This window comes from Pinus tabuliformis, chromosome 2_1 (assembly GCF_031772625.1).
Source record: "Pinus tabuliformis cultivar Carrire ecotype Pingquan chromosome 2_1, CPIR1, whole genome shotgun sequence".
Classification (NCBI taxonomy): Eukaryota; Viridiplantae; Streptophyta; class Pinopsida; order Pinales; family Pinaceae; genus Pinus; species Pinus tabuliformis.
The window spans coordinates 38,693,574-38,765,662 of record NC_142299.1 but is presented as its reverse complement, the minus strand read 5'-3'; the positions used below and the strand labels follow the sequence as shown (position 1 = coordinate 38,765,662).

The 72,089-nt window shown below is 39.1% G+C and overlaps 1 protein-coding gene and 1 long non-coding RNA gene across 2 annotated transcripts; both read left to right on the top strand.

Moving 5' to 3' along the window:
* The first annotated feature begins 51,040 nt into the window (after positions 1-51,040).
* LOC149198662 (PHD finger protein ALFIN-LIKE 3-like) lies at positions 51,041-58,337 on the top strand. Its single transcript, XM_089402106.1, has 5 exons — positions 51,041-51,521; positions 54,554-54,586; positions 55,656-55,884; positions 57,340-57,475; positions 57,640-58,337. Exons 1-5 carry the CDS (start codon positions 51,428-51,430, stop codon positions 57,913-57,915), a joined length of 768 nt encoding a protein of 255 aa, XP_089258232.1. The 5' UTR covers positions 51,041-51,427; the 3' UTR covers positions 57,916-58,337.
* Positions 58,338-62,310: 3,973 nt separating this feature from the next.
* Positions 62,311-63,084, top strand: LOC149198661 (uncharacterized). The gene is made up of 2 exons (XR_016253215.1): positions 62,311-62,846; positions 63,051-63,084. It is a non-coding gene; the product is annotated as an uncharacterized LOC149198661 (long non-coding RNA).
* Positions 63,085-72,089: the final 9,005 nt, after the last annotated feature.

Here is a 72,089-nt window from a genome sequence, read left to right as displayed (position 1 = left end):
AATTACAAACAGGAACAAACCACTCCTTCTTAGGGTTCGAATTTAAACTAAGTTGGACTCATCCGAAGGATGAGCTTATAATCAAGCAAATGTTATCCTCCTCAAGCTTGTCAAAAATAAAGAGGTACTTGCCAGAAATGGTGGGGGAAAAGAGAGAAAAAATGAGTCTTTTTGTCATACTTTGTAACCACTCTTGAACACGACACTTTCATTCACCTGGGTTGGGAAATCCTTTGCCTAACAGTTGATCAAACCACATTGAAAGTCTTCAGTCGGTTTTGGGTATTAACTTTGGGTCAATTGTCACCAAGCCATCTGTCGTGTCGTTATGTGTTCAAGAGGTCACTGCCAATAAGCCATTCATCTGCAAAATATCTGTCATCCATCTTGACCATCCCTGAGTCAGTCCTTGCAACTAAATTTCTTCAAATTGATCTATGATTTCGTGTTGTGGGCTTACCTACGACGGATCGCTTTCTATCGACATCAGCTCATTATCTAGAAAGATGATCTACGAATCGTTAGTACCTTGAGATCTGCATGCCTCAATGGCAGGTTTCTCGCCTTTAACGACAGTTTACATCATTGACTTTCGATCAAAGGATTCCGTGACATGTTCGACATCAACACATTTATTCACATCTCATGGATTGTACTGGGTACTTTGAGAGCCATTGACATCACTGGTGGTTCCTCTCACACTTGTTAACAGTTTACATCATTGACTGGTAATCAAGTGGTTTCTACCATGTTCGACATCAACACATTTATTCGCATGGATAGAATCGTACTATTTCGGGAAGTAGAAATGAAGACCCTGGATCTAGTTTCCACCATCCAGGCTGCGAGGAATTTTGTATTCATTATGTTGTGGACTATTCATAAACAGATGGCTGCGTCCATACTGTGTTCACACGAGTCTATACTTGTGATGTTTTGCAAGATCATTCCTATATCAGAGCAGTAGATAGCTTTCTAGTTAGTTTTGATCTGAGTATGGGAATGCCTACCTCAGCGATGATATGATCTCATATATATATCTTGCATTGAATGTTTTTACAAGTTCCGACCAGGCTCTCCACAAGATGATCCTCGAAATGATAAAGTATTTCACTCTTCCTATATGATAAATGAAATCCTCATCTACTACAGACTTCGCACTTTAGGGGGCAATCTGTTACACAAAAATATTGTCACCATGATTATTTGCAGTCAGTATGGGTCCATCATCACTTGTACTGTCCTCCTAAGCAAGTCTAAGACCTCAGCTCTTCAAATCAAGCTTTGGAAATGGGAGAAAGACATTAAAAATGAATGTAACTCTGGTTCCGCACTTTCTCTCATGGTCACCTGCGGTCCCGCACCTTCTGTGTACAAAAGCTGCGTACCAACCCGCTCTGTCCCTAACGGTGTAGGTGCGGACCCCTGTGAAAGTCAAAAGGCGCAAGTTTTATCTTAAAATAGTGATCAGCTTGTTCATTTCAGCTATGAGAATGAGGAGGAAAGTGCAGAAAATTTTGAAATCAGTGAAGGAACTTTACCATTTTGTTTTGATTCGTTTCATTTTATCAGAGATAATTTTCATGCAATTAAAAATCAAATGTCAACAAGTTTTGATATTAACCATCTAGAGGGCAATAAAATCCTTGTGCAAGACTTCTCATATTTAGATTTGCAGCCCCAAAATGCTATTGAATGTCAGGTTGAAGAAGAAGACGTAGAAGCTGGAACATATGATCAAATGATCCAAGATAATTCCCTACCATTCTCTTCTGAGTCAGTTCAGTTTTTGAAAGGAAAATTGCATAGTCTATCTGTAAAAAAGGATGAACAACTTGTAGAAATCTATGAAGTTCCATTTGAACCTATATGTGATAAGTTACAACAATCCTTTCAAGTTCTTTATGATCCAATAGCTGATAGGTTGGATAATGACTGCAATCAGAATTTTTCTCCATTAACAGACTATGAGAATCAAAATCAAGATGATAAAAGTTTCAACAGACAAACATTACAATCAGTAGAAGTATCATCACAAAGCTCATCTGAAAGTCTGCAAGGTGATAAAGATGAAGGTATTATTTCAGTTTCATGGCATATAAGCCATACACAACAGATGTACAGTTGTTTGAATCAGTTCAAGAATAGTGTATATATTTTACAAGATCCTTTTCTACAGTGTCTAGAGTCAACAAAGGAAATCAGGAATTTCCTTATCTTCTCAAAGGTTAACAAAGCTATATTTGATTTCAAGATCTCAATTTTAACCACCAACAAGCACAAGCAACAAAAGTCACCAATGTATATGATGCTTGAGTGGTTGCATTGGCTATTTCATTTTACCTAACCAGCAGTCAGAAAGCTGATTAGAGTAAGTAGGTAAGATTTCGGTTTGAATAAATTCAGTTTCCATCAGCAAGTTTATGTTAGATCAGATTTCAGTTTGCAGAAAAGGGTGTAGTGTCAGTTCAATATTTTCAGTCACAAAGATTATACAACAGAGCATACACATGTGTGGGATTGGCCCAATGGATCAGGCTACTAGTCGACGGTGTTCTTGACATTTCACAAGGAAATGTCATCCCCAAGTGAAGCCGTTGTTAGGTTCCTATACCAATAGGTGTCATAATTTATGATTGACTTAGTTTATCTCTGTAATATGTACATACCTTTGCTTTCTGCAAATGTTTTCCATATTATAAAAATTAAAAAATGTAAAGAGGGTATGTCCTAAAAGAAAAATCAAAGGGCAAAAAGAATAAAGAAAAGGTCAAAAAAGATGAAAAATGAACCCCAAGAAAAATAAAATACCATGAAAGTGTGCAAGCCCAAATGCCACTACCATTTACTTTTATGCATAATAATGATTGTGTGCAACTTGTTATTTATGCCACAATCCATGGTAATCAAACAGTTTAATCTTGATTATTCCATGTTTTGAACTTCATGTTGATAGATAGAGAATAAATATCTGACCAAACAGTGTAATCTTGGCAGATAAGTAGAGAGGTAGAGTGAATAAAAGGAGCTCAACTGTTTAATCTGAGCCCTTGAATGTAATAAGGATAGATTTAGATGGATTTCTATTGTAATAGAAAAGAAAAAGGTTTTGATAAGAGTTTGCCAGCTTAAGTGCACCCTAATAAAGAGAAGTAAAAATGGTAGGATGAGTAGGTGGGTAAGTAGAAGAATGGTTGCAGAATAGTGATGATTGTTAGATAAAATCATGTTGATCACCTTCATCATCAAGTTTCTAAAGTATGGATGACAATGAAAACATTTACATCATAGACAAAAGTCAAACTAATTAACCTCCTCACTCATTTTTCCCCAAGTTTTACTAATTTCCCATAAGTACTAAAGGCACCAACAACCTGAAAGTTAAAGGGGCTCAGAGCATTTCTCAGACTTCTGGAGGGATCGAACCCTCGACCCAATAACTTGTGAGGCCTAAGTGCTAAAGCCCCTTCATCAAAATTCACCCCCTTTCATAATTCATTCATCCCATTCAAATCCTTTTCTAAAGGTAAAATCACTCTTTTACTTAGGAAAAATAAATGGTTGTTTATAAAACCCCCCAAGCACATTTTAGCCTAGGTCATAATGTTGGATGATGAATGTATTTTCGGAAACATCTACTTAGCGCATTTCTTTTTCCATGATCATATTAAATTTTAACTCTTATTATTTATGTAACTCCCGAAACAAATTACCCTTTCCCGCATTATTATTTTTTTAACAGAAACGGTTAGAGAGATGTATTACTTTCTGGCCAAAATGCCATAATTCTGATTACAATGTGCAGAGCAATATTCAGAGAGCTCTTTGTTCAGGTCCAAGATCTCTTTTTCTATGCTACGCCTGAAATTTTTACAAGTTGATTTCCAGGCAACCGCCTCTATTTTTCCAAAAATAAAGATGCAAACAAACTGCTTCAGCAAGAGACAGTAAAACATAATCACCAGGAGTTTAAGGAATGGGGTCCCAGCTTTTTTCTCCTTCTCTAAGGATGACTCCGAGGGGAAGAAGGGCTGCTTTATTAGCTTCAACGTCAGCATATTTGTTATTTTCTCTCTTTACATGATAGAACTTCAAACTCTGAAAGGAGTTTGATAGGATTCTTGTTCTGGTGATCAATTTGGACAGTCTTAGATCTGATGGGGTAGAGCTGTCTATGAAAATTTTTATGATAGTCTGCGAGTCTCCCATCACTATTGCATCATTGATTCCAAGGGATATAAGTTGTTTCAGTCCTTGGTAAAGGGCTAGAGCTTCAGCTTGCATGCTAGTGTTTAAGCCCACCCCACAAGCATCTGAGAGTAATTTTTCCATCCGCTCTCTTAACAACTCCACCTGCACCGAATCTGCCCGGGTTGCCTTTGGCAGCCCCATCAAAGAAGAGGGAAATGTGAACCTGCTTTGAACAAAAAGCCAAGAAATCTGAGGCATTGAGACAAATTTGCCAGTCTTTAGGGAGAACGGGGGGGCTGACAATTTCATTGAAGCGGAGTTCCAGGGAGTCACTCCAAACTGTATCGAGGTCGCTCAGTCCTGCCCCATCCAACTGATCCCCAACGCATTCCTTTAACTGAGATTTTATTTTAATCCAGACAGTTTTATAATCTCTCTTCCTATCCTTGAAGATCCTCTGATTTCTTTCCAACCAGGTGAACCAACAGATTAATTTGGGGAGGATACACCAGGCGGTTTTGAGGTGACCATTTTGGAGAGAGCCTCCAGGGTACGACGTCCTCCAGTTTGAAAATAGCTCAGGAATATTGTTGGGAAGAATGATGTCCGCCTGCCAAGAGCCTAAAGTCGCGTTCCAGAGATTGCCCACGAAATTGCAGTGCAACATCAAATGCGCAGCGGATTCTGACTATTTGCCACACAAGGAGCAGCGAGAAGGGCCATGATAACCTCTTTTGTGGAGTCTATCATCCGTCAATATGCGCTGGTGACAGAGAAGCCAACAAAAATAGTCAATTTTTGGTAGCGAACTTTGATGCCAGACTCCTTTCCAAGGTTTCAGGTCTGAGGGAACATGAGGATGCGCTAACAGTTGCCTGTATCCCTGAGCCACAGAGTAGCGCCCAGTCGACGAGCCCCAACCACGAATGTCTTGCTTTCTGCTTCTCGTAGGGGCCTTACCATTGAGGAAGTCTAAGAAAATAGCCAGATCTTTGGTTAGGGACTGGGGAGTCACTAAATTTATCCAGCTAAGCCAGTATCCATTCTCCCATTTAGATATGTCCCACCGAGTATTGAATCCCGAGTTATGCATCCAATCCTTCAGCGCTGTCAGGAATCTATCATCAGACAGAGGGTCACAACCCATAATACGATCCTCCCAAATTCTGATTTGTTTACCATTTCCAGGGATCCAATGTGCGTGATCATTGATAAGGGAGAAGGATTTTGCACAGAGCTTTTGAATAGGCGAGCCAGTGTTTGCTCTGGGATGGTCAAGACACCTTTTCCTCTGCCCACGGAAGAACTTTTTCCACAAGGCGATCTGAGCCCACCCTGGATTTGGGGCTATAATCCTCCAGATCAATTTTGCACCCAATGCCAAGTTTTGCATGTTGATGCTCTTGAAGTTCAGTCCGCCTTCCAATCTGGGCATGGAGATTTTATTCCAGCTTAATAGAGGGATTTTCTTTTTGTTGGCTTTCCCGCCTTTCCAAAAGAATTTTCTGATATGATCCTCCATTTTCTTCATAATACCTGCAAGGGCCAGCATCACTGCAAATTGATAAATGGGGAGGTTGCTAAGGACAGCTTTTATTAGAACTGACGTACCTGCCAGATTAAGCCAATTAAAGCCCCAGGAATGTATCTTAGACTCAAACTTTTCTAGCAGGGGCAACCAATCTCTGTTGACAGCGTGATGTAAAAAGATAGGGAGACCTAGATACTTGAAGGAGGACCAAGACGAGGAAGCCGCGAAACCAAAGCAACTGGAAATGGCCTGCAATGTGGAGGCAGGGGTATCCCAGCAGTAGATATGGCATTTGCCTTTGTTAACCTTACTTCCTGATTCTTCACAATAATCTTCAACCACTTCTTTGAAGCTTTTAGCTGAGGACATAGAAGCAGTGCCCAGCAAGAGGGAGTCATTCGCGAATAACGCGTGATTTATGTTGTTAACACCTCTCGCAATGTTCAGACCCAATAGATCTTGTTCCTGTTTCTTTTTTATCAGAAGAAAGATGAGGACGGAAGCTTGAAGGACAAAGAGCAACGTGGATAATGGACACCCTTGCCTCAAACCACGAGAGGCTTTGAAGAAATCTGAGGCCCTCCCATTCACCAGAGGGGCTATCCAGGGCTCACTGATACAGGCCTTAACCCAATTGACAAATTTGGAACCAAACCCGAATTTGTGCAGGACCTCAAATAGAAAACTGTGTCTCACTCTGTCAAAGGCACTTTCTAGATCTAGCTTGACAGCCATACCTTTCTCTTTGCGAGCCATACTGGAGTGGATTGCCTCTTGGACCAGGACAAAGTTGTCCACAATCTGTCTTCCCTTGATAAATCCTCCCTGGTTCGCAGGTATGATATTCGGAAGGATGGTTTTTAATCTGTTGGCAATAACTTTCGTGATCAGCTTATAACCTATATTGCATAGAGATATAGGGCGAAATCGGCTGAAGGAGTTGGCTCCTTTCTCCTTGGGGATGAGGGCCAGGAAGGCCGAATTGGTGCTTCCCCCAATTTTCTGGCACTCTTTGGATTTCCTTATCATTCTGCATAGATCTTTCTCCACTATCTGCCAACAGGTTTGAATGAATCCGGCAGTGAAACCGTCAGGGCCCGGGGCCTTGTCCGGTTCCATAGCGAAGAGAGAGGCCTTTATTTCATTATTAGTGATCTCAGCATCCAGGAAATGATTATTTCTTTCAGTTATCAGGGAGGGCACCTCATTCACGATGGAAGGAGGGTAATCGACGGCTTCTTCTTCACTGTAGAGATTTTTGAAATGGGTGTAGGCAGCGTTTTTTATGCTTCTGATGTCTCTATGAATGGTGGTCTCAACTTTGATTTCTGAGATGGAGTTGAAGCATTTTCGGGCCTGTGCTTGCTTGTGGAAGAAAGATGAGTTTCTATCTCCCGCCTTGAGCCAGAGGCTGCGGGATTTTTGTCTCCAAAATTCTTCCTCTGCCAAGCTGGCCTTAAGGAACATGCGCTGAAGGTTAGCCTCCCTGTCAAGTAGTTCTTTAGTGATCTCAGCATTTTCCGATGCTAAGTGATGCGATTCAAGGCGCTCCTGGATCATTTTCCTTTCCACAGCAGGGTTTGGTAAAGATTTTACCCAGGACTTTAGAGCAGATTTAACTCTCCTGAGTTTCTCTTCCCAGACAAAGAATGCAGAGCCTTTGACAGGGAGCTTCCAGATTTCTTTTATCAGAGGCAAGAAGGATGGCTCCTTGACCCAGTGAGTGTTGAATTTGAAAGGAATGGGACCTTGATCCAGATGAGCCAACAGCTCGAGTTTGATGGGGCAGTGATCGGAAACACTGCAAGGGAGGATATGCATTCTAGATTCTAGACCAAGAAGGAGAAAAGAGCTTTGGACGAGAAAATGATCTAACCTTGCAGCGATGTGGCCAAGCCCGATTCTTTTGTTAGTCCATGTGTACTTCCCATCCAAAGGATTGATGTCAATCATATCCCAATCGAGCAGCAAGTCCTCAACCCATTCCCGCACCGGGTCCCTGACGATGTTTCCTCTGCGTTTTTCAGCCACTGATAATGTTAAATTGAGATCTCCTGCGATGATGATGTTGGCTAAGTCTTCAGTAACTGCCAGATTCCTAATGGAATCCCAACAGTGCTTTTTCTCTGCTGAGCTGATGGGAGCATACACATTGAAGAGGGAGTATGTCATATCTGAATCTATATGATGGATTTTTGTGAACAACCAATGAGTATTTTTAACTTCTCTGAGCTTTGTGATCTTATTTGCATTCCAGATAGAGCCCAGTCCACCGGAAGCACCTCGAGCTGATACTGCTAGACCTTCGCTTTGTTTCCACAGCTTCTTGCCGATCTGGAGGAAGGCATAGTCCTCCATTTTAGTCTCCTGGATGAGGAGTAGGTCGGGAAGTTCTGTTCTTATCAGACTTCTTATAGCTTCTTCTTTTTTCTACCCCCCATACCCCTGCAGTTCTAGGAGACGATCTTCATCACTTGCATTTTGAAGGATGAGCTCCCCTAGAGCTCGGAGGCTGATTTCTGTTCTTCTTCGGAGTATTTGCCAAGAGCTTCTCAAGAGTTGGTTGACTGCCCTGGAGCTTGTCTTTGTAGGTCTCTTGTTCTCTTTTTTCCCGCGCAGATTTTCAACCTCTCAATGATCTTCTGGCCGAGGTTTGCGAAGTTTCTATTTCGCCTTCTTCTTCTGATTCCTCCGAACTTTGCACCTCCTCTGTCTCTACAATGGGAGTCTCTTTTGGTCTGTCTTCGTTACTTTCCACCTGTATTGATTCCATGGGGGGCTCTTTGGGGATCGATCCTTCTTTCTGCAGCTCTGGTTCTAGGGAACCTTCCGTAGCTGGGCTTAACAGAATATATTTGTTTCCTTGTTCTTCCATGGCAGGGGTTTGGTTGCTAGGGGAAGCCTGTGAACCATTGCCTTTCATATTGCCTGGTCGATTGGCTTTGTGGGTATTTTTGGATCTTTTAACCTGGGTCCAGCCTTCATCCTTGCCTTTCTCCATTTCAGTATTCTTTGGGCAGTTCCGAGTGAAGTGGCCATAGACCTGACATTTCCTGCACTTGAACGGGAGCTGCTCATAGTCCAGCTTCTGGACATGGGACCAGCTTCCAACCCTGATCTTTACTGCCTCGGGCAAGCCAACTTCCAGGTCAACTTCAACGCAGATTCTTGCGCAGTCGAATTGATCTTTGTTATTTGCACGATCGATGAATTTGCCCAAGGTGTTACCAATGTGCTTTAGGGATTCCCAGTTCCAGCAATGCACAGGCAGATTGGGCAGCCTAACCCACACAGGAACGGCTGTGGGAACGTCAACTGAAGGGTCAAAATCAGGCGTCCACTTGTTAAGATACAACCCTTGAGGACCCATGAAGTAAGGCCCGTTGCGAAATATCAGATCCTTATCCTCTTTATCAGTAAATTCAAACATGAAGAATCCCTTCCCCAGAAAATACGAGGTGACTCCATTCTTAATCAAAGGAGCCCAGTTTCTAGCAATCCAGTTCTCCGTAGATTTGGGGGAGGGCCAGAGGCCCGTAAACTGGCCTACCAGAGCTCTCTCAGCCAGCGAAAGGGCGACCTTGATCGGACCCTCAGGGGGGAGCGAGATCTCTGGAATGTCATCCAAACGTTTAACGAATTTCGCAGCCTCTGAGGCTTTCTTCTTTGGCAGGGATTCCAGGAGCTTAAGAAAGGCTTCTGCATCAGGAGAGGGAGGCGGAGGGGGCGGATCCATTGAGGCAGCAACCACAGAAACCTTGATCAAACCCCGCAAGCCATCTCAGAAGCAAGCTGGGGAGCTCCAACAGAGTCTCAACGCGCCGGACACCGCGATGGGGAGCGCCTCTCAGAGGGAAGGGCCCGCAGGAGACCAACGGCAGCAGCCCGAGGGCCGAGCCAGACAGAGGCGCAGAAGAGCGGCGGCTAGGTCTCAGAGAAGCAATCTCTCACCCTAAGAACTTCTACCCTCTTGAAGACAAAGTGTTCTTCACCAAACTTCAATTGTTCTGACTATATGTTTCTTAAATTATTTTCCCCCCTTTCCCGTATTATTACTAAAAATCCCAAAATAAATAAATATCCCTTCCCAATGGTTTGGAAAATAAACCATAAATAAAGTTAATTAAGTTGGATTAATTAATCAAATCGCGATTAATTAAGAACCAAAACCCCCCGACGTGTTAAAAAGGGATTAATTAATCACCTGGATTAATCAATAGCCTCTCCTTCAATACAATCATCCCCGATATAATTAAATTCATTTTAATTATATTGATTATTCCATCGGGCCCCTCCATTAATTCCCTAACACTTTCCGTTGTTGACTATCGTTCGATCGGCCTTCCCTCATCCAACGGCTCTCGCCCATATCGCACTGGCCTTTTGGTCGAACGTTAACCATGTGATATAAGCTGTTTTGACTTTTCGCCGATGCTACGTGTCATCCAATTTGTGGCATCGCACGACCCTCTACCAAAACCACCAACCTCCCAAAAGTTGTGCGATGGATCCCACTTACCGCCTGCCCGCTATGCGACAAACCATCTACTGTTCAGTTCGTGCCATATTTTGAAATTTTGCCCATTAAAGTTCAAAACCCCAAGAATCCATGTTTTCTCGCCCTTCGCCCATTCTACTATATAAACTTATGAAACCCTTCTGCTCCACCTGAAGCCTCTACTAACCAATTCAAGCATGGTTTACTTCCCAAATTCATTTTGGACCCACTTCATAGATCTATAAAGCCCTATAAATCCATTAATGACCCTCCCTATCAACCCAACGTTTTCCTAACAGTTTGTTTTGTTTTACAGGTGATCAAAAGACCACAGCCTTGGATAAACAGTCTTAATACTAGTCATAAGACCTGTTTACTCCGAGATTGTTATCAAATCTATTCAAACAGAGATGGAAAATAAAACATACAGTTAAAAGACAAACAGAGGAAACATGGAATTAAATGATTTACTGTTGAAATAGACAGTAAAAAACCTAAAATATACAGTGAAGGTAAAAGGACATAGTAAAGAACAGTCAAAGTGTATCAGGATTAAAGAGTATCAGATTGAAGACCAAATCAATTAAATCAACTAGCATGAAGATAAACAATAGGGAAGACAGTTACAGAGCATACAAATTCATGTCAAAGTAAAGACAGATGAAAAAACAGAGCAATAAAAGTAAACTTGGAGAGAGTAAGGGTTAAACAGAGATGAAAATACTTTCACCAACAACAATAAAGTTTATCCAAAGTAAAAGTGAAACACAGTTAAAAGAAATTTAAGGTTAAAAGATGAAATCAGAGCAGAAATGGTACATTCTTCAGAAATTTCCTATTTAAGTCATAGTTTTGTAGAAACTATTGTGGCCAATCCAAGAAGTATTTCGAGAAACTGGAGGAGGTTTTTGTTCCTAACAGGCCAATCTACAAAAACCTATCTCACTTTTTACATAGAGCATATTTTGAACAGTTGGAGCTGAATTTTGGGAAACTGAGAGAGGTTTATCTCAAAAACATTCTTATCTACAATAACCTCTTTCACTTTTTACATATCTAGCTCAGATTGAGATATACAAGCGTATCATTGGACCCTAAGTTTGCAGAATTTCTGGGGTAGAATGCACAAAGGAAGGAAGCAGTTAGTGACTGGGATGCCTCATCATCACTTAAGAGTTGCTATCAAATTCAAATTTCTCTTCTTTGTCACCATGAATCCATAAACATAGTGCCAAATAGATTCATTAGTTTTGAGTGTCCTATATTTAAGTTCTATTAATGTAAAACAGTTGGAGATATTTGTGAAACCAACCTTGATATTTTTTCAAGATATTTTAGTTTAGAAATTGTATAAATACTTCTTCATTTGAAGTATTTTGTGGTGGATTCTATAACATCTCTGTAAATCTATGCTATCAAGCTGAGAAAGCTTTTGTACTCAAAGTTGGATTTTTTTTGGAAAGGAATGAAAGTTGAGGACATTTCATCAGATTCTCGTGCAGTATAATTGCAAATAAGTATTCTATCCTTGTGATTTTATGTGTTTTCTATATGTTTCAATGTTTCATGCATCTTAAATCTAAATGGTAAAATAGTCAAAGTATATCAGAACTAGCTTTATTGCTCTCTGCTATCAACAGTTTACCATTTATATGTTTTCTTCTAAACTATTTCGATAAAGGAATTCTTAACTGCTCCTCTATCCCTGTAGTTTTTCTATAATAAGTCCCTAGTATAGGATTCTTAATTTCCCTTTGCTGGTTGACCTATCTTCCCTTCTTCTTTCTTATCCTAACTTGAGGATTCTTGATTGCCCTCTAGTTTTGAGAAGAACTATCATCCATTCAAGCCCAAAAGTTTGTTTTTACTCTGTTATCCTGCCTGTTGAACTCATACCTCAGCAATTTGACTTAATCCAGTGAATTATCCCTGATTGACTCCATAGCCCAATGGCCTAAAGCCTAGTTTGCCCATTTGTTTCAGAACTCCACCAATCTCAAACAAAAAAACCTCCCTAAACACTAAGAACTAGCTTGAAATATTTTTCAAACAAAGTTAAATCATAAAGAGAGAGCCCTCTGTGGACTTAGGTTTGCTAGAACCTAAGTCTAAAAGATTGGTTTGTGGTTACCTCGGAAATTTCTTTCTTTAACATTGAGAAAATTCTGAGTGATAACAGTCCACAAACATTTGAGTGAACTCACTCCATGATGGCTCCAGCTCTACTGTCCCGGTCCGGAAAGGAAGATTTCGCATACTTACCTAAGGTACAACCTTTGCATGTATTCTTCTGCTCAAGTTTTCCCTTGGGTAATCCGGTAGAAATCTGTTGCATGATCTTTAGGGCTCCATGGTGCAAGTGGCCCAGTCTTCTATGCCATAGCTCGCCAACATCTTGGCTCTGCACCATCTCAGCTTTGGAACTCAACACAGCACAGTCGTCTACCTCCAGCTTATAGAGATTCTTTACTCGAATCCCAATTTGCTTGGTCTGTCCAGTACCGATATGCCTCAGAAATACCTTTCCTTTACTAAAGACTACATCATAGCCTTTATCTTCTAGCATAGCGACAGACACAAGATTCTTCTTCAGACCTGGTACATACTTTACATCAATCAGGGTGAGGAGAGCTCCATGCTCCCTCTGAAACACAACCATACCTTCACCTGAAACACGGTACTTTCCATCGTTTCCCGTCTCGATCCGCATATGGAGATCCTTCTCCTCCAAGGTACTGAAAATATTCTTGTCACCTGACATGTGGAATGAAGCTCCACTATCCAGGTACCACACACATCCCACCATGGATGAAACCATGCATGCGATAAGAGAAAAATCCAACTCAAACTATGAGGCTAGTGCCTTACCATCAGATCCCTTTTAGGAACCCTTCTTGGATTCCTTCTGTGGACAATTCATAGCATAATGGACCACTTCATGACAATGAAAGCATCTCACTTTCAATTTGTCAAACTTCTTCCCACCATGGGAAGAACCGGATTTGGGATGGGACGCCTTCCCTTTCCATTTCCTCGCCTTACTCGCTAAGTCTAGATTTTCCTCATCATCTTGCCTCGATGAGGATCCATCTCTGGTGCTTCTTCTTATTTCCTCCTGCATCAGATCCGACCAAAGTCGTTCCCAATCTGGCAGTTTTTCTCTTCCATTAACCGAGTCTTGGTAGCTAGGCTAGCTCTTAGGAAGATCGAGGAGTGTAAGACTCGCCATGTCATCATCAGCGGTCGTGATCCCTACACTTCCAAGCTCATCCCTGCAGGTGGTGAGCTTGTTCAGATATGTAGAGATTGTGTCGCCCTTTTCACACTTGATTTTCCGAAGCTTGTCTTTTAGCGCTAGCTTCCTCTAATCACTGCTATTCTGATATAGATCTTTCAATGTTTTCCACATCAAAAACTGTGACTCCTTCCCATAGAGACTCGAGACAATGTGGTCTCGAACTCCCTCTAGGAGGATTCTCCTTACTCTAGCCACACATTTCTTCCGTTCCGCCAATTCAGTAGCATCAGTCGGCTTAGGGGCTTCTTGATCAATGAAGTCCTTTAGACCGTTATCCTCCAATACTGCTTCCATGCGATCCTTCTAGGCTATATAATTCGAATTGCCATCAAGAGCATATTCGAGTCTTAAATCGTTGAACGCCATTGGTGACATTGAGATGTGATAAGAACTCGATTTCTATATTCAGGAACCACAAACTTTGAACTTCTCCCTTCTTGTATACAGTTCTTCTCCTTTGATCACCTTTGCTCCAATACCATGTAGAAATTCCCATTGTAGATCAACAGATTATGCAATATACTAAAGCAAAATACAAGATCAACTTCTACAACAAACTTTGCGGAAGCTTAATCGAATATGAGCAAGATCAATGAGAACACATATAATTGAGAATGAGAATTCAATCACACATAACACAGAAGAAATAACCCAGGGAAAGCCTCAGCCTAAAACCCCAATCTCTGTATTATCATACAAGTGGAAATATGTTCGAGTTACAAAAAGAATCAACTCACAAGATATCCTGCTCCCTCTGCAATCAAAAAATATAGCTCACAGACTGAATAGACACAATATATGTCCTCCTCAAGCCCTCCAAGCCTCCTATTTCCTTGCGCAGTTTTTCTTGGGGTCCAGTGATGCCACATGTGTGAATTGGCCTGATCACACTCACAAAAACTGAAGAAGTAATTGCGCAATCCTCAAGGAAAGAATTCCTTCTGCATGCAAGAGATACTCACAATGGAATATTCCTACAACTGATGATACACTATCCCTCCATCTGATCTCAACTGGGCCTCTGTCTGAATTGACATGCATGAGTTATTTATGAGAGAATATTTAGTTATTTGAAGTGCGGTAGTTACATGCATGCATGCATTAACTAACTGAACTCACAATTAATTCAACAAACTATTTGAGTTAATCTAACTGGACTTGACTCAGTTAACTGAGCCAACTAATTTCAACTCAATATTACAACTCATCCTTATCTCTTTAACTGATGGATAAATTCCTCAATTAATGGAGTAACTGTTGCATGTCCCCACATAGACTTCATGTTTGATTTTCTACTACTCATTAACTCATGGTGAATTAATTAATTCTTTTACAAACAGCTACTAAGATCAAATTTGATTTTTTATTTCTCTATTTTAGTTCAAGGACTAACTAAAATAGGAAGGTATCTCGAAATGATATTTATAGTAGTACTAAATTTAGCACTTCTATATTTAGCATTTCTTATTGTTATTTTCAACAGCGTTGATGGCTGTTCTATCATTGTTATTATTCTGATTATATGTTGGTTATAAGAATGGTTTTATGACATATTTTAGTTATGGCTCTTATCATGTTTTGATTGGTAAATGAATGTTTATTGAATGCATGACCTAATATATGTTATTGCAGCTATTATGGGAGGGCATTAGAACTTCTTGATGATTCTCAAATAAGTATCAGACCCCTATGTTCATATATGCATTCGTGACATGTAGATTTCATGTTCATTATATATTTGACGAAGTGACTATCATGGTTAGGCTTGGTTAGGTCAAGTTCTTGACTAAGTTTTGTATGAATGGATTTTTCCTGATGTTATATATCATTCTAGAAAGTCTCATTAAGTTATGGGCGGTGGTTGGGAGTCAGGCCCTTAAAAGGCAGCTCGGATTTCAGGGTTACATGCTCAGAACTGATAAATTTGGATTGCAATCACTAGGAGGCAAGGTTATCCATGAGATTGGAGGGTCACAACCATTGGCTAGGGAATGGGAGTCCAAGTCAGTAAAGAGGTAAGTTAGCTAAGGGTTTGGGCACATGGAGTAGTTTTTTAGCTCTTAGGGGTCCTGTAGTTCTTGAGGAAGGTCGGTAAAGTTTCAGACCGTTGACTCCACTTCCTTAACTGTACTTAGGAGGTTGAGTCATGTCATAGTAGCCTTAAGCTCATGTATACCCAGAAGGATGGTGAAAGTGGGTAAATGTGGGAGGGGAGGTTACAAATTAGTATCAAAGCAGGTTCCATTCTCTTTAGGTGATATATGATACCACATATTGGTATCATATCATGGTATAAACACTTGTACCAAATGGGTTAGATGCATGTTGTTATGCAAGCATTGGAATGGTATTGGTTACAATGCATGATGTCATTGTATATAGTTAGCGTTGTCATGCATGATGTCGATATATTGATATGATTATGTACATATATATATCATGCTAATTTGGACTAATTTTGCAGATGAGATAACCTTTACTTAACCTCATTGAGGTATGATTTTGATTATGGTATCTATTTGGTTTATATAACATGGCATGTTTGCAGGAAGAAGAAGATCAGTGATGAGCAAAATGGTGGACTACAATTCACGTGAATCTCCCTACAGATCAGTTGAGCAACAAGGAGATGAGTATTCTCCTGATATAGCAGATACATTGAGGAGTTTGAGGGTAGAGATAAGAAGTTCCAAGGTAGACAATGACAGGTTGGTTGAGGCTCAGGAAGGACTTGCAAGTGCTCAAGAAAAGTAGGTATAGGTCAATGCAGTGATCCTTCAAAGTTTGTTAGACTTGCAAAGGCTAGGACGACCGAGGATCAGTCTGGAACGGGAAGAGAAGACTAATGGAGCATATGGTAGTAGGTCTCAGTTAGGATACAATTTAGATAGAGGGGATACAATCAAAGGTGGCAGATCATTGGGTACACATGACAGGAAGACTAATATGTATGCGTTTATTCTAGTTCCTCATCCAGGAGACATCATCACCATCATCATTGTCATCATCCTTATAGGAGGAGTGAGTACTTTCTTGAGGAGTTCAAGAAAGTCAAGCCTCCTACATTTGATGGAGAGATGAAGAAGTTAGAAGATGTAGAGGCATGGTTGCTTGGGATGAAGAAATTCTTCAGATTGCATAACTATTTAGAGAACATGAAAGCCAAAATAGTTACCTTCAGTATTAAAGGGAAAGAAAATATCTGGTGGGAAGATGTGAAGAATGTCAGAGGCATTTGAGAAGAAGAGTTGATTTGGGATGAGTTCGAGAGACTCTTCAAGAAGAAGTACCTATCTGAAATATATTACGATGACAGAGCTAAGAAGTTTTATGAGTTGTAGATGGGTTCTATGACAAATGATGAGTATACTAGCAGGTTCCTAGAGTTGTTGAGGTATGTGCCTTACCTCAAGGATGAGAAAGAAAATATTCAAAGGTTCATCAGTGGGTTGCCAACAACATATAGAGACCAGATTGATTTTGATGAGCCTTAGTCGTTGGAGGAATCCATTAGGAAACTGAAGCATTGTTATGAGTGATCAAAGTGTAACGCTGAGCCTAAGCATGAATTAAAGGGGAATGAGAAATATAAAGGGAAGTGGCCATCGAAGCGGGGAATACCTCAAGATGCAGGCAAGAAAGAAAATGTTGCTCCTTTCAAGAAGTTTAATGCAACTGAGAAGGGGCATGGACCTCAACTTGGAGAGCATCAGAATAGAGGTGATGGTATGGGAATGTTGCAGTGTTGGATTTGTGGCAAAGATCATCGCAAGAAGGATTTCTGATTGTACCAGTGTGGAAAGCCTTAGATCTATAGTGCTCATGAGGCGCAGACAATTGGGGATGTTGTCCATAACCTTCCTCATATTTATGCAATTATGGACAACAAGCAGGAAGATCACCAAACATTCATTATTGGGATGGAAGGTAAGCTCTATGATCGAGTTGTTTATATTTTGATTGATCCTGGATCCAATTAAAGTTATGTTAATCCTGATCTAGTGGATAAGTGTGGTTTGAGAAAAGAAGTGCATGTAGAGTCTTAGTTGGTGTAGTTGGCCACAAGTACTAAGCAGAGAGTTCATAATTGGGTAAGAGCTTGTGCATTTGAGCTTAATGGTATGCCTACATTAACACATCTAAATGTACTTCAATTGAGATCATATAGTATGCTTTTGGGTATGGATTGGTTGTACCTCCACGATACCAAAATAAATTGTTATGACAAGGCTATTGAGTGCCTAGATGATGATGGGTAAAAAATAATCTTGCAGGGGAAGAAGAAACCTACATTGGTGAGGATGGTTACAACTGTGTAGGCTAAGCGCAGTTGCAAGAAGGGGTGTATATTGTTTGTAATCCATATTTCCAGTGACAAGGGTAAGGATGTTGAGGATGTGGAAGTCCTCAAGAGGTACCTTGTATTGCAGCATTAAGTTCAGGATGTATTTCCAGCAAAGATTTTAGAGTTGCCTCCCCACGGGGAAATGGAATTTTCTATTGAGTTGGTACTAGAAGCAGCACCAGCATCAAAGGCACCGTACAGGATGAGCACTCCAGAGTTAGTGGAACTGAAGTTGAAGTTGAAGGAAATGCTTTATAAGGGATACATTAGGCCAAGTGTATTGTTGAAAAATGCAGCAAAAAATTCTCAATTTGATTTTGCCTTGATTAAATTGAGAAAAATTGAATTTCCACATCAACAGACAACTTGGATGGAGTTAAATTGTGTGGCATGGCTTGTGTCACCTAGTTTACTCATAAAACTAGAGGAGTTAGAGTTTAGTTAAGTATGTGTGATTGCTAATTTGTAGCAATCAAGTTCAGTTATTTCAAGTTGTTTTTAGTTAAACTAGTTCCAACTATTGGGGGAACTAGTGGAAGGTCAATTGTGAAGTGAGACTTCAGTCTAACTTAGTAATCATCTAGTTAATTGATCAATCAACCCAAAATATCTAGTGCATGCAAAGAATTATACTTCCTCGGTTGTGGTGGAGATTCCAAGGCAATGTAACATCAATTGTAGACTAGTCTTGTGTGTATAAGTGTTGCATGCAGTCAGGTGATCAACCTTGGGAATTGCACAATAAATTTGAGGAATTTCCTAAATAATAGGGGGCTAATTTCTCAACGAATTGCGCAAGAAGATAGGGGCTCAAGCAGAGGAAAAAATTGACTAGTTCTAGGTCATAGCTTCTAAGTGAGCAAAGAGATAGGTTATTGACTTGCAAGTTGTGCTTAGTTGAGCAAAGCAATTGTAATACATCTTTATCATCAAATTAATTCAAGCATGCATAAGGGTTTTTAGCGGATTGCTTTCCCCTGGAAAAATATTATGTGCATGTGGTTATTTCTCATTGCATGTTTGTGATTGATGTTCTAAATTGTGAATTGAATTCCGCACAACAATAGAGTAGGTTTTTGTCTTGGGAATTCGATTATAAATTCATGAGCAATTGCAAATATATACCATAATTTTGTTGGGTGTGTGTTATATTCTTTCCACGACTAGTCACACGCACGGGGGGGTCACAAGGGGGGCAATATCCCCCCCTGTTCATTGTTCTAGGTGCAACAAGGGGGTTTTAGGGGGGCAATAGCCCCCTTGCACGGGGTCTGAGGTAGTGCCCCCCCCCCCCCCCTAAAAAAAAAAAAAAATGGACCCTATGTTAGGTGGGCGAACCTACCTATGGTTTTTTGCATGGGTTTTGCACATGGTTTTTAGCATGATGGTTTTCTTCCCATGGTATTTTGTAGACCCAATCAAGGGAAATGTGGTTATGTTCTGATCCAGGGTTAATGGATTGGGATTTATGAATGCTTCGACATTTATATATATGTATTGTAACATTGAAAGGAATATAATGAAAAATAAATCTGGTAGTACTAGTTTTGGGATCCATGGGAAAATATCTTTGTATTTGTTTTGTGTTTCTCACCACTGTATATTTTCTGTTTTTAAGAATTTGTTTTCAGATAATTTCTGTACACGATTAAAACCTACATTTGGTATCAAAGTTTTTTCGGCTTCAAGGCAACACCTTTGCTATTGAGGGTTTTTGCATAGGCCTGTGGTAGACCATGTTTAGTGGGAGATCTACGGGATCTATTCTTGCAGTGAAAGAAGATGGCGAGCACTGGAAAGATAGAGATCGAGAAATTTAATGGTCAAAGTTTTGAGTTGTGGAAACTCAACATGGAGGATCTATTGGTGGATAAAGATTAGTGGATCGCGGTAGATTTAGGTACTAAACCAGTGACAATGTCAGCACAAGACTAGGCGAAGTTGGATTGGAAGGAAAAGAGCACAGTACGATTGTGTACCTCAGATTCAGTATTGTTGAATGTATCAAGGGAAGCTACAATGAAGGATTTGCAAGTCAAGTTAGGGACTTTGTACCAATCTAAGTCTTTGGTGAACAAATTGTTCATGTGGAAAAAGTTGTATAACTTGAGGATGAAGGATGGAGACTCGGTGACAGAGCATCTAAATGCCTTTAATATTGTGGTAAGTCGCTTGTTATTTGTCGATATAAAATTTCAGATGAAGATAAGTACATCAGTTTGTTGTGTTCTCTACTATATTCGTGGGATAGTTCGGTTGTTGCAACAGGTAGCAATACAACTACCTTGAAGTTTGATGAAATAGTCTCATCCTTGCTGTTGGAGGAGATGAGACAGAAAAATATGGAGATCCAGAATGGAGATGCCTTGTATGTACAAGGACAGTCCTAGAACAAAAATAAAAATAAGTCCTCGAGTGGGAGATCTAAATCTCCAGGAAAACCTATAAAGGTATGTTGGAAATGTGGAAAGGAAGGGCACTTTAAAAAGGATTGTAGATCTAAAGCTCCTGAGAAAGGAAAGGGATCTGATGATGCTCATTCTGCAAAGGCAAAAACCACGTCAAATGAACGTGTACTTGGCTTCTTCTTCAAGTACACATGTACATCATGAGGCATAGTTGATTGACTCAGGTGCATCCTTTCACTTCATTCCCCATAGGGAGTGTTTCTATGATTATGAGAAATATGATGGTGGTGATGTTTTCTTAGGGGCTGAGAGGAAGGCTAGAATCGTTGGATGCGAAAAATTCACGATGAAGTTGCAAGGTGGAAGGATTAGAACACTTCTGGGTGTTCTGCATATTCCTGCATTGGCCATAAATCTAATTTTTGTAAGCAAGATGGATGAAGCGGGTGTAAAACAATGTTCAAGAAAGATACCTGCAAGATGGTTCGGGGAGCATTGGTCTTGATGCAGGGAGTTCAGATTGGAACTTTGTACAAGCTTATGGGTAGTATTTTTATTGATGGGTGCAACAGTTCTGTGGTTCCTGAAAGTGGAGCAAAAAATCTAGTGGTCTCTAGAGAAAAGACCATGTTATGGCATCAAAGGCTTGGACAAATTGGAGAGAAGGGTCTTCAAATACTTCATAGTAATGGTATGGTAGAAGGTATGTCTAATTTCTCTCTGGATTTCAATTTCTGTGAACATTGTGTATATGGGAAGCAGAATCAGGTGAGTTTCCCCTCTGGAGCTAAGAGGGTGAAAGGGATATTAAAGCTTGTGCATAGTAATGTGTTTGGACCTGTGTCGGTTCCATCACTAGGTAGTTTGTGCACTATGTATCATTTATAAATGACTTCTCAAGGAATACATGGATATATTTCCTGAGGAATAAATCTGAAGTCCTTAATAGTTTTAAATAATTTAAGGCTCTTGTGAAAAGCGAGACAGAGAAAAAGATAAAGGTGCTAAGGACAAATAATGGTGGAGAGTTCTGCAAGAAGGGATTTGAAGAGTTCTGTAAGAAGTGTGGTATAACATGGTAGAAGACTACTCCATACACACCTCATCAAACGGAGTTGGAGAAAGAATGAATAATACATTGATGGAAAAGGCAAGAAGCATGCTCAGTGGTGTCGGGCTAGGACAAGAATTCTAGGCAGAGGTGGTGGAGACTGCATGTTACCTAGCTAATAGATCACCTTCATCAGCATTGCAGGATAAGACTCCACATGAGGTATGGATTGGTAAGAAACCCTCTCTTTCACATATGAGGGTATTTGGCTGTGATGCATATGTACATGTTCTAAAGGAGAAAATAACCAAGTTGAATAGTAAATCTGAAATGTGCATCGTCATTAGGTATAATGATGGTTTAAAAGGTTATAAGCTTTGGAACCCAGAAACAAGGAAGGTTGTGTACAGCTAAGATGTGGTGTTTAGAGAGGTGAAAGATGTTAATAAACATGAATTCCTACCAAAAAGACCTGAGAAGATAGAGTTTAAGCTAAAGGAGGAAGAAGCAGACTCCACAATAGAATAAGAATCAGAAGATGAAGAGCTACAAACTCTAGCTGTGGGGAGATCAGTTCGAGAAATAAGGAAACCAGAAAGGTATAGTCCATATGCTTTCTATTCAAATTTTGCTTTATCTATTATTGATGATGATCCCAGAACTGTCAGGGAAGCAATAGATTCAGAGGATGGCAAACTCTGGAAAGAGGCCATGGTTGATGAAATGGAATCTTTGGACAAAAATGAGGCTTGGGATCTGGTGGAGTTGTCGGTTGGAAGCAAACCAACTGGAAGCAAATGGGTGTTTAAGAAGAAGATGAATGCATAAGGAAAGGTGGAGAAATACCAAGCTCGATTAGTAGCAAAAGCTTATTCCCAAATATCGGGAATTTATTTTGGTGATATTTTTTCTCTTGTTGCCAAGGTAGCTTATATTAGATTACTTTTGTCTGTTGCTGCAACTTTTGATTTTGAGGTAGAACAGATGGATGTGAAGACAACATTTCTTCATGTGCATCTGGAAGAAGAGATCTAGATGAATCAACCTAAAGGCTTTGTGGTGAAGGGAAGAAAGAATTAGTATGCAGGTTAAAAAAGTCTCTAAATGGGTTAAAACAATCACCAGGGATGTGGTATCAAAAATTTGATACATATATACGAGGACTTGGCTTCATCAAAAGTAAAGTGGATCACTGTGTCTATTTTAAATTAACTGGTGACTGTGTTATTTATATGGCATTGTATGTGGATGATATGTTGCTAGTTGGAAATGACAAATAAATTATCCAGGATTTGAAGACCCAATTGTCCTCCAAATTCAACATGAAAGATATTGGTGCTACAAACTATATTTTGGGCATGGAAATTAAATGAGATCAGGCAAAGAGGAAGCTCTGGTTAAACTAGAGGAAGTATGTCGACACAATACTGCAGAGGTTTAATATGCAGATAGTAAACCGGTGAAGGTTCCCATTCTTGTAGGTGTAAAGTTGGCAACTAAACAGTGTCCCAAGACACAAGAAAAGGAAGATGACATGTCCTGTGTTCCATATGCAAGTGCAGTCGGTAGCTTGATGAATGAAATGGTTTGTACTAGACCAAACATTGCACATGCAATGGGACTATTGAGCGTGTTTATGTCAAAACCAGGGAAGGAGCATTGGACAACAGTGAAGCGGGTTTTCAAGTATTTGTGTGGCACTAATGATTATGGTTTGTGCTACCAAGGAAGACCAAGATTGGACAGAGCTTTGGACATCCGTGTCTTTGTTGATGCAGACTAGGTTGGAGATATGAAACAGAGAAGATCTACAAGTGGGTATGTGTTTAACCTATTTGGAGGTGCAGTTAGTTGGATGAGCAAGAGACAGTCTGTAGTGGCACTTTCAACTACAAAGGTGGAATACATGGCAACCACTCATGAAAGCAATTAAGCAGTTTGGTTGCAGAGATTGTGCTCAAGTATGGGATTAGTAGAACGAGCTAAGACTGTGACAACCAAGGTGCAATTTTCTTGGCAAAGAACCCTGCTTATCATTTAAAGACAAGGCACATTAATGTACAGTATCACTTTGTGAGGGATATGGTTTAAGAAAAAAAGGTGTTTCTGGTAAAGGTGGACACTTTTAAGAATGTTGTAGATGCATTGATGAAGTCTGTGAGCACTAAGAAGTTTTCTTGGTGTAGAGAAACAATGGGCATTGCACGGGGGTTGGACCAATGGCTAAGCTCTCCTGTGACCCCTTGTGTGGAAAAGAAAAAAGACAAGTGGGAGAATGTTGGGGTGTGTGTTATATTCTTTCCATGACTAGTTGCACATGCGAGGGGGGGGGGATAATCCCCCCTGCTCATTGCACCAGGCGTAGTAGGGGGGGTGGGGGGCGCACAACCCCCCTTGTTGTGGGGTTTTAAGGGGGTGGTATCCCCCCTGCACAGGGTCTAGGGCAATGCCCCGGGAATTTTTTTTGGACCCTACATTAGGTGGGTGGACCTACCTATGGTTTTGTGCATGGGTTTTGAACATGGTTTTGGGCATGATCATTTTCTGTTAATGGATTGGGGTTTATGAATGCTTTGGCATGTATATATATGTATTGTAACATTGAAAGGAACATAATGAAAAATCAATCTGGTAGTCCCGGTTTTGGGATCCATGGGAAAATATCTTTGTCTTTGTTTTTTGTTTCTCGCCATTGTATATTTTAAGGTTTTAAGAATTCGTTTGCAGGTAATTTATGTATAAGGTTAAAACCTAAATTTTTTTACATGGTATCAAAGTAGGATTCACATTAGAGCGAGAATTTCGAAGTTGTTTCTCAGGAGGTTTGAATTTGCAGTTCAGTGTAACAGGATCTCTTTGGAGTTGGGAGAATGAGCTTCAATGGACTGAGATTAGACTATGCCTTGGAAGGAAACTTGAATTTCATTGCATGGAAGGATCACATGGAGGTGGTGCTTGATGACAATGGCTTGCTAGAATACATCAAGAGAGATGTTGCAAAACCAGCGGAATCTGATGCCCATAACCTAGCCTAATGGAAGAAAGATGTAGCTAAGGCAAGGAGAATAATCTCAGAGGGAGTGTGAGACCAAATTGTCACAAATATCCATGGGAATGAAACTCCTTATGCAAAGTGGCAAGCACTGGCAGATTTGTTCCAAAATAGTAGTGACCATTGGAAACTGGCGCTCAAGGATAAACTTCGAAATTTAAAGATGCAGAAGAATGACACTATTCAACAAGATCTAAGCAAGTTCACACAAGTTCATGGTGAGCTTACAGGATTTTGTGTTATTGTTTCAGATGATGACTTGGTAAGCCAAGACCTTCTAACCCTTCCCAAGAGCTGGCATAACTAACAAGATTCAGTGAAAGGGAGGGAGAAAACACCAAATTGGGAATGATTATGGTCTAATTTGGTACATGAGGAAATAAGGCGGAATAGCATAGATGGAACTTCATCCAAGGGCGAGGATGAAGAAAAAATTGCATTGGTTGGAAAGGGAAAGAAGGGAAGAGGGAAGAAATCTCAAACCAAACCAAAATCTAGCTAAGGGGCCAAGAAGAAAGTTTTTTCCAAAGTTAAATGCTTCAATTGCCATGAATTTTGGCACTATGCCACAAAGTATCCACACAAAATGTCAAGCAAGAAGACCTCAGGAGGAGTAGGAGGTGAAGCTTTGGATTCACAGTTCGAGTTTGACTTCACCCTTATCCATGCATGACCAACACAGTGATGGTCAACGTGTGGTACTTGGACTTTGGTGCCTCGTTCCACATGACAGGGTGTACAGATTTTTTTCAGTGACCTGGAGGAGAAAGATCTCTAGATGCACATTGAGTTGGGGGATGATGGAAGGTACAATGTGACTAGGATTGGTACAGTCACCTTTTAGAGGGAGTCGGGCTCCCCTCTCAAACTCAAGGATGTCATGTTTGTTCCAGGCCTAAATAAGAATCTCACCTTTGTTGCATTTTTGGAAGACCATGGTTATGATGTGATCTTCAACAAAGGGAAATCATTCCTAAGACACATAGCCACAAGAGGTAAATCAAATTGGGGTTCGTGTGAAGAACCTGTATAAGCTAGTTGTGGAAGATTGTGTGACATTGAGCACTAAGGCAAAGAAAGTGCAGAGCCGCAATGTCGGTGAACTTTGGCACAAAAGACATTGCCATTTGCATCATGGCGCCTTGAATATTATGCAGTAAATAACCACTAGCCTTCCCAAAGGATCACTTGAGTATCAAGATGTACCTTGGGAAGTACACAAAATCCACATTCCATGATTGGGACAATAAAGCACATGCAGTCTTGGAAAGGATACACTTTGATGTCTGTGGACCTTTCTTGATAGCCTCTACTGCTAGACACAAATATTTTGTCATTTTCCTTGATGACTTCTCAAGGAAGAGCTGGATCTTCTTCACGCGGAAGAAAAATGAGACATTCTCCAAGTTCATAGAATTTAAGGCACTAGTTGAGAAATAAATTGACAAGAAGTTGAAGTCTCTTATGAGCAACAATGGAGGTGAGTATGTTTTGAATGAATTCAAAAATGTATGTGCGAAAGAAGGCATTCGAAGAGAGCTGACAACACCACACAATCCACAACATAATCGGGTGGCTGAGAGAAAGAACCATAGCATTGCTGGAGCTGCGAGACATATGTTACATAACCAAGGCCTACCTCTGCATTTGTGGGCAAAGACATGCAACACAATAGTCTACTTGCAGAAATAGAGTCTTCATCGGATTCTTGGTATGGTTACACAGGAGGAGGATTTCTTGGGGAGGAAGTCAGATGTGTCACACTTCATGATTTTTGGAGCCTCTATTTACTACCATGTCTCCAAAGAATCAAGGAAGAAGCGTTAGTTGACAACAAAGTTGGGAGTATTTTTTGGTTACAAGAAACTCCTCACAACTACCATGTGTACTTGCCATCCCTCATAATGACAGTTATGCGAAGGGATGTAAAGTTTTATGAGGAGAAAGGGATGTAATGCTCTCTTGAGAGGGAGCTTAAGATCCCACCAGAGGAGGAGCTTTCAGCTCCAAAGGAGGAGCCTCAGGAAGTTGTGGAGAAGCCACAGATTGAGGAGAAGAGAGTGGAGACATCCACTCAAGCAGAACCAACCAGAGAAGGCATAAAAAGAACCAGGGAGCTTGATAGACTTGTGCAGGATGTGAGGGAGAAAGTGGGAGCTCCTTTAAATTTGTGCAGGCAGAGAAGGCCATCTGAGACGTACACTGGCTACATGGCTCTGATTACTAAGCTTGTAGAGACTAAGCCATTCTCTTTCGAGGAAGCAGTATAGGAACCTATATGGGTTGATGCAATGATGGAGGAATACGAATCCATTGTAAAGAACAATGTTTGGGAAGTGGTCCCAAGGCCGACAGATAAAACAATAGTGGGTTCAATATGGATCTTGAAGGTTAAGCATGCAACAGACAGAAGCATAGATAAGTATAAGGCCATATTTGTGGCCAAAGGGTTCTCTCAAGTTGAGGGAATTAACTATGAGGAGACCTTTGTTCTTGTAGCAAGTTACTCGTCCATTAGATCAATTCTTGCACTTGCTACGTAGATGGGGTGGAAGATCCACCAAATGGATGTAAAAACAACATTTCTTAATGGAGTTATTGAGGAGGAGGTGTACATCGAGCAACCAAAAGGTTTTGAGACATTTGATCGAGAGTCTCATGTGTGTAGACTCAAGCGAGCATTGTAGAATCTCAAACAAGCACCCCATGCTTGGTACACCAAGATCAACAATTATCTCACCAGTTTGGGCTTCACCAAAAGTGAAACAAATGAAAACCTCTATCATATTTGGGTAGAAGGTAAACTACTTATTACTGTCTTATATGTTGATGATTTTATTTTGACTAGTGATGAGTAGTTGATCAGATCTTGCAAGGAGGACCTTGCAAGGGAATTTGAAATGAAGGACTTGGGTCTCGTGCATTCCTTCCTCGGGTTGGAAGTATGGCAAGGCGATGGGGAACTACTTGTGTCTTAAGGCAAGTATGAAAATGATATACTATAGAGATTCCACATGGAGAGTTGTAAACCCATGAAGACACCTCTAGCGACCAACTGGAGGAAGAGGGATGCCACTTTAGGTGAGGAAGTGGATGCTACTATTTACCAAAAGTTGGTGGGTTCATTGATGTATCCTGTGAACACATGACAAAATATGTGTTATGCAGTCAACCAACTGAGCCAAGTTGTAGTTAGGACAACCAAATAATTTTGGAAGGCAACTAAGCATGCTTTATGGTACCTCATAAACACTACCCAGTTTGGAATATGGTACAAACAGATAGAGGGCGTGAAGTTGTGTGGCTTCACATATGTAAATTGGGCAAGAAGTCCATCTAACCAAAAGAGTTCACTGAGTGGAATTTTTAGTGCTGGGTCTGTAGTGGTTTCCTAGTACAACATGAAGAAAAGATTTGTGGTGCTTAGCGCTATAAAAGAAAAATACATGGTTGCAAGTCAAGCAACATGTGAGGCAATATGGATGAGAAAGATACTTGTAGGACTGTTTGGTCAGATGATGGATCCAACTATGATCTACTATGATAATTAGAGTTGCATCAATCTCTCTAAGAATCTTGTATTTCACAATCAATCCAAGCATATAGATATCTAGTATCACCATTTGCAGGACTGTGTGCAGAGGCGAATAATGTTGCTACAATACATTTCGACAGAGGAACAAGATGCTGACATTTTGACAAAGGCCTTGTCAAGAGGGAAGTTCAAGTTCCACAGGTGCAGGATAGGGGTGGTTGATAATCCCTTTCTTGCTGAGAGGGAGTGTTGAAAAATGCAGCAAGAAATTCTCAATTTGATTTTGCCTTGATTAAATTGAGAAAATTTGAATTTCCACATCAGCAGACAACTTGGATGCAGTTAACTTGTGTGACATGGTTTGTGTCACCCAATTTACTCAGCAAATTTGAGTATGAGGAGTTAGAGTTTAGTTAAGCATGTGTGATTGCTATTTTGTAGAAATTAAGGTAATTTATTTCAAGTTGTTTTCAGTTAAAATGGTTCCAACTATTGGAGGAACTAGTGGAAGGTCAGTTGTGGAGTGAGACTTCAGTCTAACTCAGTGATCATCTAGTTAACTGATCAATCAACCCAAAATAGCTTGTGCATGCAAAGAATTTGAGTTCCCCAAATGTGGTGGAGATTCCAAGGCATCTTAACATCAGTTGTAGACTAGTCTTGAGTGTATAGGTGTTGCATGTAGGCAGATGATAAACCTTGGGAATTATGCAATCAATTTAAGGAATTCCCTAAATAATAGGGCCCTAATTTCTCAAGGAATTGTGCAAGGAAATAAGGGCTCAAGTAGAGGCATAAATTGACTAAGTATGGGTCAGAGATTCTTAGTAAGCAAAGAGATAGGTTATTCACTCGCAGGTTGTGCTCAGTTGAGCAAATAAATTGTAATATATCTCTATTCATCATATTTTTTTTTTTTTTTCTAGGTTAAGACTAAACTAAGTACCCACGGGGAATTGAACCAGTGACCTATCGCAAGGAGTGCCTTAACAGCGCACCCATTCACCATCAATCCAAAGCCCCATGGGCATCTCTATTCATCATATTAATGCAAGTAGGCATAGGGTTTTTAACAGATTGCTTTCCCTTGGAAAAATATTGTGTGCATGTGTGTTATTTCTCATTGCATGTTTGTGTTTGATGTTTTAAATTGTGAATTGAATTCCGCGAAGTAATAGATTAGGTTTGTGTCTTGTGATTTTTATTAAAACTTCATAAGCAGATGCAAATCTACATCATAATTTCTACATGTATCGCCTCGGGGTGCACTAGTGTTGTTTTTGAAGAAGAAGGATGGTACTCTCAGGTTATGCACTGATTATAGATAGTTGAACAAGCTGGCAATTAAGAACATGTATCCATTTCCAATGATTAATGACTTGTTTGACCAGTTGAAGGAAGAAACAATGTTCTCAAAGATTGATCTAATATCAGGATACCATTAGGTGCACATCAAAGAAGAGGATATCTACAAGACTGCTTTCCGGTCTAGGTATGGGAATTATTAGTTGGTTGTGGATCCTTTCAGTTTGACTAATGCTCCAGCTATTTTCATGTGCTTGATGAACATTGTGTTAGACAAGTTTGTGATAGTATTCATTGATGATATGTTGATATATTCTAAGAACGAAGAAGGGCATGTAGAACACTTAACAACAATATTGAGATTGATAAGAGAGCATCAGTTGTATGCCAAGATTAGTAAATGCAACTTCTTTCAGGCATAGGTCCATTAATTGGGACATGTTATTTCCAAAGAAGGCATAATAAGTGGACCCAGAGAATATTAGAACTATCATGGAATCGACGGCTCCTAGGAATGTGGATGAGGTCAAATCATTCATAGGGCTAGTAGGTTACTATAGGTGGTTCGTTAGGAACTTCTCACAGATTTCTATACCATTACATCACTGCAGAGGAAGGGAAATAAATTTGAATGGACAGAGGAATATGTAGCTAGTTTTGAGCAATTGAAACAATTGCTTACAAATGCTGAAGTTCTAAAGATTGCATATCCATATAAATAGTTTGTGGTGTGTACAGATGCTTACAAGAGAGGACTTGGTGGAGTCCTAATGCATGAGGGACAAGTGGTGTACCATGAGTCAAGGAAACTAAATGAGCACGAACAAAACTATGTGACTCATGATCTTGAGTTGGAAGTGATCATTCATGCATTGAAGATGTGGAGGCACTATATTCATGACAAGAGGTTTATCTTGATGAGTGATCACATTGGGTTGAGATACTTGTTTGACCAACCTTATCTGAATTTTAGGCAAGCTAAATGGTTGCCTACCCTTAGTGAGTTTGACTTTGAGATCATATACATTAAAGTAAAAGAGAACAAGGTTGTAGATGCTCTCAATATGAGAGTGCAAATAAACCATGTTAAAGTTGTGAGCTCTTATGGGACAGATTTGCAGGAGCAGATCTTGCAGGCAAGGCAACATGATGACATGTATCAACAACTTAAGCACAAGTTACAACAGGGTACTGTTGAATAGGATGTGGATTATCATCTCACAGAATATGGCTTAGTGAGATTTAGGAACAGGATCTATGTGCTGGATGACAATGAGCTCAAGAAGCTTATCTTGAGGGAGTTTCATGTCAAAAAATATTCAAGTCACCCAGGATATCATAAGACATTGACAGTTGTGAAGAAGTTCTACTATTGGCCGAATTTGAAGAAGGAAGTGGTGGAGTTTGTTGCTAGATATCTGGACTGTCAACATGTGAAAGCTGAGTGTAAGCACCTAACTGGTTTGTTACAACCTATTCCAATTTTAGAGTGGAAATGGAAGGTCATTTCCATGGATTTGATTACAGGTTTGTGATGCAGTTGCATCCTGCTCAGAATATTATTATTCATTTGGTTGATTTAGGGGGTGATGTTTTTAATTATTTTTAGGAATCTTGTATAGATTGAGTGAGAAATCTATGTGTGAGGTTTTCAGTTGTGAAATATTCCCAACTATGTGAGAATATCAAGGGTAATTGATATGTGTAGATCTCGTAGAGATCTTAGGGATTACGAGATCCTCGAATAGGAATTAGTTGAGTAAATTATGGGAAAAAACATGGATTTAGTATAATCCATAATTATGTAATTAGTCTATAAATGTAAGCCTACGAGGAGAGTGAAAAAAAAAGTGTTAGAGAAAGCTAAGCAGTGGTGAGAATAGATCAAAGCACAGGATGTTCTAAATGTATATCTAAACACTGTTATGAATGAAAGGAGTTTGTGTTCAAAACTTGTTTCTGAGAGATCTTTTATTATGTGATTTGATTTCAATGATTTTTAAATCGTAGGCCGAATCCTCTGTTAAATACAAGAAATTGTGTGTAACATTAAAACCTTTAGTGGAGGCTGGCGTTTGAGGATCGTATGGACAAAAGCTTTAAATTGTTGATCGTCGATTGAAAGCAGACAAAGAGTGAATGAACTAACAAATCATCATTGATCATAGGATGGATCAATGATGATCTATTTGGGATAAGATCGACGGTGTTCGCTAGTGAATGTGGACGCACTTTAACACAAGAAACGGACCCGATAACATTATAAAATCGAGTCATGGCCGTTGAAGTGATCTGACGGTCATCGCGTGCCAACAAGCACAAACGATAATTCCAAAATTGGACGTGATAATTTATAGAACTGAGTTAATAGCTCAGTTAATCGTGACCGTCTGTTTGAAGGGGTCAGATCTGATGGTAATCGCGTCGGAATATGCACGAGATTTAATTTAAATTTCAGACGCAATATTTTATGGACTGTGATTTAATCCAATTGAATTCTGAATCGATCATAACTGTTCATTATGGATGGACGAGATCCGACGGATATCACTCCGGAAGATGCGTACTAGTTAGCATTTGATTCAGACACAATAAGGTTTGAACTGAATTTTAATTAGTTTGGGATTTGTGCAAAAGATCGGGGTTTGGTAGTTTAGTAAACAGGGGTTTTAACTGTTTAAATTCCATGAATTTTGTAAAGACGCAGTTTTGCTGTGTCAGTTTGCCAAGGACATCGAAGCAACGTGATTCCATCATGGTTGTGGTTGATAGGTTGAGCAAGGTAACTCACTTCATTCCAATGAAGGCTACTAATTCATCCAACGAAGTAGCTCAGATATTTATCAGAGAGATAGTGATAAAGATGTTTCACTTCTAGGTTTTGGAAGGAGTTGTTTGCAGGTTTGGGTACATAGTTGGCCTTTAGTACAACTTATCATTTGCAGACAGATGGACTAATAGAGAGGGTCAACATGATATTGGAGGATATGCTGAGGATGTATGTCATGCACCAACATAGGAGGTGGGAGGAGTATCTTCCACTGGTGGAGTTTGCTTACTAATTTTTTTTATAAGGAGTCACTGAGGATGAGTATGTTTTAGGCACTCTATGGGCGGAGTTGTAATACTCCCATTAGCTGGAGTGATCCAGTGAACAAGGTACTAATTGCACCAGCTATGTTGGTAGAGATGGAGCAAGAAATGCAGGTTATCAAGTAGAATCTAAAGGCATCACATGATATACAGAAGAGTTATGCAAATCAACACATGGCATTTAAGGAGTTTCAAGTTGGGGAGCATGTGCACTTACGCATCAAGCCTAAGAAGAGATACTTAAGGATTGGATCATGTTGGGTCCATATAATACTAGTGATTACCAAATTACTATTGTAGTTGCATCCCTTATTAATATTTTTGTGCCCCTATTATCCCCATATTGTTATTATTGTGCCCCATAGAATCCCTCTATTGTTATTTTTGTGGCTTTATATTATTATATTTATTAGGTCGGCTGGGTTATATTGTGACTCCTTAGGGTCCTATATATAGAAAGGAGGTTTTGTCATTTGAATCATCCAAGAATTGTTCATTTATGTGATGTAAAGGAGGTTTCCCCCTCGAAGAGGCTGAATTCTAAAGCATTGATCTATCTTTTCTATCTTTTCTTGAGCTAGTTTCATAACATTTGGTATCAGAGGTTTGGATTCTAGGGTTTCATTGCTCCAAATAGGTCATCGTGGAATTTTCGCTATAACTTTTTTTTATGCGACGTTTCAGAAGCTAAAAAAAAACCCATTTGAGAAGACATCACACTGAACCTCGAGCCAGAATTTTAGAGCTTTTCGCACTATATTTTTGGAGATATGATCTAAGGAAGTTGGTCTTTTTGCAGACTCCTGAATTACATTCCAAACAGGTGACCTGGGGAAAATCATCATAACTTTCTCTCTGAGCATCAGATTGAAATTTCGTAAGAATTTACAGAAAGAGGACGGACTGTAGTTTCTTGTAGATATTTTTCAAAGCCAAAGGTCGAAACAGTGACTTGTGGCACGTCGTACAAGTTCACTCTACTGAACTAGTCTATAATCAAGTCACCGTGGGAGATTTTGCATAACTCTTCCTTGGAGAATCCAATTTGGGTCAGACTGGTGGCATTGGAAAGAGGACACAGAGGGCTACTGTAGGTCGCAATTTCAAAACTGGATGATCAGAAAGTACAGAGATACATCAGAGGCAATATCGAGCTCCTACAAAGTGAAAAAAGGTGTGTAGATTTTTTTAAATTTTTGCTTAAGCTTGGTTCGAAAATTTATTTTGAAGGAATTCAAAGGGAATAGTAGAGCATTATTATCGATAATTGATGCCCCGAGGAAAGAAAATGCAAACACCTAGTAAGCAACCTGAAATCTCTAGCATGACTCATGAAGAAGAGGAAGAAATGCTACATGATATATCAAAATTACAAGAACAAGTGCAACAAATGTCACTCTCGCAAAACCTAACAGAAGCTAAGATAAATGGCGTTGAATCTAAGATAAAGGGCGTGGAAGCTAAGATGGATGATTTGAAGATAGAATTGAAGACAGATTTGAAGAGAGACATGGCAGATTTGAAGACAGATTTGACAAATTTTCTACAAGAAATACTTACTAATGGTGAAAAGGTAGTAAAGGAAACTCATGATGTGAACAAAAGAAATGTTAATCATGATTTCTTAGACTCTAATGTGGGATCGAAGCCCCACCATATTCCAAAAATCGATATGAGGAAGTTTGATGGCAAGGATCCCGCAACATGGATATTACAGATGAAGCAATTTTTCGATCTCAATAATGTGCAAAACACACAAAAGGTACGTATTGCAACTTTATATTTGGAACCAAATCAGTTTGTATGGTATCAATGGATTTTCTCTCGTAAATAAATTATCACTTGGGCAATTTTTACGGAAGAATTGACAGCACATTATGAGGATACAAAAAGCAACATTTTTTTAGCCAATTGATAAGTCTCAAACAAAAGGGTTCAATAATGGAGCACATTGAGGAGTTTCAAAAATTGAACATAAGGGTAAAAAATATTCTAGAGGAGCATAGGATTGATGTGTTCATAGGGACTTTAAAGGATAATATCCAACATGATTTTCGCCTTTGGGAACCTGATTCATTAGAGAAGGCATTCAGGTTAGCAAGAAAAATGGAAAGCAAAATTATGGCAACCAGGAAGCATACCACTCACAACTATAAAGATGGAAGTGTTGTTGCCCCTAGTCTTCCACAACCTATAAGGTTGACACCACAACAATTGGAAGAAAAAAGAGCAAAAGGGCTTTGTTACAGTTGTGATAGCAAATACACTAAAGGTCATAAGTGTGCTGAGAAGAAATTATTCTACATAGATTGTGAAGAGGAAGAAGAAAAGGAGCAAGAAAGGTCAAAAGAAGAGGATATACTCCAGGAACAAAGCCTAGATAAAGAAGAAATGAATCCGACCATATCTTGTAATGCATTGGCGAGAATTACCACTCCTCAAACCATCAAGATAGAAGGACAAATCAAGAAGAAAAAGGTAATAGTGTTGATTGATTCAGGAAATACCCACAATTTTATTCATTGTAAGGTAGCAAAAGAATTGAATTGCTTCTTATATCCAGCACCAGAGTGTCAAGTGATGGTTGCAAATGGAGGAACAATAAATTGCTCTGGAAAGTGCCATAATATCAAGCTATCCATGGGAGAATATGTATTGACTAGCCCAATGCTTTCCATTCCAATGGGAGGTGTTGATGTTGTACTAGGAGTCCAATGGCTACAATCCTTGGGTACAATAGCTTTTAATTTTCAAGAACTTTTCATGAAATTTTCTGTGGAAGGAAAGGAAGTTGAATTAAGGGGTATTGCAGGGAAACCGGGAAAGATAATCAGCTCTAACGGTATGACAAAGCTTCTAAAAAAGGAACAAAGGGGTGTAATTGCACAATTATGTTCGCTAGATGTTTCCACATTGCAATCATCTATTTCTCCAGATCTCAAAAAAGTCTTGGACAATCATTCCAAGGTATTTGAGACTCCCAAAGGTCTCCCACCTATTCGTGATCATGATCATGCTATTCATCTGATTCCAGGAAGTGTTCCTCCAAACATCAGGCCGTACAGATATCCCTATGCCCAAAAGAGTGAAATTGAACGTATGGTTGCAGAAATGCTAGAGGCTGGTATAATTCAACCGAGTCAAAGTTCTTTCTTTGCTCCAGTAGTATTGGTGCACAAGAAGGATGGATCATGGCGCATGTGTCCGTATTATAGGGAGCTCAACAAGCTCACTATTAAAGATAAGTTTCCCATTCCTGTCATTGATGAATTACTGGATGAATTGCATGGATCAATTTACTTCACCAAGTTGGATCTTCGTTCAGGATATCATCAAATCAGAATGAAGACTGAAGACATTCCGAAAACAGCATTTAGAACTCATGAGGGTCATTATGAATTTTTGGTCATGCCTTTTGGCCTTACCAATGCACCTTCAACATTTCAAGGTTTGATGAATTCCATTTTCAAACCATTCCTTAGAAAATTTGTGTTAGTATTTTTTGATGATATACTAATCTACAGCAAGTCTTGGAAGGATCATGTTGAACATGTTGACAGGGTGCTACAACTATTGGAGGAGAAACAATTATATGCAAAAAGATCCAAATGTTTCTTTGGAGTACAAGAGGTGGAATATATGGGTCATATTGTATCTCATGAAGGAGTTAAGGTAGACCCTAGCAAAATTAAAGCCATTAAGGAATGGAAAATCCCCACATCCATAAAGCATCTGCGAGGATTTCTCGGGTTGACAGGGTATTATCGCAAGTTTGTTAAGAATTATGGGAGAATAGCAGCACCTCTAACAACATTATTGAAGAAAGATGCATTTTCATGGACTCCAGAAGCAACAAAGGCCTTCGAACATCTTAAAGAGGCAATGTGCCAAGCACCAGTCTTAGCTACACCGGACTTCACAAAAACCTTTATTGTGGAATGTGATGCTTCAGGAAATGGAATTGGTGCTGTTTTAATGCAAGATGAAAGACCCATTGCTTTTGAAAGTCGTCCAATCAAGGGAAAGTTTTTACATAAAGCTATTTATGAGAAGGAAATGTTGGCAATACTCCATGCACTTAAGAAATGGCGACCCTACCTAATGGGAAGACACTTCAAGGTAAAAACGGATCATGATAGCCTTAAATACTTTTTAGAACAAAGATTATCCTCTGAAGAGCAACAAAAGTGGGTCACAAAGATGTTGGGTTATGACTTTGAAATCATCTAAAAAAAGGGAAGCAAAATGTGGTGGCAGATGCACTCTCAAGAAAGGATGAGGATGTGGAAGCATTGTTGTGCGCCATTTCTATTATCCAACCAGATTGGATAAACGAAGCAAGGGAGGAATGAAAGAATGAAGAAGAAGTGTGGGCACTTATTCGAAAGTTACAACAAGATTCCAATACGTTTGATACATTTAGCTGGCAAAATGATTCTTTATGGTACAAAGATCGCTTATACCTCTGTAAGAATTCCCAACTAAAACAAAATATTCTTATGGAATTGCACACTTCTCCCTTAGGAGGGCACTCGAGATTTTTAAAAACTTACCACATGGTTAAGAAGGAATTTTTTTAGAATGGCCTTAAATCAGATATTCAAAAATTTGTGGTAGAATGTTTGGTTTGCCAACAAAATAAAGTTGAAACAATTAAGACACCGGGTCTATTACAACCTTTATCCATTCCAAGCGAACATTGGGAGGAGGTTTCAATAGATTTTATCACAGGTTTACCCAAGTCTAAGGGAAAGAGTGTCATCATGGTGGTAGTTACAGACTTACCAAGTATGCACACTTTTGTGCATTATCACATCCATTTAAAGCCAGTACAGTTTCTACTACATTTATGGAAACAATTCAAAAGCTACATGGAAACCCAAAGATTATTGTAAGTGACAAAGATCCCATTTTCACTGGAAATTTTTGGACAGAATTATTTTCTTGTCTTGGTACTCAGTTAGCTCATAGCTCATCTTATCATCCTCAATCTGATGGGCAAACTGAGATAGTAAACAAATGTTTGGAAGGATATCTTCGTTGCTTTGTATCTGATAAACAGACACAATGGGTCAAATGGTTGCCTCTGGCTAAATGGTGGTATAACAATTCCTTCCATACAGCAACAAAAATGACCCCATTTATGGCACTTTATGGATATCAGCCACCATCCATCACATCATATTTAAGAGAAAATTCTAAGGTTCAAGCAGTGGAACATCACATCGAACATCAACAACAAGTCCTCCAACTCTTAAAGGATAACCTCGTGTTGGCACAGAATAGAATGAAACAACAGGCAAATCAACATCGCAGTGAAAGAAGTTTTGATGTAGGTGATTGGGTATTCCTACGGCTACAACCATATAAGCAAATGTCCCTCAAGCAAGCTAAGAAGGATAATAAATTATCACCAAAGTATTATGGTCCATACAAGGTGTTGCAAAAGATTGGTACTATGGCATACAAATTGGAGCTTCCTGCAGCTTCTTGATTGCACCCAGTTTTCCATGTTTCATGTTTAAAGAAGGTTATAGGTGACAAGCTCCCAGTTCAAACAATATTGCCAGAACTTGACGAGGAAGGAAAAATTATATTGGAATCGGAAGCAGTCACAGAAATAAGAACTCGACAGCTACGAAATCGATCAATTTCGGAGTATCTTATCAAGTGGAAGAACTTATCCGCTGAAGATTCCACATGGGAGGATGAGAATTTTATACAGAAGCATCCAGAACTACTCAAGCGTTGAGGACAACACTTTTTTGAAGGAGAGGGGCATGTTGGGTCCCTATAATACTAGTGATTACCCCATTACTATTGTTGTTGCATCCCTTATTAATATTATTGTACCCTTATTATCCCCATATTGTTATTACTGTGCCCCATTGAATCCCTCTATTGTTATTTTTGTGGCTTTATATTATTATTGTTAGGTCGTCTTGGTTATATTGTGACTCCTTAGACTCCTATATATAGAAAGGAGGTTTTGGCATTTGAATCATCCAAGGATTGTTCATTTATGTAATGTAAAGGATGTTGCCCTCTCGAAGACGTTGAATTCTAAGGCGTTGATCTATCTTTTCTTGAGCTGGTTTCATAACAGATCATGTGCCAAGTTGGCACCTTGGTATTGCAAGCCTTTCGAGATCCTTGAGAGGATTAGACCAATGGCCTATAGACTTGAACTGCTTCCGATAGTGAAAGTCCATAATGTTGTCCATGTTTCATTGCTTAAAAGATATGTGAAAGATGTTGATCATGTGATTGATTGGTTTGTATTACAGGTAGAGCCAGAAGGAAAATTCCAACTGGAACCTCAATGCATATTGCAACAGAAACAACTCATGCTTAGGAACAGAGCAATCGAGCAAGTTAATGTGCAATGGAAGCACTTTGGGCCTGATGAAGCTACATGGGAGATGGCTGATCAGATCAGACGATGTATCCTTCATTATTTGCCAGTAGAGGCAAATGAGTTTTTGGTATATGTACATATTTATGTATGGTTGTTATTGTAAATACTGAAATGAGCTATGTTGTAAAGCTTCAATAAGCGATATGGTTGTTATGTTATCATGTTTGTCATGATGATTTTACTTTTGAGCAAGTTGTTCATTGTAAATACTACATTGACCTAACTTATAAAGCTCCATGGGCAATATGTTTTGGTTTCAACTGCCTTACTAGCTATAGGTGTCATAGAACACTGAGGACGATGTTTCCCTAAGGGGAAGGGGTTTGTAACATCCGTGAGTTAAAAGTTCATGTAATAAAGTTAATAAAGGCAAAATAAGACCAAGGTCATGGGACACGCATTCCAAGCTGTATGTTGGGAAAAATATCCTAGTGGGCATCACTTGTTGTTTATTATGACTAAGGAAAATTGGCAAAGGCATTGGCAAAGGCTTTGGAAAGGGAAAGTGGCATTAGCTAGCATTTTATTTATGAAAATAAAGGAAAATAGGAGAAAAGGGAGATGAAAGGTCACGGGTTTGCTTAAGGAGGAAATTGAAGGAAAATAGAGGGAAAATGAAGAAATTAGAGGCATCAATGATAAAAAGGCTTCTGGGGATCAATTCACAACTTTTGTCAACCTTTTGTTAGTTTGGATTTGGAATTAGCTTCAGAGAGAGAAGAGCACCAAGAGGAGGAAGCAAGAAAGAAAGAAAAGGCAAGCAAAGGAAGGGCAAGGAAAGCAAAGGACAAGCAAGGAAGGATTGGATCAAGCAATTTCAGTAGGAGGACTTGTAGGTAACAGGTTGCATGTGTATTTTACTAGCTAAAGTGTGAAATCATGGTGCATACATTTGTGTATTTGGTTCATTTGTTGTCACTAGCATGGGTTTTTACTAGTTCGAAAATGTTTTCAGCCTTGTCTTGCCATTTTTGGATAGCCACTCTGTGATGGGATTCATTCTTGGTTTAGCTTTGGATTGCTCGAAGGTTTTGGATCCAGGTGAGGTGGTCTCAGGAAAATCCCAAGGGTTGGGGGTGGAGATGTTTTTCTCGAGGGGGCCCTCAACAGGTGGGTGGAGACAAGAAAATTCCTCAAGGGATGGTGAAGGAATTTTGAGGCATCCAAGCTTGGTTTGGTTTTGTGATCTCGGGACCGGTTTAGGTGAGACCACGGTAGTGTGGGAGTGGACATGGTTTGACCTCTGGATTCCATTGGTTGTTTATGTCTTGGTTTATCCCACGAGATCCCACATCCATGCTTGGAATATGGCACAAGGATGATTGGTTGAAGGAAAGATTTGGTTCAACCCAATCTATGGTTGGGTGGTATGTGGAAGTCCTTGACTTGGTTGGATTTTACATATGTTAATAAGAGTTCCTTTCCTCTTGTATTTTATGAGTAAATGTTCTTACTATGATGTGGCTTTGATTGTTGTTCTATCATTGTTATTATTTTGGTTATAAGCATGGTTTTATTATATATTCTAATTATGACTCTTATCATGTTTTGATTGGTAGATAAATAGTTATTGAATGCATGACCTAATATATGTTATTGCAACTATTGTGAGAGGGCATTATACATTCTTGATGATTCTTAGATAAGTACTAGACCCTTATGTTTAGATATGCATTCATGACCTATAGATTTCATGCTCATTATATGTTTGACGAAATGATTGTCATGGTTAGGTCTGGTTGGGTCAAGTTCTTGACTAAGTTTTGTATGAATGGCTTTGTCTTGATGTTATATATCATTCTAGAAAGTCTCATTAAGTTATGGGCAATGGTTGGGAGTTAGGCCTTGAAAAGGTGGCTCAAATTTTGGGGTCGCATGCTCAGAACTGGGAAATTTGAACTGCAGTTGCTAGGAGGCAAGGTTATCCATGCGACTGGAGGGTCATAGCCACTGGCTTTCCTTGTTATGCAAGAGACTGGGAGTCCAGGTCAGTAAAAAGGCAAGTTAGCTCAGGGTTTGGACACCTGGAGTGGTTGTTTAGCTCCTGGGGGTCCTGTAGCTCTTGAGGAAGGTTGGTAAAGTTTCAGATTGTCGACTCCACTTCCTTAACTATACTTAGGAGGTTGAGTCATGTCATAGTAGCCCTCAGCTCATGTTTACCCTGGCATAGTGGTGAAAGTGGGTAAATGTGGGAGGGGTGGTTACAGTCCAACTAGCCCATAAGGCTCACTAAAAATCAACATACCCTGTTATATGCCTATAAGTAGAAACGAGATTATGAATATGAATATAACACAATTCTATACAAATCTTCTTTTCACTACAAAATGAAATTCTCAAAGTAGATATGAATTTGAATTTGCTTAAAGTTGAAGAAATATATTTTTTTATAATGTTCATTGCAAAGACAACAAGAAAAGTGTTACTGATTTTGATGTTTTCACTACGCATAAATCAAACTCCATCTAATATGTTTTTTGGGTTTTTAGAGCTCTTTTGATGTTGAATGAAGACTTATTTAATTATAAAGGGTTTTGCTAACAAATTTTGGAAATTTGAAGGTAAGAATGTGATACTCATTTGAAAAACACCATCATGAAAGACATGGGAGGGGATTAAGCAAAAAGTTGGCACCCCTTCTGTAATAAGCACTAAGAGTGGTAGCTAGGGGGCATGAGTGGCCTTGATTCCCAATCATATCGAAACCTGGTCCAAATTTACTCCTCAGTTTGTGTAGAATGAAATTGGCACGTAGACCAAGCATCCTCCAACATGCATGATGACTAATTCAGATGATGAAACAACTTGTAATAACTCAAGCGCAGAGCCTGTAAATATCCACTAGCAAAATTGCCCTCTATATTGATTACCATTCTATTCAACATTAAACTCCACCTGTTGTTGTGATTGGTTAAATTCATTGTGTTATGTGCACACATGAATGGGTTTGTATTGATAAGACAATGGTCGTGTGTCATTTTTTATTTTTTATTTTTTTATTTTTTTATTTATTTTTTATTTTTTATTTTTTATTTATTTATTTATTTATTTATTTTTATTTTTATTTATTTATTTTTATTTTTATTTTTATTTATTTTTTATTTTTATTTTTATTTATTTTTTATTTTATTTTTTTTCGGGGGGTTGTGCCACATTCATTGTCATTTATACTTACTAGGTTAGTGGTCAAGCACTCCCACATGTCCCCTTTATCTTTGGGAAAAATTAAATCAATTTTACTTATAGTATTTTTTTTAAACCATGGTGAATCAGTAAGTTGTTGAAGTAATCGGGGCGAGACCCAAGAACAAATCTAGCAGATGCCACTATAACACCGAGAGGATATCGAATAGCCCATACGCCAGATATACTAGGAATTTATGATGTTAGCAAGAGAAAAGACTCCAAGAGGGTGGGGGAGACTACTCCTTAGCCTTATCATAATAGGCCAAAGATCTCTCTCGTTGTGCCCACGTTGCGCCGAGAGGTGCTTTGTAGCCTAGTATAATAGAGATGTTGTAATGTAATGCAATGTCCTGTAAACTTTTTGACTCGATCAAAATAAAATAAATAGAATTAAAAGGCAGTAGAGGAATCACGAATGAAGCAAAAGGTATGGCCAGGTATCAATTCGACCTTTATCACCCTGATCCCTAAGAGTGATAATTCAGAAAATGCTCAAGGTTTTCGCCCAATAGCCCTATGCAATGTCATATATAAAATCTTAGCCACTCTGATAGCAAAAAGATTAAAGCCTCTACTTCCGAATATAATTTCACCAGAGCAAACTGGATTTGTGGAGGGGCGACAAATTCTTGATGGGTTAGTAGTATCACAGGAAATGATACACTCACTAAAACAGAAAAAGCAGAAAGGAATGATGATGAAGCTGGACTTGTCAAAAGCCTATGATCGTTTAAGCTGGAAATACCTCAGAGCGGTTCTTGGAGCCTATGGTTTTAGCAGCAGGTGGATAGAGTGGGTATACAGCATGATATCGACCCCGAACTTCTCAATATTATTAAATGGGGTTCCTACGACAACCTTTAGAGCTACTAGAGGAATTAGGCAAGGGGATCCTATTTCTCCATTCCTATTCATAATGGCAGCAGAAGGTCTCGGAAGATACTTCAAAAAGGAGTTGAGGGAAAAGAAAATCAAAGGCTTAAAGCTGTGGGGAAACAATTTGCCTATCACTCACCAGCAGTTTGTTGACGATATTATGTTATTCTGTGAGGTCTCAGTAAAAGAGGTGAGGAACATTAAAAGAATACTGGAGCTGTTTATGGAAGCATCGGGTATGGAGATTAACAAAGAAAAATCATGCACCTTCATATTCAATACTCCATAATCAATCAAGGCTCATCTGACCAGAACTTTAGGATTCAGGCAGGGGGAACTTCCTACAAAGTACCTGGGGAATCAGCTAGATACAAATCCCACACGAATGAAAAATTGGCAGAATACTTTAGAAAAAATAAAGAACAAATTGGCAAGCTGGTCATTCAGATCTCTGAACATTGCTAGCAGAATCGTCCTACTAAAATCTGTCCTTCAAGCGATACCTATTTACTCCTTATCCATTATGGCAGCCCCCAAAGGGGTTTGCACAAAAATGAAAGAAATACTTGGAAAATTTATTTGGGGAGGTCCAAGTCAACAAAGGAAATGGACTCTGGTCTCGTGGGAAAATATAATGAAAAGAAAAGAGGAAGGGGGTTTAGGCCTGAGAGACCCAAAGACGTTAAATAAGGTGCTTGGAGCAAAACTATGGTGGCGGTGGATGCAAGGGGGAAATGATCTATGGAAGAGAATCTGGACTCAGAAATATAATATGCCTACAACAATGGCGGAAAGACTGAGAGTTGAAGAAATCCCAAAAGGATCTTCAATCTGGGAATTGGCAAGTCAGAATAGGCATATAGTAAATAATCATGCCTTCTGGGAAATACGCGAAGGAAGCAGTGCTAGATTTTGGGAGGAGAGGTGGCAGCAAAGAGATAAATTGATCGAGATACAAACTCTGCAAGAAGTACAACAAAAAGCGATCAGGGCAGGACGGGAATATGTGAGAGATTATTGGAAAGAAGGAGAAACCAATGAAATATGGAGAGTATGGAGAAAGCCAGAAGAATGGGACGAAGACACAAATCAAGAGCTGGGGAAAATATATACCAAAGAGTTAGAATCGAGGAAGATAAAAGCGAGATCAGGGGTGGATATTCTCAGATGGGGAAAAGCAATGAAAGGAACCTTTACAGTAAAAGAAGCCTACTATTTGACAAGGTATCAAGAAAGGGAGGAAGAAACTACAGATTGGAGAATTATTTGGGACAGCAAGTGGTGGCCGAAGATAACAATATTTGCATGGTTAGTGAGCAAAGAACGAATCCTAACATGGGACAAAATCCAGAAAAGGGGTTTTTATGGACCATCGAGATGCAGCCTCTGTAACAAAGGAATTGAAACCCAGGAGCATATACTGAATAATTGTCCATTCGCCCCAAAATCTATGGGACGAGATTAGAATACTCTTTGGCAAGTCAAATAGAGACCCCAACAACATTAAAAATACCATATTGCAATGGGGCAAAGGACAATTCTCCTGCAAGGTGGTGAGGAGAATTTGGAAATTGTCAGTAGGTTTTGTGATATGGTCTCTGTGGAAGGAACGTAATAGAAGGATCTTTCGGGATAAAAGCAACCAACCTGCAAGAATTTGGGAGGAAATTTGTAAATCTATAAAAGAAACTGTTTTGACTGAGGCCTGGGATGAGGAGGATTGGAAAACAAACCAGGAGGAAAGGACAATAGTATCTAAATTAAATTTGGGATATGACATGATCTATCCCAGAAAAGAGAATCGGCAGAGAACTCAAATTCAGAGTCCTAACCAGTTCAGATACCCCGGAGAGAATTTCATCAAGCTGAACTTTGATGGGGCTTCCAAAGGAAACCCAGGGCCGGCAGGCTTTGGGGGAATCTTTAGGGACAGTGAGGAAAACACAAGATGGGTGTATGCGGAATGGGGAGGAGAAATGACTAACAACGAAGCAGAGTTATGGGCGGTGCATCAAGGATTAAGGATAGCAGTGAGGAACAGATACATGAATTTGGAGATAGAAGGCGACTCGCAGGTAACAATAGAGATGCTCCGTAAACTAAATGATGGGAGGAGCTGGGAGCAGGTTGCTAGGAGCTGGAGGACAGCTGGGATTATCCAAGATGTGGCAGAATTACTAAAGAGAATAGATTACAAAATTATTAACCACGTTAGACGAAAAGGAAACAAGGCAGCAGACCTTTTGGCTAACTGGGGGAGTAAGGATCCGGATAGAAGAATGGACAATAGCTGTACCACAATAGAGAATAACCCGAGATGGGCAGAGCTTAAAAACATAATCACCCAAGACCATAATGAATTTGCAACCAGATAAAGACAACAACAAGCGACTCCCGATCGGGATGTTAATGGCGGCATATAGGACAATAAATGCAGAGCAGGTAAGGGAGCATGACAGAGCAGGAGAGTTTCAAGTAATGATGATCAAGGACAAGTGGATCACCGCAAGGGATATCATCTCAAGGCAAGCAAATGATAGAATTATGATGGAGGAGTATGGAACTGTCAGGATGTCAGAGATTGGACAAGAGTATGATAGTACGAAGAGAAGGCGAAGAGAGGCGAGTAGGGAGGTAGACAATAAGCGGCAAAAGAAGAAGGTAAATAAAATAGAAAGTAGGTGGAGTAGACGGTGGCATAAGAAAGGTTCATGCAACCGGTTGAGGCAAACTCGTGCTAAAGTGTCGAAGAAACATGGAGGCCAGGGACCTAGAAGGGAGAACAGCAGTGCAAAGGAGGTCGAAAAAACAAAGAGCCAACACAGCAACAGAGAAAAGAATGGCTACGAGGAGATGGATGAGGAGTGATGAAGAGGGAGGAAACCGAGGTCGAGGAGACAAAGGAAAAAAAGGGAAAGGAATAATGGAAGAAGCCACAGCTAAGGAAATACTCACGGTTCAAGACGACTCAAAGGAGGATGTTGAAATGTTTGACTCAGATGGAGAGGAAGGAGAACGAAGGAGTGTATGGACAAGCTGGGTGGCAGAGGCAGGGAGGTTTAATGTCCAGGGTAGTAGGGAAGAAGCTGGCCGGGGTAACCGAGAACAAGAAGGAGAAGGGGTATTCGGAAGCCCAACAGGAGAGAAAAGAAGGGGAGGCAGAGGAAGTTATAGGAGAAGGGGAGGCGCAGGAGGGAGACGCGGGCAATGCAGACAAGGGGGAAAAGGACGGGCTGGAAACAGGAAAGAACGCACAATAGGATTAGTTAGGAAAACAAGGAAATCCATAGGGAAGAAAGTCCAGTTCGCCGAATGGGCCTACTGTGAAAACACTAACCAAAATATCAGAAAGATTATTCAGCAGCTAGAAGAGGAGGCAATTCAGGGTCAATCAGACTCAGAATTGGAAGACTGGGAATATCTCCTCCCGGATCCAGGCAACACGTGAGGACGCATGACATTATATAAGCAGACCCTTCATGTCTACTGGATTATGAAGAGACTGCTAGCTAAGGCAATGGAACAAGTAGCCATGGAAATGGCTGAATTATCTCAGGGAATTCCAAATCTGAAGAAGGAGTTACAGAACATTCAAATCACCTTGTTAATGCAGGATAAGAAGATGGAAGAAATACAGCAGCAGTTAAAAACCAGCAGTCCCGGTATCAAGAAAGAGATGGAGCAGCAGGCAGGCACAACGGACCAGCAGATGAAGACATGTTAATTAGAGGTTTTTAAAAATCTTTTTGAATTATAGTTAGTTAACTGTAGCTTCTTTTTGTAATACAGAATGCAGACAAGAAACTATGATAATCTCTATGAATGTTTAGTTTATAAAGCATGGACAGATAGAATCAGGACTTTTTATTTTTGGATGGCCATTAAAAACTTAAGGTGGCCAATAAACCCGGTTTCCCCTCGGGGCGGGTTGAGGTCACCACGATTATGTAGTGGTTTCAATTCGAATTAATAGAAAAAGAAGGTCTCTCCCTAGCTTACAAAAAAAAATAGAATTAAAAATAATAATTATTATTATCAATAAAACATTTTGACTAAGTCAAATTACATAAAACTAAAACTAAAAATAAAATAAAATAAGAAACATAAAATTAATAATTAAACTAGCCTACATCCATCTTAACTATGCATCTACCAAGCATCTAGAGGGACCAAATCTCTTGATATGCAAACTTCTTTTAGAGTGAAGAGATTTGATCCCTCTAGATGCTTGGTAGATCCAGAGTTAAGATGAATTTAGATTGGTGATATTTAAAATTGGGTATAAGGGAACTTATTGTAAATTTAATAGAAATTTTTAATCTAAAAAATATGATACATTAAATGAAACATTTAAAAATAAAAATGTGACACTCATCCTTATTTTATGTGGTTCACTGACCCTTGGTGGTCACTATGTCCAATGAATAATTGTATTAGGTAGATCACTTCCTGCCAACTCAACCAGAGAAAACACACACACACACACACATACACACATACGTATATATATTTAAAGAAAATTGTATTTTGATTCATTATTGAAAAGAAAATACATTTTGTATATACACATATAAACACATGTATTCTTCAAAAATCTGCTCATATCCTTGTGTGGCAAAAATATATTTTTACATATGCTTAAAAGCATTCAAAAAGGGTGCCAAAAAGGCCATAAGGTGGAGCAAAAAACTAAAAACGATAAATTAAAAAATATTATACAAATATAGGATGATGAAGTGATATCAAAATCACTTATCTTCCCCTTCTTTCCTCTCTTTTTATAGACCTATTGTGATTCCCTTGCTTAGGCACACTTTGTGTCCACTGTACCTTCCTCAATGTGAATCATATTTACTTGATGATCTCACTCCTGCTGAATCAAATTTATAAGATTATTATGAGAAATGCTCTTTAAATTGCTTTTTTTTTTGTAAGCTTTGTAGGACCTCTTCTTTCATTCATAATAAAGGCAGGTTACAATCATAAAAAGTTGTTCGGTGGCCTCAACCTGCCCATTGGGAAACCAAATATGTTGGCCACCGAAACGCATTATAAGCCATCCAAAATCTCATAAGTTTAAGTCTATCAAACTTGGCCTTATAGGCCTGAGTGTCTAAGTACCAAGGTGCAACCACAACAAAATAACTAAAACAATACCTACTATTTGACATTTACAACATATATATAGATAAAAAAAAGTCATCAAACATCCTAAACATTATTCATCTTCAGAGGACTCTACTAGAGCAGGGTCCTTAGCACTGGAACTGGGTAACTCTGATTGAAAGAGACACGGGAGTTGCTTCTCAATACGACCCAGGCAAATATTTTGCTGCTGGATCTAGAATTGGATCAGTTGCAATTCCTTCTAGATATCCTGGAGGTTAGGGTCTGACTTAGCTGTGTTGGTTGACATAGTCATAATGGCTTTAGCCATCAAATTCTTCATGAGCCAATACAAAAGAATTGTCTGCTTGTACTGGGTGGTACGACCACAGGTATGCCCCAGATCCGGAGCTAAGAGACACCAGTCTGTCACCTGCATTTCAGTCTCCGCGTGTTGGTTAAGCTCCGACTCCCAAGACGCGATCAACTGATGCACCTGGGTTGGAGTACCAACTGTATAAGCTTGCACTGCTTCCTGTATGACCTGTACATCTGACCTTCTGCCCCTTTTTTTCCAGAGGCATAACAGAGGGGGAGCCTCTGCCACCTTTCATTTCTTTCTTCCTGTTCTTACCTTGACCACCATTTCCTGATGAACAGGCACCAGGGGTCGAACACACCATCTTGCCTATTATAAATTTAACTAAACACTAGACAAACCCACAGTAAGGAGATGACGAGGGCCGGTTCCAAAAGGTCGACCCGCAACCACAAAACACACTCTGATCACTCAGACCTGAGACAATTACATTAAAGACATGTAAGAGACATTGATTGTTAGGAGAGATCCAAGTCCAAAAGCTGAGAGGAAACCTTGGAGGCTTCCAACATCCTAAACATTGTTCATCTTCAGAGGACTCTACCAGAGCAGGGTCCTTAGCACTAGAACTAGGTAACTCTGATTGAAAGTGACACGGGAGTCGCTTCTCAATACGACCCAGGCAAATATTTTGCTGCTGGATCTAGAATTGGATGAGTTGCAATTCCTTCTAGGTATCCTGGAGGTCAGGGTCTGACTTAGCTGTGTTGGTTGACATAGTCATAATGGCTTTAGCCATCAAAGCCTTCATGAGCCAATACAAAAGAACTGTCTGCTTTGTACTGGGTGGTACGACCACAGGTATGCCCCAGATCCGGAGCTAAGAGACACCAGTCTGTCACCTGCATTTCAGTCTCCGCGTGTTGATTAAGCTCCGACTCCCAAGAAGCGATTAACTGATGCACCTGGGTTGGAGTAACAACTGTATAAGCTTGCACTGCTTCCTGTATGCCCTGTACATCTGACCTTCTGCCTTCCAGAGGCATAACAGAGGGGGAGCCTCTGCCACCTTTCATTTCTTTCTTCCTGTTCTTACCTTGACTGCCATTTCCTGATGAACAGGCACCAGGGGTTGAACACACCATCTTGGCTATTATAATTTTAACTAAACACTAGACAAACCCACAGTAAGGAGATGACGAGGGCCGGTTCCAAAAGGTCGACCCGCAGCCACAAAACACATTTTGATCACTCAGACCTGAGACAATTACATTAAAGACATGCAAGAGACATTGATTGTTAGGAGAGATCCAAGTCCAAAAACTGAGAGGAAACCTTGGAGGCTTCCAACATCGAGGGATGCCACAACATATCACTATAGTTGCAGAAGAACCATAACACAAAAAAGACTAAATAATTTAAGTCTTTGCATGAATCGAACAACAGAAGTCGACTCTCTAAGCTTCAAGATTATATATTTCACCACAAAATCATCATAAATCAAATGCAAAGCGAAAGTAAAAAAACACCCAAGCCTTGCATAACCCTCCCTCTCCGCACACCAGTTGGTATCGAACTTGTAGGGAGACCAACTGTGAACAGACATACCCATTTTAGATAAAGTATACCAAAGAAGGCAAAAATAGGCAAATAAACAACACACAAATAACAAACATAGACGCCCATAACTGTCTGGGTTTCCAAATTACGATCTCTGAACCACCCAACTTGCCCATTTCCGAAAACAAGATTGCCATCACACACCGAGAAATTAACAATAACATAGACTTTCCACGGAACCAAACAGTCATTTCCGGACCGTCCATCATTCCTATTACCAACAACATGACAACCATTCCTACTTTCTCCTAGGCAAAGGCATAGAGAAAGAGACATACCCACATACCAACGCCATAGACCAGAGGGTGGTAAGCCCGTCCAGGTCCCGACGATGCCAACCCGAGTAGGCCGACGCTCTGACCTCTAAGCGCTAAAGACCTCCATTGTGACCACCACCTTCAACCAGGGCAATTGCATTAAACATGTTTCCTTCCTCCACCACTTGGTGATTTACCTATGCAACACCCTCTACCGCATTAAACGCCATACCCCAATTGCCATCCTTTGCCAGCTACCACACACTCTTGGGACGAGAGGTGGCTGCCTTGCAGCTGATTTACCCATCTTATCACTCAGGTTGTAAATCTTGAGAGAAATATTGTGATAGTTCACACCCTAATTGGGGAGCTTTAAATTGTTTTCATTTATATATATATATATTTTATTGGTTAATTATATAATTCAAAAATTATAAAACAACAAATAATTTATATTTATATTTATATTTTATGAATTTTAAAATTAATATATTGAAACTAAATTTTATTTTTAATTATTATGAATCGTAAAATAATTTACAATTAACCCGTAGAGTTATCGAGTTATTATTTTTAGTTTTATATTTTTCCCATAGATGATTTATACCTTTAAAAAAATTAATACAAATCTGACTTAAAAAACTATTTAAATATGAAATATATTTCCCCCTTTTATGGAGATTCAATTTTTATTAAAATTTTAAAATTTTTTGTTGGTTTGAAAAATTTATTAGGAACTTACACTTTAAAAAATTATAGGTCTTCAATTTTGGTACCTATAAATAAATTAAAGCGAAAATATTAATAAATTACAGTGGAAAAATTTGACACGAAAATGCTCAAAGTTCGCACCTACCGAGATCAGAACCCGGAAATATTTTTACATAAAATGGCATTTTTAAAGTGGGAGATATATCGGAAAATAAGGAGAATGAAATGAAAAAAAAAAATATAAATATGAGGTTTTATGGTTGGAAAAGCCGAGATGTAACTTGGTTGAAAAGGCAGGCATAACTAAGTTTCTCTATTTATTTGCCATCAATCATCAGTCACTCCAATTGATTCTCTTTCAGTTTTCAAACCCTCCGTGGCTCTGTGTTCTGTCCGAGATAACTGTGAGAAGGGATTGCGAGGGAAAGGGTTTGTTATCTCTTCTTGTCGGCCATGATTGATCTGTTCTCATACTGCCGCCTGTGAATTCACAGCTTGTAGTTGCCGGACGATGCGTTTTTGCGATTCGAAGCTTGGACTGCTCGTGTATCATTCTCTTATTTTCTTGCAGAAGAAATTTAGGGCCAGAAACGCCTCGTTAGGGTTTCCATAGCATCGACAAGAAAAATGGAAGGCGGTGGTTTCGTTCGGCGCACTGTGGACGACGTTTTTAAAGATTTCAAATCACGTCGAGCTGGCTTGATCAAAGCCCTCACTACGGGTCCGTTTCTAACAAGAAAAAAGAAAAAGATTGAAGTTAAAAGTTTTCCGCAGTTTTTTTACGCGCACATACGTGAACAAATTTGAATTGTGCGGTGTTGTTTGTTTTTAAGAGATTTTTGCTATTTTTGGTTTTTCTTTATGATTTATTAGGTTTATCCGCTTTCGAACTGTATTTGAAAAAGAGTTCTGTAATTTCGTATTTTTTCTTATATCCCAGGTTTATCTGCATCCCTACCGTGTTGCACAATTTCATATTTTGTATATGAAATATGCATACACCATATTTTAATTATTACCAAGGTTTACACTCGTGTGCCTCGTGCTATTGTTTATTTTTCAAGATTTTCTGTTGTTTTCTCCAGTAAAAGAATATTTATTACGTTCTTGGCATCCCTGCTGTATTTGAACGAGATCTCTGTAATTTTATTTTTCTTTTTAAGTTTTAGGGTTATCCGCATCCTCACTGTAATCTAAGAATCATTTTTTTCGTGTACTCTGTGATTTAATCATGCTCAAGGTTTCTGCCCATATTTTATCATATTCTCTAGAACAAATCTCCTGTAGCGTCATTACAAATGCATTCACACGCACATAAATATGCTTGAATTGTGTGCTATTATTTCTTTTCAAAGCCTTGTGTTTTCACGCTGAGAATTTTTCGCAAATGATGAAATGCTGAAAGGGCTTTATATTACTTGAGTCATATATGCAAGTTTCTGCTTTTTATTATGTTTATCAGCATCCCTACTGTTTTTGAATAAGATTACTGTACTTAATTATTATTATTGTTATTTTTATTTTTGGCCATTATATTTTAGGTTTTGCATTTGAATAAAGTTTTTATTATATTTGGTTTTGCATTTGAATAAAGTTTTTATTATATTGTAGGTTTATATGCATTCTTGTTGTTTCTTTAGTAAATAAAATGGAATTTTCATTATATTATTGTGTATTATAGCAGTTTTTTTTCAGATCTACTGAGAGCTTTTAAGCAGGTCCGAGGATCTCATTCATCTTGACTAACTAGTTCATGTCTTTCCTTACGCCACGCTATCAAAAGATGGGCACTTAAACAAGGTCCTCCTTCTCCAGTCTGCCTAGTTTAAATTGTTTTTTACGGTCTTCTGCCATTATCAGATCCTGAGATAGGAAAATATTCATATATTTTCCTATATCTTCCCATCTAGATAACAGGCTTTTCGTACCCTGTTTGGCTTCAATGACACACCTGCATCCGTACTGTATTTGAATAAACGTATTGCGCTTTTTCTATTTTTATTATATTTGAGCTTTATCATCCTTTTATTTATCATTGAATAAAATTTCTATAATTGTATTTTTTTTTTTAAATATTACATTTATCTACAACGCTAATGTATTTGAATAGGGTTTTTGTAAATTTGTAAGTTCTAGTATATTTCAGGTTTACCTGCATATGCACTGAATTTGAGTTATATACACGCACAGACTTTCCCCCCATTCCCAGGAATATCCTGTTGGAGGGCAGTTTAATTGCCAGCTACAATAATGGCTGGTAACTGATGAGGACTCAACCGGATTTGAAACAATGACCTATGGCCTCCTTGTTGGCAACATGAAATGGGCAGATGGTTCAACTGATTGAGCGAACAATAGGAGCTCCTTTTAAGGAATCTGTTGATGTAGTCTGGTTTGTCATGCAAGGGGATTTGAATTGGCCACCTAGTAGAATGGGATTAGCCAAATACCCAACAACATTAGCAACAATTGGTTGAGCTAACCTTTGGTCTATATATATGTTTTTCCATGAATTACATATCCCGGGGAAACCCACTGGGCACTTTCATTCTGATGATTGGTACCTACTACCAAGGGTAAACCGGGTTGTTTAAGTCTCAATGCCAATACAACAATACACTTATTAAGATCCCAACATTTCATTCACATGGCACTTGTCGGAATTGAGCTTGAGTGGGATGGATAACATTCCACTCCACTGTCTAGGCTAGACTGAATTGACACACTCATGGGGAAATTCAATGGATGCTTTCCCTTCTTTATGGATTGCATCCCTAGTAAATCTGTTGGTATGGACTAATTGTTCATCACCCAAGGGAGGTTGAACCAACTTGTTTAATATTTTTCATTATATTTTGTTTTTTGATGACAGTTGTTTATTCATTCTATTTTTTCCTTGTTCCTTTCTATTTAGATTATTTGTCTTGTTTTTTCTTTGGGTTAAATGTGCTTCTGTAGGTAATTTTTTTGGTTATTGTGCTGTGATATGAATTGTTTTCTAGATCCCATTGTGCTGTGATAATCTGGGTTTATATCCATCCTGATTCCTAACTGTTTGATTGCGGACTTATCTGTGACCCTACTATATTTGGATAACATTATATATTTTAGTTTTATCAGCATATATCCGTACTGTATTTCAGTTTTTGTAGATCTTTTGTTTATTAATTCTGGTCTTTTATAATCCTTTACTATTTAAATTTTTCTTATTCGGTTAAGTAGGCTTTGTCAGTATTAGTTTTACCATTTTGTGATACAAAGGGTTTTCTACAACTCCATAAAAAAGGTACTCAACGTTAAGATCTCTTTGACATTTGCATCATGAAGTTTTGAATCATGTTAACAATTTTTCATTTGGACATATGGTTGTCTTCTTTTGGAGCAAATCAGATCTGGATGCTCTTTGACGTTTCGAAATATATATATATATATATTTTTTTTCCGCAAGTTAAATAAGCTTCTGTCAGTATTATGTTTTCTAATGTGTGATACAAAATGTTTTATCAACTTCTGATGATCAAGGTTAAGGTCTTTTTGACATTTGCAACCATGAAGCCTTGTGTCATGTTGACAATTTTACATTTGGACTTGCCGTTGCTTTCTTTTGGAGCAAATTTGTAGGGATTAAAAATATTTTTAGCGATATTGTTTTATTGTTGATTTAAATATTTCATATCACATTATTCTAAATATGAAATTTAATGTAATGTTAAACGTCTTATTTGGACTTATCTTTGGCTTGTTTTGTTGCAGATGTGGAGGAGTTTTATCAGCAATGTGATCCAGGTGAGTTCCTCAGTGTTAGCAGAAAATATCAAAATCCTCTAAATAAGCTGATGTTATGGTTCTTTCTTATGCATTCAGTGAAGAAGACTAAAAATATAGGAAATTTGTGCAGAACAAAAATTGACATTTCCAATTCATAAAATATACAAAATAACATTTTCAGATGAGTTTGATGAGTTTTGAAGCCAGACATTGGGTGAGTTTGGTGAGTCTTGGGCAAGCTTGATGAGTTTTGAACAGGTGGAGAGTTTTAAGGTGAATCTTGGTTTGAGTTTTGATGAGGGAGTGAGTACTTATCCCAGGAAACAATAAAAAACACGGGAAGCTCTCACAACAGTGATTTTGAGGGTGACGGAAGAATTCTGTGAGCCATTTTTAGAGATATTTTAGGAATTTAGTTGCTTGAATGTGATACCCAAATTGACTTTAAGAAATGTAAGATTGATTAGATCCAAGAAATTTAGGTGTTTGAATATGATTCCCAAATTGGCTTAAGAAATGTAAGATTGCCTAGATTCAAGTTCAGTTCATCTGACAATGTTTTTGGAGTGCATTTAATGTGATTTGTATGAGTTCTCACAAACGTCTGAATTGTTTTGTAAGGGCTGGATAATGGAGGTTCCATATCATATGCTCTTATTTTGGAAATGAAAATAGGGGTTTAAGCTTTACTCTAAGCTTTAGTTTTTTGTTTTTCTCATCTTTGGGGGTAGCTTAGAGTCTATGGTGTGTAAGGTCCTGGTTTTCTGTTTCTTAGCTTAGGGTTCTTTGATTGCATGCCTGATGTGAGATAATAATAAAATGGGGGGGAATCCATGTACTTTTCATCCTCTTTAGAAGGTGTTTGTATTGTGGTCCAGTTAGGATTTCGAGTGACAGCTTAATGTTATACCCATAAAGTTCTATTTGATGAAACTTCAAAATATAACACCACTACGATTGAGTGTTCTTTGACTTATATAATTGATGCCTCGTTTCATAATGACCAAAATATTGTTTAGTGGTTCTGTTGAACCTTGATCTATATGGCCGTGATGGTTCTTCATATTGCATTCTTTATGTGTTGCAGATAAGGACAATCTATGTCTTTATGGATTTCCAAATGAAACATGGGAAGTTAATCTACCTGCAGAAGAGGTGCCTCCTGAACTTCCCGAGCCAGCTTTGGGAATAAACTTTGCAAGAGATGGGATGCAAGAAAAAGATTGGCTATCACTGGTTGCTGTACACAGTGATTCCTGGCTACTTGCAGTTTCTGTCTATTTTGGTGCACGATTTGGGTTTGACAAAAATGACCGGTACATATTATTTTTCTCTAATATCTTTCTTATGTGCCTTTCTGATTTAAATGAGAGGAAGCTTTTTACTGGATTTTACATCAAAATCAAATTCTTTGTCGACAAGGGCAGGCTTGATGGCTTATTCTATACTATCAATTGATTTATATTCCATGAACTGTGAATATATAAAGCAAAACTGGTGGGCAGCATTTTACAATAACATTTTTGGTTGAGTTGGTAGAATCTTTTGACTTTTGGGTGATTCACGCCTCTGCCACCTGATTGTGAAAACTTGGTCATTTTTTTCTCAGTTCTTTACTCTGGCATTGCCATGGCTGATGGTATAATCTTAATATCCAATTAACTTATAGTTTTAGGATAAAATCTGAACATCTGAACAACCTACAGTATTTTGAACATCTTGTTGAATGTTTAATACATTGTTATGTTGGTTTTTGTGTTATGTGAGAAAATAATGTCAGCCTGCATTGATTCTCATTGTTTGGAAACGTGTAATGCTATTATGAGCTGCTGGCCTTGGCAATCCATTAATGTTCTTTCATATGTTTCAGATTATGATTTTCTGCAATTACAGATTTGGGGGGCTGTTACCCAAATGCATGCATTTTGGTAGTCATGATTCTCATCAAATGATGCACAAAGTTTTTCTTTGGATCACCACACCCTCACTCAGATACAGGTTATCCTGACAGTTTACTGTGTACACCTTCAGTCTTAAAGTTATTCTGCCATTTTGTTGCATTTGCTACAGAAAGAATACAAACATTGCAACCTGTATTTGTTTCAATCAAACTCAAAAGCCTTGCAAAAATAGCCATTGTAGCCCTGTGTGGTGCATGCCTACACAACCCTTCAGAGGATAGAAATTGTCATCTGCGGAGACTCAGAAAACTGAAAAACTGTCAAACCTAAAGTGATACAATGCAGACCTGCAGCAGCATAAAAACATGAAATATCTGCAGCAATTATCTGTATGGAAAATTGAATTTAAGTTAGCCAATTAATTTGCAATGCTTCCTTTCGTTTGATTTTATTGGTATTCATTAAAACAATCTTTCGCACACGTATTCCTTAATCTTGATTTCTGAATTTTTACCTCTTGTGTCTCAACAGCTGAACTGTTGGTCATTTTCCATTGTGTAGTGCATGTCTATAGACCATTGGGGCGACATTATTATCTACCATATTGTCTAGCAAACATTGGGATTATTCACAATCTGGTGACATGGATTTTTTATCCAATTACATTTGCAAACATGGAAAATTGCCATTAAATGTCTGGACTCCAAAGAAAAAAAAAAATTAAAAGAAAAATCAATCCTGACTTTAATTCTGCTTGCAAACTGAACTATGGAACCAGAAATCTAGAAGAAAAACATAAAACAGATTAAACATTGACCAGATTCTTCCATAGATTTATTTGAGGTCTAATTGAAATTGGCCTGATGACAGGAAGCGGCTTTTTAACATGATGAATGAACTTCCAACAATATACGAGGTTGTCACTGGAACTGCAAAGAAGCAAGTAAAAGAAAGATCTACAGTTACCAACAACAGCAGTAGCAAAAACAAGTCAGGAGGGAAGGTGGTGAGTTGTCATGGTCTAGTGCATTTTTTTCAATTACAAATTAACCATGGCTGATGGCTTAATTATTTTGTCTGAATGTCTCTTTGTGACTGTAATCTTCTTTCCTATAGGTTTTTAAAATTGTAACAAGGCTCTCATGTCCTACACTTCTTTTGTTTTAACAGCGGTCATCTGAATCTCAACCAAAAATGTCGAAGTTACCACTATCCAAGGATGAAGAAGATATCTTAGACGAAGAGGAGGATGACGAACATGGGGAGACTCTCTGTGGAGCCTGTGGTGGAGTTTATTCCTCTGCAACTGCGGAATTCTGGATTGCATGTGATATGTGTGAGAATTGGTTCCATGGCAAATGTGTGAAGATCACTGCTGCAAGAGCTGAACACATTAAACTGTACAAGTGTCCATCTTGCAGTAATAAAAGGGCCCGCTTGCAGTAATAAAAGAGCCCGTGTTTAACTACAAGCAAAATATTATCTGTAATGTTTCAAAGAAATTTGTGGCTCCAGCCAAAAGTGTTTGGAGGCATTGGAGCTTTGTTTCTTGCAATTGAGGTTGATGATTAAGGCAGGCTGAGACACCGTGTGACCTTTGAGGTCAGATAGACAAGTGCAACATCCATTTACATGCTGAGCTAGTTACTTGTTTGTTTTTCTGATCGTAATTTGTAGGACTTCAAAAGTTTTGATAACTCTCTACGTAAAGTTATACACTTTTGAAACCTTTGGGACGTCATGAAGAATACAGCTCTATGCATGTTGGGTTAGTTGCTTTTTATTTCTTAATGCGCATTGTAAAACACGACAGTTTGAATCCATCAAGGGTTTAATGTTGAATGTGATAACCTGTGTTCTTCAGAGTAGCCATCTTGGATACACTTATTTTATTTGTATGCTATGCTTAATATGCTATTCAGTTTTGTTGTGAAGTCTGTATAATATTTGGCCATTAATGGTATGTGCTTAGTAATCGGTGTATGTACTATGTAGTGTAAGTTTTGTTTATTGTGGATGTGCAATAAGTTTGCGCATTATATATTGTGGTGTGGCCACTGATATTTTAATTCTTTTAGTAGAAGTTTTTTGTTATCGGGTGTGATTGCACCCTCTAAATTGTGTGGCTGCTTATATTCGAATGCTTCTAATAGAAGTTTGGTTATCAGAAGTGACAAGTTTTTTTTTTGCCAAATCTCATTATGCTGTAAAATGTAGCCATATTTTGTACCAGTTTATTATAGAACTTTATTTGTGCTGATTTATGCCCTTGGTGATTCAACAACTGTCACAGGGCTGGGCTGAAGTGAGACTGAGAGTGCATATGCTAGTATCTACGTTACTGGATACGTGTCCCTCTTGTTAATATTTATGTTAGTTACCATGTTCTTTCCCCACTCCTCGGATTTGGCCTCCCTCTAGTAACTTTCTGAAAACTCTAGCTTCAAATTTTGACAGTGTAAAGGATTGGTAGGGCCACACATTCATGATTTGTTATTGTTGAAAGTGAAAATCGAATAAGCACTTACCTTTTTGTTCTGTTGATGCCTGAAAATGCACGGTTCATTTTGAGCCATTTCTCTACCTTAGGAAGGCCCCTAAGGTCGAGGTGTGAACGGATAAAGGAGATTAGTTGGGTTTGCAGGTTATGGGCACAGTCTGGAAGGGCATACTTGATTCATCAAGGCATTTGAAGGTTAGTACTTAGGGTGGATGGTGTATGGATTGAGCTTGAAGGCATCAGTCATATGAATTATAACACTTGGCTGAAGATATCCACCTCAAACGATGCACATAGCCGAAGATGAAGAGCAAAATCTGCTTATAGAAGTGGCTTTCTTGTGGGAGGGATTTATAGGCCTGGGGATGACCATACGGAGGAGCACTTAGCTTGAGGTTTCCAGTGGGCCCAAATAGGTCTATTTCCCCCTAATGACTAGGTCAACAAACTTCTATAGGAAGAGCGGTTAGCATTTCGGGATATTTATGAAGTTTGAACCCAATTCATCATTTGTGCATGAAGCAAGGAAAGGAAAGCATTTCTAAAGGAGCACTCACCTCGGAAGGATGGACGTGGACCCAAAATCCCCATTTTACTTCCTGAAGCAAGTGTTAAATGATCATCTGGAGGAGCGCTCTCATGGAGGAGATGCCAAGTGGAGTTGTATTCCCTTCCAAACCCTAATTCAGGTCAGATGCGCACCAACAACAGAGCCTTCTACACCAGGGAGTTTAATATGGCTCTAATACACTCATTTGCTCGTAAATTAAGGCTAATTGTACATACTAAGTGGAGTGCCTTGCATGAGGAGGCTCCCATTTGGCCTTGAATACACATTCAAGCCCTAAACCATGTTAGATAAGGAGTGCCCGCTCGGGAAGTTATCGGGTGGCTTCTTAATGATATTTAATGGAGGATGGGTTGGTGGAAGACTATTCTATTACTCTCCCTCCCTTGATCTAGCCCCCTAGGGTTCAAAGAGGAGCGATAAAAGAGACGAGGATTAATTTTTAAGAGGAATTCAGGTGGAGGAAAAACCCCTTTAGGCCAAGTACATTGTTTCTTGCAGGCAAGGGAGAAAGGGCTAATAACAGATTTGTGCTTATATCTTCGTCTTTTTTGTAGGTGAAATGTGATGTATAAGGCTGCCATTGTAAACTTGCTGGTGTATTTTTTGTTCAGATCTGTCTGCCTTGTTATTTGGAAGTGCTTAAGTTGTGGCAAGTCCAGTTCTATTTGACCTATTGATGTAATCTGATGTGTCAATAAATAAGTTGCCGTCTGTTCATTCATTTTGAAGGCCGTCCTGCTGCTCTCTTTGTATTGATGGTTGCATGGTATACACGTTGATGTTTTAGACTGAGGATATCATTCAATATTGACATATCAATCAGTTTGATCTTTTTAGTAAGGTTCTGCTAATTTCTTTGTTAATGTTCTCAATTCCACTCAAGCCTTCCTGTAATCTTGCTGCCACAACTAAATGGCCTAGAGGATAAGGCTCTTGTCCTCTTGAGTTTCACCTTCCATTGTAAAAACCATAAATCACTCTGTACTTAACCACTGCTGTGGTGACAGTGGGCAGTGTTTCTAATTTACCCTAGGGTAAAATCCCTAAATCACTCCGTACTTTAACCACTACTGTGGTGACAGTGGATAGTGTTTCTAATTTTCCCAGGGTTGCACTTTTTTCAGGGGCTTGAATTTTCTTGAAATTTCTATAGACATGTTCCATCTGAGATATCTTTTCTTTGACTTTATCTTAGCACCCCTGCGGTATTTTGTGAACAGACGTGATGCTGCCCAAGCCAAAAAACCACTTGACACTGTTTTCCACTTAGATTGGCCTGTGGAAATGTGTGTCTTAGGCTAAAACCAGGGCCAATGCCCCAACTTAGAATGGGAAATTCTGATAAGCTGCAGAGAGGAGGAAACGCACGAAGTGACTGCCAGCTGACAAGAGAAAATGCAGAGCCTAAGGCATACCCTTGTACAGTCAAAACCCAAGCTGTGGGCTTGAGAGAAGCGTTTCAAATTTTATTAAGATCCTATGATCATATCTTTTGATTCACGTCTTGGAACATCCATGTATTTGGAAGGGATCAATGCATCTCTAGGGTATGCACACTGGATACATTTCAGACAGACTCACATGTTAATTTTTCAAAGAGAGGAGGGAAAAAAGTGTTGTCAGTAAATAAACTTTAGCACGATTTCAGAGACTTGACATTTGAATATTTTAGACAGACATGATCATTTCTACCGAACTGCTAATTAGTTAAAGCTCTTGTTGTGCGAGAATTTTATTGTGTGCGTGTATGGCAACTTGGCAACCAATGTCTTGTTTGTAAAGTTGGAGGGTTATTACGCTGTCTTACCAGGGTTACATTCTTTCTGTGGTCTGCCCATTCTAAAAGGCATGCCAAGCATGGATGAGTCTGGGAACAGATTCTGGGCAGATTTGGTGTGCGTGTATGGCAACTTGGCAATCAATTGTCTTGTTTGTAAAGTTGGGGAGGGTTATTACGCTGTCTTACGGGGTTACATTCTTTCTGTGGTCTGCCCTTTCTAAAGGCATGCCAAACATGGACGAGTATGGGCACAGATTCTGTGCAGATTTGGTGTGCGAGTATGGCAACTTCGCAATCAATTGTCTTGTTTGTAAAGTTGGAGGGTTATTACGCTGTCTTACCAGGGTTACATTCTTTCTGTGGTCTGCCCATTCTAAAAGGCATGCCAAACATGGATGAGTCTGGGAACAGATTCTGTGCAGATTTGGTGTGCGTGTATGGCAACTTGGCAATCAATTGTCTTGTTTGTAAAGTTGGAGGGTTATTACGCTGTCTTACCAGGGTTACATTCTTTCTGTGGTCTGCCCTTTCTAAAAGGCATGCCAAACATGGATGAGTCTGGAAACAGATTCTGGGCAGATTCGGTGGTATTAATATTCCTCAGACCTGGCACATAATATAAAAGAACTCCACGCTGTGTGGTGCAAACTCTTGGCCTTTGGATACGTTTCTCAATGCAACTTTCAAAACAAACGACTTATCAAACTATTAAAACTCTTTTTGGTTCTTCAAGGGCCATAAAGCGAAGTTGAGATATTAGACTTGCTTTATTGTGTATGACCATATCTTTGGCATTCATTTAATAACTTCACAAGCTGCCGAAAGATTCATGCAAGGATTCCCCCACTCCCCCCCCCCCCCCCCCAAAAAAAAAAAACCAGGTTTTGTACAATTTAAAAAAAAAGTCTGATTATTCATGGATACTGATGTTATCATGCATGAGAATTATATATACTTTTAAAGAAAGTAATTTGTTTACATCTTTATATATAACTTTTTTAACAAAAAATTCTGATTATTCATGGATACTGATATTATCATGCATGAGAATTATACATATTTTTAAAGAAAAATGTTACAGTAATCTGTTTACATCTTTATATCATATGCGGTTGGATCACTGTGCAACTCAAAGTGCGTAGTTCAGTGTACGACTATTTGACACTCCTAATTTGTTACTTTGATAATTACTTGAAACAGCCATTCTATCGATAAACACGGTCCTGTGAATTATTTAATACATCTCTATTTAGTTTCTGTTTACCTGGTTGTATATACGGTGTTCATCATGTTTCCCAAAGGAATCACCTCTGAACAAAGAAGCGACTTTGCTGTCTAATCTCACATTGATTACATTGTTTCAATCAAACATAGCGGAAATGATTAGCATTTTTTCTTTTGGCAAAGGTTTTATGTCAATTAATGTTATTGCACTGATATTGCAGATAAATGGTAATTTTCTAGCAATATATAGGAGCACGGAGCATTCATCACTTATGGTAGGGAATATCTTTTCATACCAACAGGTAACATCCATATGCTGCCCTCTTAAATGTGTTGAAGATGCAAAAATAATGTTGATAAGGACAAGAAATTTCATATTATGAAAAATTGCTCCAGAAGTCAATTCTGCCGGCTTATCACAATTGAGAAAGTGTTACCGCGGTGCTTTTTACTTTTTCTTTTTCTCAAATACCATGTTTTTGAGTGGGATGGTATTCAAAATTTAGGATTTCCAAGATATTCCTGATACATCATTCAGCACTGATGCACTTACTATTTAGCCATACATGAGCTAAGTCGTTCACCGAGAAAGATCAGGTGGCCTGCTGTTAGGTATACGGATCAAAAGGCTTCATCATTCAACATTATAAAGGAAATGTGTTCTCGAGCCCCAATCTAAAGTCTGAGAGAAATGCTTATGATTTCCAGGTGATAAGGGGATTCTCCAGTAACAGGCCAGGTTAACCCTGAACGTAAAAGTTGTGATGCTCATTTCAAATCAAAGGAAAATTTCAAAACTTGTTTATTATTTCGAAGCACTTTGAGAACGGGAATGGCTACTGAGCTTTCCTCGCCAAACAGTTTTGCTCAATGCATATGAGTTGTTTACAGAGGATTTTTTTTTAATCAACAAGCTGCAATTTGATGATCCAAGCAAGAGTGCAAAAGTATAAGAGGTTATGCTGTAAAACATTATTTTATATTTTCCTATCATTTTATTGTACCATTTACATTCCCTACCCAATGTGAACTCTTTCTTTCAAAGATGAAACAAGGATTCAATTAAGTTATAAAACAGTACATGTGCCCCCAGCTATACCTGCAAGTATGTTTTATACAAAAACGAGGGCAATCAAGTCCCACCCTTTAGCCTAACTAAGAGCCCAACAAGTTTGGTGCTTTTGACTGTTTTTTGAGATCCGGCCGAGGCCGTAATTTCAAGAAATCCACATATATTATGTAACTGCTTTTATTAAATGCCACATGCTTGAGAGAGGCTGGAATCTCTGTTCAGCATAAAAACCACTGGGATGAACGCTGTATAATAATAGCATTCAACGAGTTATGGGAAAAACATTTGTTCTGTTATAAATATCGTTTTTTGTCGTTATGGCTGCCGTTTAGCCATGACTCTTGTTTTATGTTTATTTGGGACCTTGTGTCGCTGGGCTTGATCTTGGATAGCTGGATTTTTTTTCCTCCCATGTCTTTCTGAAATACACATTTCAGGAAATCTGCTGGGCGTGTTGGCACTTCTCATTTTGAGGATTATATTTGGTAAGAACTTGAGGTTTATCAATATATTGCTGAATTCTGTTACGACAATTTACTCATTAGGAGGTCAACTCAACTTACCACTTGCATGAATTGAATCTAAATGAGAAATCTACAGTTTTTCGTAACTACTCAACCCAAGATAGACTTAACTGACAAGGTTGCTGGATTTGTATTATATACCGATATCCAAAATATAAATTGCTACAGTTTTCAATGTATAATATGCAAGCTACGTTAATGACTTACTTAACGCAGTTGAATCCCAAAAAACGATATCTAATATATTAAAGCTATTGTTTTGTGATCAAACTTAACAAAAAAATGTTTGTTATATCTTGGCAAAACTTGAAAAGATAATCCCCGATACCAAACTTTCCAATTTAGGGGCCGCCAAAGTTACCGATATGTATGTTAGTTAGGTCCTCCAAGAGGGAGGTACTTAAAGTTAGTTAGGTCTTCCGACAGGGAGGTACCTGGTCTTTCAAGTTTACGAAATATAACAGGCAATCAATGGCTATGTATTTATTATTTGCGCTGTTATGTATTATTGTAGCAAGGCCATCTGCGCTGTAGTGAAGGTTGGCATAGGTGCATAGGGTGGAATTTAAGCCAAACCATCTGTTCAGATGGAACTACTGAGAGTTCATATTTCTGGTGTGCTTGGTGAAGTATTAGGAGTATAGATGTTTGATTTTGTAATAATTGTCAATCTTGAGTGTATTACTGAGAGTTCATATTTCTGGTGTGCTTGGTGAAGTATTACGAGTATAGATCTTTGATTTTGTAATAATTGTCAATCTCGAGTGTTTCTTGCACTAGCAATGTTTGGCCGCCTTTAGTGCTTATGTGTTATAGGTACTTTATTTTTTATTTTTTTATTTTCAAGTGGTGAAATTGACAATTATGTTGGGCTTGTACTTACATGACATGGGGTCAATTTAAAGCATTATAATTATAATCTCGTCCATATGGTCTCGTGCATGATACATGAGCCAGTCGAAGTTTAAACTAGTTACATTGTAAGTAGTGCTTTAACAGTGCACCACTACACACTATGGCACGATATATGAGCCAGTTGAGGTTTAAACTAGTGACATTGTAAGTAGTGCTGTGACAGTGCACCACTGCACACTATGATCAACTGATTCACCCTGGGGTATATATTTCTCAATTTTAATAGGGATAACATTTTTAATTGTTTTTATTTGAATTTGAGTAGTATGTAGTGTGGAATTTGATATGCATTATTTTTGTTTGTCAAGGATCTAATTTTTTTGATTTATTTGCCAAGAAAGCAAGCACGTTGTTAAAATATTTGATTATAATGTACTTTTGTTAAACAATATTTGATTATAATATTAAAATTGTTCTTTTTTTGTATTTTTGATTAAAGAAATTGGTAATTGGGCCAGTCTCGCATTTGCATGACATAGGGTTGATTTCAACAATTATGATTATAGCTCCTAGTTCAACCATGCAACCCCAACATGTTGTCCTCACGGAAATTGGAGATTTAAATCTCGAATCTCATGGAACATATCACGACGATCACTAATTAAGCTGCCCTGGGACAAATCCTAAAATCATTAAAAAATGATGCTTGAAAAAGGTTTTCAAATTTCAAAAAGTTATTAATTTTTTTGGTTGAACATAAATTGGGTGAAATATTTGTTTTAAATGAAAAAATTAACCCTCCATATTTTGCCATGTTGTCATGTTGTCATGTGATAACACGGACAAATATTCTATATTATTTTTCCACTCTTAGTGCTTGGTGCATAAATCACAACACTCAGAAAAATTTCATACATAAAATCATGTATTTAATGTAAGTGATTCAAACTTAAACATGAAAGAAATGAATTGCAGATATGATCATAAATACAGAGATGCAGCAAAAATAACACTAGCTTGGTTGATGGTAGTTTATCGTGGAGAAGAGATGTGGTGGTCACATGTTTATGAATTGTGTGATAAAGAGGCTAAAGGGCCTATTTATTATTTAACAACAAAGGAAAACCCGAAATAACCAAAACCTAACCCTAGGAGATGGAACACCAAGAGTGTGGGCCCAGTTGGAGTTAGTTGGGTAGCCAACTATCTGGGGTCAGAACTTGGTCACATTATCTTCATTTGATGCATACGATACTTTGTTGTAAAGGTCTTTCTGAGTAATGCAGGATTTGCGGCAGACCCAAAGAAGAATACAACCATAGTTCTGACGTCAAATCCTTTTCAAGAGGGTCCAGCCAGCAAGCCTCTCAAGCATTCACCCTTGAAGGTAGATCTCCCAAGACAAAAACTCTCTCTCACACAAGTTTACACAAGATCAAATACTTCACAACCTTCCTTAAGCTCTCTAGCAATCCCACACTTGTCACACCAGCTACCTATCAAGCTCACAAACTATCAGCAACACTCCAAACACTATGAATTCCAAAAAACTAGCAGCTCATGGCAATGGTGGAGGCTTAAATAGGAGAAGGAGTCTCCATAAATGGTGGGAGGATGAGCTTATCTCCAAGGAAGGTGGCTCAAATGACGAAACAAACATGCCAGAGAAGGGAGGACGACATTTACAAGGCCAACAACCAGGTCTGGAGTCATCTGGAAGGTCGGCTGTTAGAAAAAACTCGCCTAGACTGGATCATCGCGGGTGCCTAACTGCACTGGAGCACTGACATCGCTGCTGAATAACAAAGAAAGTCATATCAACGCGATCAGATATAAGTAACAGACGCGCTGTCTCATGAAATTCGACCAGCGCGTGAATCACGTGTACTTCCGCGCTGGTAGCGCATTTGGTTTATTTTGGAGCGCTCATCAACGCGTTTATTTTTACAACAGTCGCGATGATAGCAAAAATTTGGCAAAGTGGGTCATTTGGCAACATTGGAGAGGATGAGCATGGATGATTTGGACTCATGACACAGTGGGAAGACTGGTAGGAAGACAGTGACAAATTACTGTGTAACACTAGTCCTAGTAAGGAATAAGTATGAGGAAATTCGCCTATGTGTGCATTTATAAAATCTCAATCGTGCCTCAGACAAAGAAAATTATTCAGTGTCATCAATGGAGTTGATATTACAGACCGTATAGGGGTTAAAAATGTTTTCTCTACTCGATGGATTTTCTGGTTACAACTAGGTTGTAGTCTTAGAATGTGATAAACTTAAGACAAATTTATGAACAAAGCAGGGCAAGTTCGCCTTCAGAAGAGTGCCTTTTGGGCTAGTTAATGTCAGTGCAGCCTTACAACGTGCGATGGACATTTCATTCCATGGTTTGATCAGCTAGAGTGTGGTGGTGTATCTTAATGATGTCATGGTGTTTTAAAAAAGGAGATTTGACCACCTGCACCATCTGAAGAAAATCTTTGAGTCATGTTGAAAATACCAAATATCTCTTAATCCCAAGAAGAGAATTTCACTCTGTCCGAGGGATATCTCCTGGGCCACATCATAGAAAAGAGTGGGATTAAATTGGACCCTAAAGGGTCAGGGCTATCACAAAAATTTCCTTCCCAGTGGGCAAGAAGGCCATCCAGTCCTTCCTGGGCAATATAATTTTTCTCTGCAAGTCCATCTTTGATTACGCTCAAATAGTGAAACCCATGTAGTAGATGGTGAAGAAGGATGCAATATATAAGTGGGATAGAAGGGAAAAGGATTCATTCTCATGTATTAAGGAAGCAGTCACGAAACCACCAGCTTTGTATAGCCCATATTTCAACAAGGAATTCCTGATCTAAACCTTTGCTTTTGATACTTCTCTTGCCATTGTGCTTACGCAGAAAGATGATTAGAATAATGAGCAGCCTAGATCTTTTATGAGTGCTAACCTACAAGGACCGGAACTTAACTATCCGCCCATCGATAAATAGGCTTATGTGTTCTCCAAGGAGGTAAAGCACTTTTGGCCCTATATTTTGAAGAATAATTGTATTATCATTGTTCCGGACCTAGCAGTCAGATCAATTTTTGTCCAGCAAGAGTTGGGTGAGAGAATAGTGAACTGGATGATTGGTTTACATGAGTATGATCTAGATTTCAAACCAGTTCACACTATCAAGGGCCATTATCTATGTGAGCTAACAAAAGAAGAAGTAAATACAGTAGAAGATGATTCATCTGGATGGGAGTAGGAGATCGAGATGTATAATGTTGAGCGAGCTACCCCCACTGATATCTCAACTGATATGTTGAGCATATGAGCAATACTCATATGCTTCTAAGCATATGAGTATTGCTCATATGCTTAGAAGCATAGGATTCATAAAAGGTGTTGTGTGACCTCCATGATGGACTAGTCAGAGGACACTTTGCAGGGGACACTACAATGCACAAAGTCATGCAGGCCGATCTTTATTAGCCCACACTATTCAAAGATTCTCATGTGTGTGCCCACAAGTGTCTGGTTTGTCAGAAGTGTGACAGCTGAGGAAAAAATTCATTCACCCCATTGCATCCTATGGATGCAAAAGAACCATTTCAACAATGGGATTTGGACATTATCAGTGAAAATTTTATACACTCATCGAAGTAGCATTTTAATATTCTCACTACCACATAATAATTCATGTGATGGACAGAAGCGATTCCACTCAAGCAAGTGAATGATAAGGAATTCATCAATTTCCTAAGAAGAATAACATTACCAAGTTTGGAATTATGACTTCACTTGGTTTTGAAAATGCAACATATTTTTCAAAACTTAGATTATATGATTTTGCATTGGAAAATGGTATCACATTAAAACTTCCATCTACTTAATATCTGCAGGTAAACATTCTTGTTGAATCAACCAATAAGAACGTCATTTATATCATAAAAAATATCATCTTCTCCGAGCAAAGGAACTAACACTTTGCTTTGATGAATGCCTTATGGGATGACTGAGTCATGCCTAACCCTTCTCTAAATACCTCTCCTTACTTCCTAGTGGATGAAAAAGAAGTTGTCCTACCTTCAAGCATCTATTTTCCTACCTTTCAACTTGTTAGGATGGGGTCCCATAGGGTCAATTTTGGGGCAAAAGACCAAGTTTTTCTATATAAATATGTAAAGTCTCTACAAGTTGTGGTCATGGAGCACGTAGATAATTAAAGAGTCATAAAGGGTTTTACCCTTCTTTTATGTAATTTGAGTCGACTTTTGAAGATCTACCCATGGTCCGCGGACCATGGGATTTTATAAATAGGTGTGTCTTAGGATGCATAAGAAAAAAGGTAATGAATTTTGGTCTATGGGAGAAGTCTAAAGAGTTAACGAAGAAGAGTAGGAAGAAAGGCTCTACAGCTATGTGCACAGAGGCCTAGAGTAGAGTCCGCAGTAGAGTGCGTGGACCCCTGCAGCTAAGTGCACAAGGAAGTCTTGAGTCTGCAAGTAGAATTGAGTATTAATAAAGAAGACTGTTGCATAAATACTTGTGTTTATCTCTTTACTTCTGTTTATGTGAATGCACCTTATGTTATAATGGGTTTATGAAATAATTATGTATTGATGCATGACTGTACATGACTTATACTGTTATATGAATGTAGTTACTGTTAACTATTTACATGAAGATTATCTTGTTGTATGTTGAAGTCATCGAACACTTAAACTGATCTGAGTCATTACTGGGTTATAAGTAGTCTTTGATGCGTGTAAGTAGTCGATTTTCCTATTCAAGGTCTGCAAAAGACAATCGTAGACCTTCGTGGAGGTCTAGAGGCTAATTAAAGGAAGTTACATTGATAAGCCTTAAAGGCTTATTGATCTGTGTGAAGGCAGATTTAGGGCATAAAATGACATCACGCTCATCTCTGTTAAGGGGATCGGATCTAGCGACGACTTTTTTGCCTTTGATTTCTTCTGTGGTCCTTCCTTTCCTTGTTCTCTATATCTTTTGACCTAGAAGGGAGTGCTCTACTCCTCCTGACCACCACCACCTTGCTCTGACTGTTCCTCCTCCTCTGTTTGGGGCGAAGGAGACTTTTCACTGTGCTCGAAGCCACACTCTTCCTATTCGGCCTACTGTTTTGCGGCGTGCCCCACTTCCACCCAGGCCTTCTCCTTGGCCTCTTTTTCTGCTTAGTCGCTTCCTTCTTTTTCTTCTCTGCGGACTTATTAGTACCTGTGGCTAGATCAGATGGAGAGTGCCACTTTGTCGGTCAGCGCTTGATGACCTCCTCAATAGCGTCATCTATAGTGAGGTAGGGTAGGTCGAACCATTTTTGCTATGGATCTTTCCACGCCTGGATGTATATGCGGTGGAAGTGAGCTTTGAACTCTGCATACCCTCAAAGTTGTTCAAACATGGTTGGTGACAACCGCGACTTCTAGTTGATGGCCATGTGAATGCTCACCTCCATCAACACCCAATATACTTTGGTCTTTGTGATCCGCACAACATCTTTTGTGGCCTAGAGAGATGCAAACTTTATAGCCTCTAGGAAATCCTTATCCACAGGAGGAAACTGACTACCCTTCGGCAGATCCCAAGCGACGAGCATAATGGAGAGCAACAACCATGAATAGTGGAATTTTTTACTCTCATCATGTTCCTCTTGACAGTTCGCAAGGAAATCGCTACAAAGGTAGTGCACCCAGTTGAACTGTACACCCTCCGCGCACTGGGTATCCAAAGAAATCATTGGCGTCAGAACCTCATCCGCGTGGCATTTTCTCATAACTTTTCTCGCAAGGATCTATGTGGAAACCTTCACCGTGGGGTCAGTGATTGAGGTTATAGAGTACCCATGCAGCTTCTTCTCAAGCTTGAATTTATCATTTATTTTTGCTGCAAGGTCGTGCTCATTTGTCTTTCTGCTAAACTCCTTGGCTCGATTCAACTCTAAGCGCGACATGAGCATGATCCTATGGATCAACATATTAGTGATGGGGATTGGCGCACTCAGCCACAAACAACCATCATGCACCAGGGTTAGAAACTGCTTGATCACAATTAGATTGATGTTGGAGCAGTTGTAGTGGGGCACCCATAATAGGTTCAACAACCTTGACTGATTCACTCCGTGAATCCACTCCACCAGCTTCAGCGCAGTGACACCTGATTTTTTGTAGAACACCCTCTTCATGTAATTTTCTGTTGCCAAGTGGGGGTGTGGTGAAGTAAAATTATGACTGTGTAACGGGGGCAACCTCTCATGGTCCGCTAAATCCCAATCTTCTAGCTTGAGATGGGGAATCTGTGCCAAGCACGTGCCTTCAAAATCTATGTTCTCTAGTAGCCGGGGTGTATTAAGGAGGAATTTTCCTGCATTTGGGTCCTTAGGGACCTCCAATTTCCCCTTGCACGGAGGGATGTAATCTAGCAAATTGGATATTGGATCCACCCCCTCGATGTCTATGTCCTTTGCGCCCTCTTTAGCCTCCAAGTCCACCACTTTCCCCTTCTCTTTCGTGCTCAGTTTGTCTTTCTTCTAAGCCTGGGTGGCTGCATGCTTCCTCGGTGACTCGCGCACCGACATGTGCTTCTTATGATTTTCCTTCTTAGGGTTGGGGACTTCCCTCACTAGCATCAGCTTTGGACTAAGTGACCTTGGCGCTGTAGGCACTGTAGCTGGAGTCTCCATGCTCATCACCTCTGGAGCAGCTCCTTCAGAGGCGACAACCCCTCCAGTACTAGCAGTATCTCCTGGTCCAAACACTGTGTTGGAGATGAACCGCTAGGTTTCCTTGGGTTAATTCTCAAATGCAGAACTAGCGACCAGATCAGCCTAAACCCGAGGATTCATAAAAAATTGATAGTTAAACACTGAAATTCTAAGAATGAAAAGTGTTTTTCGCTAGATGGACACGTGTAATTTATAAGCAAATTCGAATTCGAATTTAACTGTTCCCCCCAAAATCCGTCCATAAATGTTGAATTGGTGGCAGATTTCCAAAGATTTCACTCTTAAATTCAGCCTTAAATGCCTTAAATGCCACCCCCCCGCCGCTCTTAAATTTTTTCTGGTAGTCAAATCATGAACAGTGACT

What these genes read in the sequence shown, in the direction of transcription:
- LOC149198662 (XM_089402106.1), top strand. Translation starts at nt 51,428, where the DNA reads ATGGAAGGCGGTGGTTTCGTTCGGCGCACTGTGGACGACGTTTTTAAA. An exon ending in TTATCAGCAATGTGATCCAG is followed by an intron (nt 54,587 to 55,655) that starts GTGAGTTCCTCA and finishes TATGTGTTGCAG; the next exon opens with ATAAGGACAATCTATGTCTT. An exon ending in ACAAGTCAGGAGGGAAGGTG is followed by an intron (nt 57,476 to 57,639) that starts GTGAGTTGTCAT and finishes TTGTTTTAACAG; the next exon opens with CGGTCATCTGAATCTCAACC.